This window comes from Gopherus evgoodei, chromosome 1, assembly GCF_007399415.2.
Source record: "Gopherus evgoodei ecotype Sinaloan lineage chromosome 1, rGopEvg1_v1.p, whole genome shotgun sequence".
In the NCBI taxonomy this organism is placed as follows: domain Eukaryota; kingdom Metazoa; phylum Chordata; order Testudines; family Testudinidae; genus Gopherus; species Gopherus evgoodei.
In genome coordinates this window covers 232,842,182-232,909,381 of record NC_044322.1, presented here as the reverse complement: position 1 = coordinate 232,909,381, position 67,200 = coordinate 232,842,182, and the positions used below count along the sequence as shown (strand labels likewise).

The 67,200-nt window shown below is 43.2% G+C and overlaps 1 protein-coding gene across 2 annotated transcripts; it reads left to right on the top strand.

Moving 5' to 3' along the window:
* Positions 1-17,317: 17,317 nt before the first annotated feature.
* CREBL2 (cAMP responsive element binding protein like 2) lies at positions 17,318-55,407 on the top strand. Of its 2 annotated transcripts, XR_003997336.1 has the most exons (5): positions 17,318-17,419; positions 44,220-44,417; positions 45,634-45,781; positions 52,531-52,602; positions 54,751-55,407. XR_003997336.1 is itself a non-coding variant. In XM_030539241.1 (4 exons), the coding sequence occupies exons 1-4, from the start codon at positions 17,405-17,407 to the stop codon at positions 54,753-54,755; spliced, it is 366 nt and encodes a 121-aa protein (XP_030395101.1). In that variant the 5' UTR covers positions 17,319-17,404; the 3' UTR covers positions 54,756-55,407. The 2 variants fall into 2 exon arrangements, 1 of the variants encoding a protein (XP_030395101.1); XM_030539241.1 differs by lacking the exon at positions 52,531-52,602 and having other exon boundaries at positions 17,319-17,419.
* The last annotated feature ends 11,793 nt before the right edge of the window (positions 55,408-67,200 follow it).

Sequence of the window (67,200 nt, the reverse complement as noted above, 5' to 3'; positions counted from 1 at the left end):
CCTAATATGGCATGACCTGGTCACAACACAGTTCCATCCTGCACTGTGGAGGGATCCTTAACTCTGTTTCCAAACTACATAGAAATCTTGGACGTGTCCTTAGATCGGATTGCAATATTAGACTCAGGCTTTGTAAATATTGTAAGTGTAAACACAGCCCATGTTACATAAACTGTGTTTGGGAAAACTGTGTTCAAAATAGTTTTAAACATGGTTACAATACAACCACAAGCACTACTACTGAAAGGGCCAGTTACAGACCAAAATATTTCTCTGGCACTAATAGGTATGCATATGTAGGCATATTTGTCAGCGTAGGCCAAAGGAGTGAAAGCATGTTGCAAAATATCTCTAGAACAAAAAACACTGAGATGGAGCAGATTTTTAAACCTCATGAGAATGAACAATATGCTTTTTACAAAACAAGTCACACAGAGAGATCCGTGTACACAGTTTTAAAAGTGACTAATACTTCTGCTGTGAGTTCACCTCAAGTATGTCATGAATTTCACATGACCCACCCACTTTTTTCTATACCTCTGCAATTACCATATCAGCCGCAATAATTCTCTGTTGTTTGAGTGCCAGATATACATATTAACATGGCCAGGACGTTCCTGAATGTGGCATATTGTACTGCTCTGCTTTGTTTGTAGTTTCAGTAATGAGATTAATTTTTGTTCCCTTAACTACCTCATTGAGCTTCAAACCACCCTTCCCATCAATGATTTGGTTTATTCTTTGCTTTATCTCGTTATCTTTGAGTAATTTCTATTCTTAACAAAATCGACATTAATAACATGTCTTTCTCTAACAGCTCCAAAGATGCTGGGTCTCATTCGCCACTGTCTTTTACTCAGAGTGACTGTGGTTTACACAAGCTTCACACTTGTAGAAGTAAAAGTGCAAGGCAGCGGAGAGTCTGCCCTTGCTTTTTTGCTTCTGGTAGCTAGTTGGTGAGTGTGAACCAGCTAATTCCTGCTGCAGGATGTAGAGATTTTAATTTACAAGTAATTTCTCTGTTTAACAATCTACAACTTGCAACAGCCCTGTTTTTGTTGTCAGATTATCTGAGTGGACAAGAAGGCCAGCTAGTTGCAGCCCAGAAAAATCACCACAAATGAGACCAAAGTCATTTATTATTAAGATCCCTCAGTTTACATCACGGGGATTAAAAAAAACAACCAACCAAAAAAACCAAGCAAACAACAAAGCCTTTACAATGTACAAGATCTTTAAGCATACAACATGTAAGGCTAATGTCTAAAATTTCTCCCTATCAATAAATCCTGCCCATGAACTGACTCTGCAGGTTTGGGTAGTCAGGTGTTCTCTTAAACCCACTGCAGAACTTCTGCATTTTAGGTGCTCACGTGCACTTGTTCTCCTTTGAATTTCCTGAAAATTCTCACAGTGCCTAGGGTGTCTAGATGTCCCAATTTTATAGGGACAGCCCTGATATTTGGGGCTTTTTCTTAAGTGCCTAATAGTGCTACTATCTTCTGGAGGTCACTGATGGTGATGTCTTGTGGTCCTACCATGTTATTGAGCTGCTCATTCATCCCCTGGGGGATTGCTCCAAGTGCTCCAGCAATCACTCGGATTGTCTCTGTTCAAGTTTTCTGTAATTGTTGCACTTCGTGGCAGAGTTCTTCATCCTTCACCATCTTCTTTTCTTATTTTTTTTTCGGTTTTTCTGTCTGTTGATATGGCAATATCAATTAACATGGTCTTGTTTGTCTTCATTTCTATCACAACTATGCCTGGCCTGTTTGTCTGTACCATTTGGTCTGTGACAATTGCCAGATGCTATAAATCTTAGCCTTTTCATTCTCTAGAGCACTTTCAATTCAGTGGTCTTAATACCGCATGGTGTATATAAATCCATACTTGCCATAGATGCTCCAAAGCAGACATTTGGCTACCTCATTGTTTATATATTCTCTCCTAGCCACACCCCTCCAAGTGCTCAAAATATGCTTCCCGATCTCTTCTCCTTCAGAACATGTTCTGCAGTTTGCGGAGCAGTTCTGTTGGTCAATTTTGTTTTGAACGTAATTAAGCCTTAAGGACTGCTTTTGTGAACTCATAATGAGTCTCTCTCTCTTTGAGGTATCCTTCTGCCAGCCATGAGTTTAATTTTCGATCACCAGTGGGATAGATTTCTCTCCACCACTGTCTGTGCATTGATTTCTGTGTAAGTCTCATAGACTCATAGACCAGAAGGGACCAATATGATCATCTAGTCTGACCTCCTGCACAAGGCAGGCCACAGAACCCTACCCATCCACTTTTATACAACCCCTAATCCAGGACTGAGTTATTGAAATCCTCAAAACTGGTTTGAAGACCTCAAACTGCAGAGAATCCACCAGCAAGCGACCCATGCCCCACGCTGCAGAGGAAGGCGAAAAACCTCCAGGGCCCCTGCCAATCCGCCCTGGAGGAAAATTCCTTCCCGACCCCAAATATGGCGATCAGCCAAACCCTGAGCATGTGGGCAAGACTCACCAGCCAGCACCCAAGAAGGAATTCTCTGCAGTAACTCAGTTCCCATCCCATCCAACATCTCCCCGCAGACCATTGAGCAGACTTATCTGGTGATAATCCAAGATCAATTGCCCAAATTAAACTATCCTATCATAACATCCCCTCCATATACTTATCCAGCTTAGTCTTGAAGCCAGATAAGTCTTTTGCCCCCACTACTTCCCTCGGAAGGCTGTTCCAAAACTTCACTCCCCTAATGGTTAGAAACCTTCGTCTAATTTCAAGTCTAAACTTCCTAATATCCAGTTTGTACCCATTCGTTCTCGTGCCTACATTAGAACTAGACTTAAATAATTCCTCTCCCTCCCTAACGTTAACCCCCCTGATATATTTATATAGAGCAAGCATATCCCCCCGCAGCCTTCTTTTGGCCAGGCTACACAAGCCAAGCTCTTTGAGTCTCCTTTCATAAGGCAGGTTTTCCATTCCTCGGATCGTCCTGGTAGCCCATCTCTGGACCTATTCCAGTTTGAATTCATCCTTCTTGAACATGGGACACCAGAACTGCACACAATATTCCAGATGGGGTCTCACCAGCGCCTTATATAATGGTACTAACACCTCCTTATCCTTGCTGGAAATACCTCGCCTAATGCATCCTAAAATCGCATTTGCTTTTTTAACAGCCTTATCACATTGGCGGCTCATAGTCATCCTGCTATCGACCAATACCCCAAGGTCCTTCTCCTCCTCCGTCGCTTCCAACTGATGCGTCCCCAAGGTATATCTAAAATTCTTATTATTAATCCCTAAGTGCATGACCTTGCACTTTTCACTATTGTATTTCATCCTATTACTATTACTCCAGTTTACAAGGTGGTCCAGATCTTCCTGAATAGTATCCCTGTCCTTCTCCGTGTTAGCAATACCCCCCAACTTTGTGTCATCCGCAAACTTTATTAGCACATTTCCGCTCTTTGTACCAAGGTCAGTAATAAAAAGGTTAAATAAGATCGGTCCCAAAACCGATCCTTGAGGGTCTCCACTAGTAACCTCCTTCCAGCCTGACAGTTCACCCTTCAATACGACCCGCTGGAGTCTCCCCTTTAACCAGTTCCTTATCCACCTTACAACTTTCATATTCATCCCCATCTTTTCCAATTTAACTAACAGTTCCCCATGCGGAACCGTGTCAAACACCTTACTGAAGTCGAGGTAAATTAGATCTACCACATTTCCTTTATCTAAGTAATCCGTCACCTTCTCAAAGAAGGAGATCAGATTGGTTTGGCACGATCTACCTTTAGTAAATCCATGCTGCAATTCGTTCCAATTACCATTGACCTCTATGTCCTTGACTACTTTCTCCCTTAAAATTTTTTCCAAGACCTTACATACTACAGATGTCAAGCTAACAGGCCTATAATTACCCGGATCACTTTTATTCCCTTTCTTAAAAATAGGGACTACGTTAGCAATCCTCCAGTCGTACGGCACAACCCCCGAGTTTATCGATTGCTTAAAAATTCTCGCTAACGGGCTCGCAATTTCACGCACCAGTTCCTTTAATATCCTCGGATGGAGATTGTCCGGGCCCTCTGATTTTGTCCCAACAAGCTGTTCAAGTTTGGCCTCTACTTCAGTTGCGGTAATATCCACCTCCATATCCACATTCCCGTTTATCATCCCTCCATCATTGCTAAACTCCTCACTAGTCTTTGGAGATCCGCTTTCTCCTTTCTTTTATGCTTCGTTGGGATGCATGTTCAGCCATCACTTGTTATTGCGATCAGATGATCTTTTAGTCTGGCTATATCCTCATATATTTTAATGTTATATTCTTCACTGTGAATTGCTTCCTTCATAGATAGCAGACCATTTCCCCCATGACATAATCAGATGTACAACCTGTGCACGTGTTAATTGCTATTCATTACTCTATGCATCTCCAAGAGTTTTCTTGTTTGGATGTCACATTTTTCTTCCTCTCTTGATTCGACTTGATCACTCCAGCCATGTAATGTACTACCAGTATCGCCCACATATTAATGACTTGGATAAAATTATTTGAGTTGAGTTTTGCCCTTAGAGTACCTATTCATCTGTAATATTTACTCCTCACTTCTTCTTTGAATTCCTTATTTGAAATACTGGCAGTTTCCTGATTCCAAAGTATTTCCAGGGCCATGCTAAGAGACATTTTGGAAAGTACCTTTGTTAACTTATATGCCATCTGACTGTAGCAACTGGCTCCTTTTTACAGATGCCAACGTACATTTATCCAAGCCAAGCCATAGCTTTGTATCCTCATCAAACTTTTCTACACATGTTCTCAATCTCTGTATTTCCCTTTGTGGCCATCCATGTATTTTCAGATCATCTATGTATAACAAATGGCTACCTGGTTGTTGCTCTTTGCTGTTATGACAATCACAATTTATCTCAAGGAGCCTCCATGTCAGCAGCAGTATCGCTACCATGAACAGTATTCATGTTATGAAATCCCCTTGAAACATTCCTCTTCTAATTTGGACCTCAACAACGAGAGTCCCTTCCAGGTACAGTCCAATGTTCCAGTTAGTCATAGATTGCTGCATTAAGAAATTGTCTCTGGGTGAATCTCGTGCATTTGCAGTGTCTCAATGATCCACGAATGTGGGAAGGTGTCATATACTTTTTGGTAGTCTGTCCACGCTATCTCTGAATATTTCTTTTGGTTTTTTTTTGTTTTGCAACTTCTGTGTTCCTCCTGTTCAACTTGAGGTGATTTTTTTTCTGTTTCATGTTTACTGTGAAGGATTTTTGCTCAGGAGGCACTATTCCATTGTGAGATAGCACTATCTAGTTCTTCTTTCCCAGAATTGCTGTTAGAAGTTTCGACATAGTTGGTAACCATGTGATCTGTCTATAATTCATAGGCTCACTCTGGCCTTCTTTCTTTTTTTTCGTATTAGGACCATTGTCCCTGTCATCATCCATCTTGGACTTCTGTTCTTTAAACATTTATTAAGTTATTCAAGTAAACAATTGTGGGAAGTTGTTAGGCATTTCAGCCAGAATCCCTGCACCCCATTTGGTCTATGTGCTTTCCAATTGTAAATCTATTGCCCTTGTGGGCAAGATGGAGTCTGCTCTGTGGGGCATCTCTGGACAAGAAAAGGCAAACTCAGGAACACAGCAGGGAAAATCCCCTCGACCCCAGGAGCATCTGTTCCACCCCCCCACAGAATAAACACACATACACCCCTGAATACTACAAATAATATAGGAAAGATAAATATGTATTTACAGATGACTGAATGGAGAAAAACAACAGGGGGGAGCAGATAGGGGAGGTGGTAAAACTAGGCTACATCAACACAGGGACCCACAGGCCCAGTGATTTCAAAATATAAAAGGATAGACACCGAGCACTGCATCTAGACTCAGAGTTCAGGAGGCAGAGTTCCAATCCTATAGTGAGTCTTGAGTGCTCCTGGTCATCTTTGGCACCAGTAAACTTTCCCCAGCAAACCCCTCTGGTGCCCTCTTTTGCTGCATTCTGCAACCCACACAGAGCGACAACCTTCCACTGAGCTAGCTACAGCCTCTCTCCTTATTTCCAGTGCAGAGTCACAAGCCTCAGTACTCACGGCCCCACAGTTCTGTGTGGTAGTGACAGTAGGTCTAGCTCCGGTTTGCCCTTCTCAGGTGATTCTTTCCTGGCACGGTGCTCCTTCTGGCTCCCATTCTAGGATGTCCCCCGTGGGTCGCTCTGTCCCTCCCAGGCTTCTAGTTGGTTCTCGGGGGCTTCACTACATTTGAGCCTCTTGTCTGAAGCTATAGACACTCACATACCCCTGTCACTTCTCTCTCTCTTGACTTCCCTCTTCTAGGAACAACCAGCACTTCCTCTGCCTCAGGATGAGGTTTTAAAGGGGCTGTGCTTTCCGAGCCCCAAGAGGTTAGGCAATTTTTCATCCTTCTCAGTATATCATCTATTTCTTTCTTTGATATTCCTATGTATTCCCTTACTGTGTGGTTTTTACATTTTTCTCTCACACTGTTAGTCCAGTCCACTGTCTGTTTATGTTGTACATCCTCCAACCAGATTTCCTTCCAGTAGCACTGGAACTCTTCCATATTATTTATTGGCTCTCTATTTTTTTTTATTCTGCCTTTACTGTTGATCTGATCAAAGTATCTCTTCGGATCGCTCACAAAGAGTCTGTTCTCTTGATACCGACAGCTTTCTGCTGAATATCTTTCAGTCCTCTGAGTCTGTCCGATCAGTTTCTGTTTACATTGTTGCTTTACAACTCTCACATCCCATTCATTCCGTGGATATTTTATCTTCAGGGTTGTTTGCTTCTGTTCTCTCTTCAAATGACTTTTCTCAAATTCATCGAATAGGCTAATATCTTGATTTAAAAGCCTAATCTTCTGGTTTAACCTTTGTTTCCATGGAGGTTCTTTGAATACAGGGAATTTTCCGATGGGTCACTTCCTCAGCTGTCTTGATGTTAAGCTGATGAGCTGTAACTGCAGGAGTTTTGGAACAATTTTTGTAATGGGGATGCTGAAAGCCATTGAACAGAACTAAACCCTGTATATGATGGAAACCACCTCAAGCCAGGGAGTTGTACTGCACCTAGAGCACAAGTAGTTCCAGCACCCCTGTGTAACTGTTGCTGTAGCATAAATTATATAATCAATCTGGTTAATATTCATTAAGCTTCCTTAAGCGCTTCATTCAATGCTTGCACTGTATCATCCAGTCTTTTCTCATCTACAAATTTAATACATGGTAGCTCTGGTTGGTGCTCAATGTCTCTTACTCTCTGCATGATTTCAATCAACAAATCATTGATATTTCTTGTACTTTTTTCAGGTGATGTTTCACTCAATTTTGTCCTTGATATTTCTTCCATTTGTGGCTGCTTTGCTTATCCTGTATCACTGCTTCTACCAATATGTTCACATGTGTTTCAACACCACTAATCTCCCTTTCAAACTTTCAATCTCCATTTGCGTAAATTCTCTTCTTTGGAATAAAGCTCTCTGTTATCCAGTGAGTCAATGCTCAGTCATTTCTTTCTTCATGTTGTTGTTTCTCTTATTCCAGTGTTGGAGCATTAGTTTCCTCCAGCTTCTCTCTTTTGATTTCGCCAAAACCCAACACAGGGTAATTTCTTGAATTGCACTCTGAGTCGATTTCACTCTTTGTCAAAATGATCTCTGGTTTTCTTGGGTTAGTTGGACAGCTGCATGCTACTGACCCACCTCAACACAACACACCCTGCTAGGACCCCTTTATGCCGTTCATAATAATTATTGATTTGCTTGTATTTTCCATATTGAGTTGAGTTGGCAGGATATACTTCTCTGGGCACCAAACCAATATTTCTAAGCCTTGGGGTTTATAAATTATTAATATTGTTTATTATTTATTTTATTATAGTAGCACCTAGGAGCCTCAGTCATGAAGTAGGTGCTTTACACTCACATAACTTAAAGATGGTCCTGGTCTCAAATTGCTTACTTTCTAAGTAGAAACCCTTATTGACAGTACCGACTTGGTGCCCATCACATCACACTCTTCTCCCCCCCCACACTGCTCCCTTCAGTATGAACTATACATGTGTTTATTTAGACTGTTAGCTCATTGGGCCAGGGACCTTGTCTTCTTACTATTGCTAAAGAGCCTGGTACCCTTTTTGCCTACTTGTATGAATACAAAAAAGTGTGTATGAATATTTTGTGTCACTCCCGAGTGACTAGCAATATGAACCTTGAACCTTCCAAGCCATGGAAATCACAGTAAATGCAAAAATTCCTCCATCTTCTCAGTGTCAATAGATTCTGAAAAGTGAAAAGGTAGATTTTTTTTTGTTTTTGTTCAAAAATGAAACCAGCATAGGGTATCAGATTTAAAGATATACAAAATTTCAACTTCTGTTCTCAGTCCCATGAAAAACAATGGCCTTGATTTTCCATTGCCTTTCAAGGAAAAGAAAGAGAGAGGCCACAAGGATTGCATGTTTATAGTCTGTTACCACCTCTGTTCAAGGAATTAGGATCTGTGTACTTTTTGTAAAGGCCTCAAAATCTGTTTCTGCTCAACTATGGGGCATCACGAACAAGCGATTTCCAACAAGTTCAGGATGTTAACATTAATAGATTAAAAGAATTATGCTTATTTCAGTTTCTGAGGTGAGGGACATGTGACCATCCATCTGCTCAAATTAAAAAAAAAGATTGAGTGAATAGTAATAATAATAAAAAAAGATGAAAAATGTCTCTGTAGTATCCGAGCAACGCAAGCACACAGTAGCAAAACTCCCAATGAATTATATCTCATTTCAGTCATGCTGACACAGGTAATGATTTTAAATGGTTGTGCCACTGCTGATCCCAACTCAATTATATACCTCAATGTCTCTTTAGATCTGCAGTCCCAAGTGAAAAGCAGAACTCTGAGTTCAGGAAATGTAATGTACTTGAGCAGGGGGCTGCTGGGGCTTAACAATAATTATTGCTTATAACATTTGTGTCATTGGGATTAATGCAAAGCAATGTTTGGTATGAATCGCTCCGGCTATCTTACAAACACCGTATGCAATCCATGGTGTGGAAGTAGAGAAACAACTGACAGGGATTTGAAGGTAATTTCAGATTCAAACAGTCCCCTTATGTGAGGAAGAGTCAGGCTAGCTGTAACCCTAATAACATGAGATTTGTAGACGCAAGGATTCTGCGAGTGGGAAAGAACTGTACGAGAAGTAGTTGAGACCTTGGGTTAGATAAGTATGGAATGCAGACTATAGTTTAAATTGTGGAGGAAAATAAAGGTATCAGGATAACATACGTATAAACAAAATGCAGCTGTCACCCATTATTGTATGTAACAAAAGGTATAAATGCTTGATGCAATTGTTTACCTGGAGAGAGACCTGTTTTGCTCTCTCCCTCCATGCAGTTGCTAGAGAAAATAAAGTATCTGACTTGCTGCACCCAACCTGAGAGCGAGAAGTTTGTTTTTCTCTGACAATTTATGTGTAATAATTCATACATAACATTTTTTGTTAACTTGGAGCTAACGTTGCTCAAAATAAATTCTTATCAGTGCAGTTGTAACCTATTGATTAGTGGATTTTATGTGTTCAATCCACACACTGTGTGAGTCTGGCTGTTTAGCTCAAGCTGTAGAAACTTGTGCTTTTAGCTCTACAGTCCCTATTGAGTCCCTGGTGCACTGACCAAAATGGCACGAGTTAAGGTAAAATTACAGCCCAAAACACACCAATCTCAATTCAGATTCCATAGTACCAAAACATCATAATATCCAAACCCACCTGAAAACTTCTCAGCTCCATGACAAACTCATTTTCAATTTTAATATACATGCACATCCACAACTACACTACACACATCCAGGTCTGTAAAAATCACGTTGAAAAAACATCCTTACCTTTTCAATGCTGAAAAGTTTAATCATTTGAAGTTTTGACACTCAGGAAGTCTCTGCTTAGCCTGGCCTAAGGCTGGGGGCTGTGCTTTTGAGTTCTGAAGGGGGCGGTTCGTTGGCAGGAAACAGTGTAAGGAGCATGGGGTAGCCTGTTGAAGGCAACTGAACCAAGGCTGCTTTAATTTAAAGCTAGTGGCATTTATGCATCAGCACTCAATCTATGGTCCTTTACCTGGTCGTGCTTCAACAGAGGCTGTGTCTACCCTGCACACCGAAAGAAGTGTGGAGTACAGATGTAGGGTGGGCTAGAGCTGGGTATGTTCACTCTCTGCCACCCAGTAATTCCCCCCTAGTAGGAGAATCCCCATCTGGCTTGTTACACCAGCCTTCCTGGTGCTTATAGAGTGGGGTAAAATGGCCAGAACAGGGCCAAGGATCTGGCTTAGTATATGTACACACAATCAGAGAGGATCAGCAAATGTATAGTCCAAATACTTTCTCCAGGTGTGGTCAAGTGCTTGACCTGGTGCCCCCTCAGCTGATACTCTTTTTGTTTGCCACATTGATCATCTGTTCCCTTTGAATTTCCTTAGAGTTGGCATGGCGTAAGCAGAATTTCTGGAGAGGTAAACACGGAGCATGATACAAAGCACTTGGCCTCTCACATCAAAAAAACAATATATATTCCTCTGCTTCATGAAATAGGTCTGCAATTCAGGGGAAAGTCTCCTGTTCTTAAGCCCTAACAACTGTGCATGTGACATGAAGAGTTAAATTATGGGATGTTATTGTGAATAGAGTTGTGTGAAAAGTTCACAGATAAAAAGCCATCCAGCTAAATGCAACATGCCTACAGTCCATTTTGTTGCCAACTTGAAACACAGGCTACATTTGTGGAATGTGTCAGCCAAAATGTGCACCTTTCAAGCAAGCAGAGGCCTAGTTTCTAGTGAGTCTGGGCCAATGTATGGTTTTGGATCAAAATCACACAACATTCACCTTCCTGTGATGTTTGTACCTGAAAGGAAATGAAACTCAATGTTTTCAAATTATTATTATTACTACCACCGCTACTTCAACTACAGTTCTTAAAGGCCCCACTCAGGATTTGAGTATCAGAGGGGTAGCCATTTTAGTCTGTATCCACAAAAACAACAAGAAGTCCGGTGGTGCCTTAAAGACTAACAGATTAATCTGTTAGTCTTTAAGGCACCACGGGACTCCTCATACTCAGGATTTGGGCTCCAGTGTGCTACGTGTTTTACAAATACACACAAGAAATGGCTTAGGTGCCTAACTTCCTGGACTCTAGAAGAGGGGTTCCCACCTGTGGATTTCAAGCAGAGACAGGTGCCTCCCTCCAGTATGGATTTGGGCACCTAAAGCTAAGTCTCGGGAGGCAGAGGAGGGGAGACTTAGAATACACCCCTCTCGTCAGCATCTCACATTGGCTAGCTCAGGCTACTCCCTGCCCAGTGTGCTGGGTTATATGGATCCCATTCTTAAGTACATAAAGGGTATGTCTACACTACAATGTAAGTCCAGGGTTTCAACTAAGATTCACGCCTATCCCCCCTTCTATCCACACACAAAACATACTAACCTAGGGCTCAGACCCAGGTTCTCAGGACCCAAGGGGTTGGAGGGGCTGAGCCTGAGGTCTGGTCTACACTACAGAATTAGGCGATGCAACTGATGTAAGTGCCTCGCTATGCAGACTTTATAACTCCACGAGCAGTATAGAGTTCAGGACAATGTAGTTAAGTTGATGCAGTATAAATGTAGACACTGCATTGCTTATGTCGACTGTTATTGGCTTTCAAGAGTCATCCCACAATGCCCCACACCGACAGTAAAATTCATACAAGTGCTACTGGTGAGGACATGCACAACCAACACAAGGATCAAAGTGTAGACACGCACAAGCGATGTAATTACTGTGGTGGCTGTATGCCGACATAAATTTGATTAACTTAATTTTGTAGTGTAGATATGGCCTGAGTCAAGCTGGGATCCAGGATTTAAGTCCTATTGCTTGACAATGCAGACACAGCCCCACTGGATTTGTGCTCTGGGAATCTGCCAAAACTATTCCACAATCCCACAGACTGACTTTCTTTGTCGTCTGGACAGTCAAGTTTTCCCGCACTGAACGACAAAGGGCTAGAGCAGCCACATTCTGAGAGGGTGTTAGCAAGTCTGAATCTAGGCACGTTTTCAGTTTATTATAACTTTGTATAACTTTAAGCATTTGCGCTGAAATTTTCCATGGCAGGTATCTGCCTCCATTGATTTTTTTTTTTAAAGATTTGGCTAAAAAGATTCAGTCATTTCCAAGAATGAGAGGAGAGAAAAATATGTTGTTTTGCCTATGTTAATTTTTTTTTATAGTCATTTTTTGAGAAGCTGTAAAGGCTCCATGTTTTGGAGCACGGACTTGAAAGTTGGCAGGCGAAATTCACCCAAATTTGATCAAGTTATGACTCTCTGAAAATCTCATTTCACACTTGCTTGGAGTCTGGCAGCTAAATTCTCCAAAGATTCTATCTTCACTGGGCATGCTTCAACTCCTCACAGCTCCTACATGCTGACCAGACTGTGCATGTTCCAGCCATACATAGTGACTGAGCATGCTTCATCCTGGGAATGCAAGGAATGAGCAGGACTTCCTCTGTAATTGCTCCTCTCACCTGCTGCAGGCTGCTGTGATGCCAGGCATCAGAACTGGGAGCAGGAAGATTCTCTGCTGATGCACAGGCAGCCTGGAGGATAAGGAAGAAATGGAATATAATGCAGAGGGGTGAGAAGCAATGTGGGGACAAGGAAAGGAGCTCAGGGTGAGTATGGGCAGGGGTCAGGGCCAAGAGCTGGGGAAGGGGATGGGAATGGATAGGACCAGAAGAAGGGAGGAGGGATAGGACTCAGAGAGGAGGGGAAATAAGAGCATAGGAGTGGGGAGGATTGATACAAGAGCTGGGGAAAACTGGAGCATTGGGGTCCCAATATACCATGTTAATTTGTTAAAACCATGGAAAGATCGAAAGGCTTATTTTGTTCACCCTCTCACAAAAGAACTGTACTTAGGATCCCAAATGGTGGTCCCAGAGCCACACACTAAGGTACCCCTTGTGGAAAATGTCTCTCTGGCACAACAGTAGGAAGCCAGAGAGCTGGTTAGGGACTCTGCTGGTGCTTTTTCTACCAGGCCCAGGAGAACCCATTTGACTGAATATCATATTCATCTTAAACCTGGCAGCTCAGTCCAGAACAGCCACTTCTGGATGCCAGGGTGCTTAAGGCACACTGTAAAAAGGGAACTGCAGAGTATGCTCCATCTGGGGGTAACTGAAGAATCCCGTAGTGAATGGTGTAGTCAAGTTGTGCTGGTCCCAAAACCAGATTACAGTATTCAGTTTTGTATTGACTTCAGCAAAATGAATGTAAATGTAAATCTAAATTTGACACATATCCTATGCCTTGGATTGATGTTGGATGGATTGAGGGAGGTCCAACACTAAAGTATATTGTCAAATTCTATTAGCCCCAGAATCCAAGGAATCAATTGCAATTGCCACACCTTATGTCATCTACCAATTTCAAACCCTTCCATTTAGTCTCCATGGGGTCCCAGCAACACAGAATCATGGAAATGTAGGACTGGAAGGGACCTCGATAGGTGGACTAGCCCAGTCCCCTGTACTGAAGCAGGACTAAGTATTATCTCGACTGTCCCTGACAGGTATTTGTTTAACCTGTTCTTGAAAACCTCCAATGATGGAGATTCCACAACTTCCCTAGGTAATTTGTTCCAGTGCTTAACTACCCTGACAGTTAGGAAGTTTTTCCTAATGTCTAACCTAAATCTCCCTTGCTGCAATTTAAGCCTATTACTTCTTGTCCGGTCTTTGGTGGTTAAGGAGAACAATTTATTACCCTCTTCTTTATAACAACTTTTTACATACGTGAAGACTACAACTATGTCCTCCACAATCTTCTTTTCTCCAGACTAACCAAACCCATTTTTTCCCCCCAATCTTTCCTCATAGGTCATGTTTTCTAGACCATTTATTGTTTTTGTAGCTCTCCTCTGGACTTTCTCCAATTTGTCCTCATCTTTCCCAAAGTGTGGTGCCCAGAACTGGCTCCAGTTGAGGCAGTAACAGCGCTGATTCACAGGCTAATGGAAAAGATACTGCTATCCTACCAAGCTTATCCTGGAGCCTATCTGGGTAATATAGTGGTATACAAATACCTAGGCAGAGCATCTCCAATGAGTCTGAGCAGTACTCCAATTCCTCAGGGCAGCAGGCCTCACCACAAACCCCGCTAAATGGCCGATAGTCTGAGCATAAATAAAATACCTGGGATACACCTTGGGGAATGGGAGAATCAAACTGATGCTAGACAAGGTAAAGGCCACTGCAGAATCTCTAGTCCTCACCACTAAGTGACAAATGAAATCCTTTTGGGGCTGGCTGAATACTTTTAGTAGTTTATACCCCAGTTCTCAAAAATCACAGCTCCTTATAATGGATCTTCTGCTCAACAAGATACCTCAGAAGGTATATTGGACTTCCATGTGTGGAGATGCATTTGGATAAATAAAGCGAATCCTTTGATGCACAGTGTTTCTACATAGGGCCAGGCTTTTCTAGTGACTTCATCCTATAGGTTGGATGCCTCTTAATGGGCGCTTGGGAGCTGTTGACTCTCAGATGTCTGAGGATGGGGAGCACCCCATATTATATGTGAGCAGAGCAGAGAATTTCTAACCCATGAACAAAAAAACCTATGTGGTGATTGAAAAGGAGTGCCTAGCAATAAAGTGGGCCAATGAGGCCCTGAACTATTATTTACTTGGGGCACCCTTCGCCCTCATCACCGGCCATGCCCCACTGCAGTGACTGCATGCCATGTGGGAGACGAATCACAGGCTGACACAATGGTACCTAGCCCTGCAGCTAAATATGTTTACAGTTCACCACCAGCCTGAAACCGTCCATGGGAATGTGGACCTTTTTTTCCACAGGATAGGGTGGAAGGGAAGAGATTTGGTATACCTGATTCCATGCTTGCGGTAGAGGTGTGTAACGTGGCAATCTGACCCTTTAATAGTCCAGTGGGGGGAACAGGAAGCAGCCAACCCAGTGAAGCCCAGCAGACAGGTACTGGGAATCAGCTGACAGTGATAGTTGATCAGCATCTCACGGATTGGCTCAGAATTTCAGCTGGACAATGTAACAAAGACCTCAGCTTCACAAAGGGGTGGAGGGAAGACTCAGCTTGATTTGCCATTTAGGGAACTGGGGTAAAAATCTGTCTGTAGATTGGTTCTGGTTTGAGCAGGGGGCTAGACTAGATGACCTCCTGAGATCCCTTCCAACCCTGATATTCTATGATTTGTATCTCTAATGAAGTGTGGTGCAGGACTATTACCTCCTGTGTCTTACATACAAAATTCCTGTTAACACACCACATGAATGATATTAGCCCTTTTTGCAACTGCATTACACTATTGGCTCATGTTCAATTTGTAATCCACTATAAATTCCAGATCCTTTTCAGATATCATTTCCCATTTTGTAGTACTTTGCACTTGGCTTTATTGACTTTCATCTGGTTGTTTTCAATTCTCTAATTTGTCAAGGTTATTTTGACTTCTAATCCTGTCTTCCAAAGTGCTTGCAACCCCTCCCAGTTTGGTGTCATCGGCCAATTTTATAAACCCTCCTGTACTCCTTTATCTCTTAGATTTTCTTCCCAGGGGACCTTACCTATCAGTTTTCTGAATTTGTTTAAGTCTGCTTTTTTGAAGTCCATTGTACTTATTCTTCTGCTCTCACTTCTTCCTTTCCCTTGAATCATGAAATTTCACCCAAATTGCTGTTCACCTTCAGAGTCACAGTCAATTCCTTCCAGCTGGTTAGAATAAAATCTAAATGGCTATGCCTCTGGTTACTTCCTGCACTTTCTGAAACAAGATTGTCCCAAATACCTTTCAAGAACTTATTGGAAATTTTGTGTTTTGCTATATTATTATTTCCAACAGATGTCTGGGGAATTAAAGTTCTCCATTACTACCAGGTCTTGTTTTTTGGATATTTTTGTTATTTGTTTTAGAAATGCCTCATCCACCTCCTCTTCCTGATTTGTTGCTCTATCATAGACCTCTACCATGACATCACTACTAGTTTTTCTCCTTTTATTTTTCCTGGAGACATTCAACTGCCTCTCATCTGCTTCTGGACCCCAGAACAAACATATATATTCTTGATGTATAAGAAAACACTTCCTCCCTTTTCCCCCCGCCTGTCCTTGTTAACAAGCGGTACACCTCTAGACCAATACTCCAGTCATGAGATTTATTCCAGGTCTCTATGACACCAATTATAGGTCATAATTTAGTTTACATACTAATACATAATCCATACATTCAGTGAGAATAGAAAGAAATATTTCTCTAAACTTTATACTGATGTGAATTGTGATTAGTTTAAATTATTTAAATCACCTATTATTATTACTGTTTTATTACATTTACAGTTTATTGCACCACCATGAGCCAGTCTCCTAGTGTAATAGTTCTGTGTGTGGCACTACAGCAGTCTAGTTGACTGTTGTTTTGTTCTTCCTAAGGAGTCAAACCTTGGTGTGACTGCCAGTGTTGCTCTAGCATTGCAATTGGTTTTTGGTTTTCTGGGGGGATGTTTGCTCTGCCCTGGCCAGGACGTTAGTGTCATTGTGTGTGTGAGAGAGATTGCTGGAGAGGAAGGGATGTGGTTTGCAGTGTCATAGCTTCGCTTGGATTTAATGTTTGATTCCCAGGTGCTTTGTGGTGCAGAGAGTGTTTGCTGCCTTGGCGGAGGTGGCGCCAGGAGATGCCACCCATTAGCTCATCCCAGTGGTGTTCTGCACCCATTCCTGCTGGAGGCCGCTCCTTTTCCCCAGCCACGAGCCAAAGATTGCTGCTGCTGCAGACATACAGTTATCTGGTATCTGGACGATTCAAACCCGAAAGCCCTGTACGGGCAGGTCCCTTCACTGCCTTCTGGGAAACGTAGTTTTTCATTCGGGCGGCTCCTCCTAACCTATCATCTCCCCAATGGTACAAAACTACCATTACCAGGGTGCACCGCGCCACGCAGCGCCCCGCGCCGCGCCTGGCTCCATGGGAGCTGTAGTTCTCTGGCCTAGAGGCCTGCGCAGACTATGGAGGCTGCCGACAGAAAACAAAACTCCAATTCCCACGATGCACCCGCCCACCTCTGAGGGGAGAACGGGAGGAGCTGTAAACAGGCCGCGCAGCGCGCTATGGAGTGGGCCGGGGCCTGTTCTTGGGCGGGGCGAGAAGCTGTGTCGGGTGCCCGGGTGCCGCTGTGACCGGCTGGCGCGGGCCGCGGCTGTTCGTGCGGCGTGTGCCTGGGCCGCGGGCGGGCGGCTGCTGCGGGGCCAGGCCTGGCGGCTCCCATGGATGACAGCAAGGTGGGCCGGGCGCGGCTGGCGCGTGGCGGTGTGAGCCTGGGACCCCCCGCCCCAGGCCTGCAGCCCTCTGCCCGCCCCCTCCCGCCAGCCTGGGGCGGCCGCCGGGGCCCTGCCTCCTGCGCGGTTCGCGTGACTGTTCAGTGGGTTTGGCCACACGTAGGTGTGACGGTGCAGTGCTCCCCCTCGCCCCCACGGGCCCTGAATCTGTGCCCGGCCCGAGAGGGACACGCTGGGGGGGCGTGACGCAGCATCACGCGGGGATTGCGGGTGGGATTGACCTGGTTTGCTGTTTTACGGCTGTCTAGGCATTTTCAGTGGGCGTTTGTAGCTGGGAGTATTGGGGAAAGGGCAGGGCTTTGGAGCAGAGCCCGGAGCTGGAGCATGGGCCAGTAGGTTTTTGCCCGGAGCTGGAGCATGGGCCAGTAGGTTTTTGCCCGGAGCTGGAGCGGAGCAATTTAAAAATTTGATTGCTCCAAATCCTTGGAAAAGGGGGCTGATCGCTCCTGCTTGGCATGCTCACCCTCACTGTAGGTGTGAGGAAGGCCTCCCCCTTTCTCCACCCCACCCACCATGTGCTGCAGTGCACAATTCTTGCTTTCTAATCTACCTGTAAAGCTTCGGATGTGAGCCACCGGTACCAGACAAATGGCCTGATGTGGTATGGTTAATTCTGTGTTCCTGTGATGATTTGTCTTTTTCAGTGTAAATAAATTATAATAAAGGTGAGGTACTGTAGTAGCAAATTAAGCTGATAGAGGTGTCAAAAAGTAGGGAGAACTGTTATTCCCTTCCCTTTCTGTGTGACACACTCATAAAAACATGATGACAACTCTGGAGAGTGAGATCCTTCAGTCACACACAGCAGATATCACAAATTTGTCCATCACTTGCTAGTACCACTGTGCCTCAGATCTGAGCTGGAGAGCCATTGCTGGGATGCGAGACTAGTTTAGTCTCTGTTCCCATTCAATCCTTAGTTTTTCACCTGAGATGGCCAGCAGAGTGTTGGTATTTTGATTCATTTGTGTGCTGGCTGTACTAGTTTTGAGCTGTGGACACTTCTTCTCTAGGAACTGGACTGAGATCAGCAACACAGTTGCTGTTAGGCTACCAAGATGCTGTCAAGTACTTGCTAAACTCTGACCTGGGTTGGGTTAAAACCAGTAATGTAGAAATGAAAGGCACATATCCCAAATGAATTCTGAGACCATCCAGTGCTCTTTTTCTTTTACTACTACCTGTGCTAATCTGTCTTAATTGCATAAGGAAACAGCATAGCATCACTTCTTTTATAAACGCATACTTCTAATATAAGATACAACTGTGATGTTCTATCAGGACAGCCAGAACTGTAAGCCATGTGTTTCCAGGTGAGAGCTTTGCTGGGGATTAGACTGTGTGTTCGCTGCTGCACCATTCTGTCTGCTTCACCACCAAACTCCTGCCGGTCTAAACCTTGCCTTGCAGGTAACATACAGTGAACCCAAATTCCCCCAGAGATGTATCTCTGAAGTGTCTAGTCCCTCTCATGGAACACACAAAAATTACTAAATTTGCTGCCACCAGAGAGACAAAGTGACATTTGACTCTTCAGCTAGCTCTAATACCGAGCATGAAGGCAGTTTGTAACAAAACAAGAATAATTTATTAATAAAGAGCAGAGATTTAAGTGATATTAAGCACAAGAAAAGGAGACAAGTATAGTTACAAACAAAACAAAACAAAATGCTTTCTCATGACTAAAATTTAATTGTAGCAAGTTACAATCTTTGCCTCAGCAATTTTCTTTCTTATATCAATTTACCAGCATCTCTAGCCCTACAAGCAGGAGGGGTCCAAGTTTCACAGGTTCAGAGGTTGCTGTACCCAATGTCCCCTGAGTGATGGATAACAAAAATATCTTTTTGCTCCTCTTATAGTACCCAAATACCGTTGTCTCGGCCTCAAGAGACAGAGGCAATTCCTGGGTGCAAATTCTGGGCCTCCTTGTACTTGCTAAGCTGCTGCTTGTCCACTTGAATGCTTTGTTTACTTTGTATGTGAATGTACTTTGGCTGTCCCCTGCCTGTAATGAAGCTGGTTACACAGATGAATCCACATTCCTATGTCTAGGACAGACTGGATTTATGCACTGCCTCCAGCCCTCATTTTAAGAACATATTTCCAGCACATACACATCGTTTTTCATTAGGGCTGTCAATTGCAGTTAACTCAGATGATTAACTAAAAAAAATTAATCACAATTAATAAAATTATTTTTGATTTGTCACAGTTTTAATTGTGCTGTTAAGCATTAGAATCCCAGTTGAAATTTATTAAATGTTTTTAGATATTTTTCTACATTTTTCAATATATTGACTTCAATTACAGAATACAAAGTGGACAGTGTTCACTATTTTATTTTTATTACAGATATTTGCACTGTAAAAATGAGATTTTTCAATTAACCTCATACAAGTACTGTAGTGCAATCTCTTTATTGTGAAAGTGCAACTTACAAATGTTGATTTTTGTTGTTGCATAACTGCACTCAAAAACAAAACAATGTAAAACGTTATAGCCTACAAGTCCACTCAGTCCTACTTCTTGTTCAGCCAATAGCTAAAACAAACTAGTTTGTTTACATTTATGGGAGATAGTGCTGCCAGCTACTCATTTACAATGTTACCTGAAAATGTACATGGCACTTTTGTAGCTGGCATTGCAAGGTATTTACGTGCCAGATATGCTAAACATTCGTATGCCCCTTCATGCTTCAGCCACCATTCTAAAAGACTTGCTTTCATGCAAATGATGCTCGTTAAAAAAGATGCGTTAATTACATTTGTGAATGAATTCCTTGGGAGAGAATCATATGCCTCCTGCTCCATTTTACCTGCATTCTTCTCCATATATTTCATGTTATAGCAGTGTCGGGTGATGACCCAGCACATGTTGTTCCATTTTAAGAACACTTTCACTGCAGATTTGACAAAATGCAAAGAAGGTACCATGTGTGATTTCTAAGGACAGATACAGCACTCAACCCCCGGTTTAAGAATCTGAAGTGCCTTCCAAAATCAAAGAGGGATGAGGTGTGGAGAATGCTTTCAGATCTCTTAAAAGAGCAACACTCTGAAACAGAAACTACAGAACCCAAACCACCAAAAAAGAAAATCTATCTTCTGCAGGTGGCATCTGACTCAAATCAACATGCATTGGTCCGCACTGTTTTGAATCGTTATCGAGCAGAATCTGTCATCAGCATGGACACATGTCCTCTGGAATGGTGATTGAAGCATGAAGGGACATATGAATCTTTAGCGCATCTGGCATGTAAATATTGTGCAATGCTAGCTATGACTGCCATGTGAATACCTGTTTTCACTTTCAGGTGACATTGTAAACAAGAAGCGGACAGCGTTATTTCCTCTAAATATAAACAAACTTGTTTGTCTGAGCGATTGGCTGAATAATAAATAGGACTGAATGAACTTGTAGACTCTAATGTTTTACACTGTTTTATTTTTTAATGCAGCTTTTTTTGTACATAATTCTACATTTGTAAATTCAACTTTCATGTTAAAGAGATTGCACTACAGTACTGGTAATGGGGGAATTGGAAAATACTATTTCTTTTGGTTTTTTTACGGGCCAAATATTTGTAATAAATAAATATAAAGTGAGCACTGTACATTTTGTATTCTCTGTCATTAAAATCAAAATATTTGAAAATGTAGAAAACATCAGAAAATTAAATGGTATTCTATTATTAACAGTGTGATTAATTGCAATTTTTTTAATCGCTATTAATTTTCTTAATCGTTTGACAGCCCTATTTTTATACATAACTAGTACATATATCAAGCGATGGTTTTTGAAACCAGTGTGTCAGCAGTTTACATATGAATTTCTTACAAGATGCCTTTTAGGCCTTGGCTACACTTGCAGGTGTGCAGCCCTGGGAGTTAGCTGTCTTCGTACAGCTGTGTAGGAAAAGCGCTGCAGTATGGCCACATTTGCAGCATTTGCAGCGGTGTTGGGAGTGGTGCATTATGGGCAGCTATTCCACAGAGCACCTCATCCCATTTTGGCATCATGGGTTGTGGGAAGGGGGCAGAGGGTGCGGGTCATTCTGCTTCCGGTCCCAACGTCCCGTGATGCATCGCTTCACATCCCAGCAATCCCTGTTTTTCTGTCCACGTTTGGCGCCATCTTGACTCTCTCAACGGTTTCTGTGCAGCGCGATTTCTGTGGGAAATGGAGCCCGAACTGCTGAGGAGTGGGCTGATGGGTCTTGCCAGCACATCACATTTAGCAGTTGAGCTATTCCTTAAGATCCAAAGTAATGAGGAGTCCGACGATGATAGTGAGTTGCCTGACGTGTACGACTCGAAATTGCTTCTGGCTTTCACGGAAATGCTCAGCACCGTGGAACGCCGCTTTTGGGCTTGAGAAACAAGCACTGAGTGGTGTGATTACGTTGTCATGGAAGTCTGGGATGACGAGCAGCGGCTGCAGAACTTTTGGATGAGAAAAGCCACTTTCATGGGACTGTGTGCTGAGCTCGCCCCCACCCTGCGGCGCAAGGACATGAGATTGAGAGGTGCCCTGCCGGTGGAGAAGCGGGTGGCTTTTGCAGTCTGGAAGCTGGCAACTCCAGACAGCTACTGATCGGTTGGGAACCAGTTTGGAGTGGGAAAGTCAACTGTTGGGATTGTTTTGATGCAAGTTTGCAGGGTCATTAATTGCATCCTGCTAAGAAGAACCATGCCTTTGGGGAACGTGCAGGACATTGTGGATGGCTTTGCACAAATGGGTTTCCCTAACTGTGGAGGGGTGATAGATGGGGACGCATATTCCTATTCTGGCGCCACCCCACCTAGCATCTGAGTACGTTAATCGGAAGGGGTATTTCTCTATGGTTCTCCAGGTGCTTGTGGATCACCGTGGGCGTTTCATTGACATTAACACAGGCTGGCCTGGAAAGGTGCATGATGCACGCATCTTTCGGAACACTGGCCCTCATCCCTCGTGGCACAGTGGCGTGGACGCATTAGCCTGACTGGGACAAGGACCACAGTGGCTCGCCCAATAAACTTGCGCAAGCGCATTACTCATGCTCTGGCTGAAACTTTTGAAGAGATTACCGAGGCCGATTACTGCGACGTGATAGACCACATCAATGGGCTATTCCACATCTAGCCATGCATGCATGCAGCCCTAACCCTCCCTCCTCTCCTGAAACATTTCCATCCTGAAAATACAAGCCGCTTACCGGGACCCTGCTCCTCTGCTTGTCCTTCACCAAGTACCAGCTCCTGCGACTGGCTGCCTTCCTCCTGGCTTGAGAAGAGCTCCTGGCTGCATGCTTCCTGGGACTCCAGGGTGTCTCCCCCCATCTCAGTACCCTCACTCTCGGTTTCTTCCTCCGCCGCCTCCTCCACCTCCCCCCCCGACTCTGAAGCGTCCATTGTGGTCCTCGGATTGGCGGGGAGTCATCCCCAAGTATCACGTCCATCTCTTTGTAAAAACGGAAGGTCGTGGGGGCAGCACCAGAGCGGCGGTTTCCCTCACGGGCTTTGCAATAGGCACTCCGCAGCTCCTTCACTTTAACCCTGCACTGCAGCGCGTCCCGGTCATGGCCCCTTTCCATCATATCCCTTGATATCTGCCCATAGATATCATAATTCCTATGGCTGGAGCGCAGCTGGGACTGCACAGTTTCCTCCCCCCAAACACTGATGAGGTCCAGCAGCTCGCCGTTGCTCCAAGCTGGGGCTCGTTTGGCGTGTGGAGGCACGGTCACCTGGAAAGATTCACTGATTGCACTCCATACCTGGCTGAGCAAACAGGAAGGGGATTTTTAAAATTCCTGGGACATTTAAAGGGCGGGTCACCTGAGGCCAGGGCAGTAGAGTTTGAACTGATGAGCAAAGTGGCTGAACAGGCATTCTGGGATACTTCCGAATACCTCTGGAGGCCAGTAACAGCGCTTTTGGTGGTCACACTGGCACAGCAGCGCTGCATCACCAGCGCTGCAGTTGTTATTCCCCAGTCAGAGGTAGAGTACAGCCAGCGCTGTATCCAGGGAGATACAGCGCTGAATGTGCCTTGCAAGTGTGGACGGTATGTTAGTTGCAGCGCTGTAAAGCCACCACCAGCGCTGCAACTCTCCAGTGTAGCCAAACCCATAGGTTCATATAACAGCATGTTAGGGGAAATGAGTGTGTCAGGCCTTGAGAGTTACAGTATGATAGGCTCTCTGCAAGTGGGCATTCAGGGACTCTTAGGGTCACAACTAAGTTATTGTAGAAGTTGATGAATATGTTGTTTCACTAAGGGTTTCATGTTAAGCTGTTAGACCTTGATTTTGCAATCTACTCCGCATGGGTGCACTGTCATTGAAATCAGCAGGGTTCTGTGTGAGTGCAAGGGTCTGCCTGTGTGAAGCTGCTTATGGGATCAGGACTGTAGTTGTGAAGGGTCACAAGGGTCATGAGGGTTTGGGTCCTTGAGGCATTTAAGGCAAAATGGTGTTGCCTGAATTATTTATTTATTTCCTGGAAAATCTTTTTTTCTGTACTGCCACAGAATTAACTCTCAAAGGCTTGAAGATCTTTCAGATATGTGGTATATTTAAAATTTTTAGCTTTAAGTGTATTTTGTGAGGTGTCAAGATTGTCAGACGATAAACAACATACACATTAATCTGTTTTCTTTGGAAGGGGTACAGCCCATATTCACTGAACAAGCTTTGTTTTAGCACCCCATAAGTAAGAAAGTCTTAGCTGAAGTCAAATGTATCCAGAATTTTCCTGGAAGGAATTTTTACTTGTTGGAGGACGAAAGCAAATATTTGGTGGCTTTCCTACCACTCCTACCTTCAGATTAAAATACACTTTCCTGGTATTACTTTTCTATGTAAACGTGTAAATACTTGCAGTGGGGATGTTTAGCAATTTTAAATGGAAGGGGAAGAGATTATCCTTAGGATCTAATCCTGGGAGGTGTCAAGCACCAACAACTTCATCTGAAAAGGCTAAGAATTGAATGGGAACAGACATTAAACTAGTATTTTCAGGCATTACTGGTATTACTAGGTATTGCTGAATTTGTGCACCCTACTTAGAAAGGTTTTATTGTCTAAAACGATTTTAAAGGGCTCTGACGCCCTTAGCAACAACTCTTCACACTGCAGGTTAGCCAGAATCATTGGTGGCTAAATTCAGTGGCTTCCATCTTGTGTTTGGGAGGGTTCTCACTGAATTGTACAGCAGGAGACTGCTGTATCAGTATGGGACAGGCACTGTAATAGTACCTGATCATATTAGGTGTGCAGTTTGATGTGGTTCAAGTCCAGCATAGTTTGATCTCTGTAATCTGCTAAAAGTTCCACTAACTCATGTTTTGCTGCTTCTTGCAGGGGCTGAAGTAGGCGATCTTAGAGGTTCACTTCCAGCCTTATCTGTGGTTTGAACAACTGTGCCTGGGGAAGGAATTTCCTTATAAAAGCTGAGACGATAAAGTTGCATTAGCATGAGAGTAGTCATGTTATAGCTGCATCCACAAGAGTTCAGTCATTCTGTTTGATAAATTTGTTTTCAGTGCGCTGACTCTGTGTGTATTAGGGATGTAAAAGGTTAAGTGGCCGTAACCGTTAACCCTGGAGGGACACTGGCCAGAGGGATCCAGGCCCCGGCCGTGCTGTGTCAACCGGCCAGAGGGATCCCGGCCGCGCTTTGTTGGCCGGCCAGAGGGATCTCAGCTAGTCAGCCACGGGGACTCCAGTCCCGGCCTTGCTGTGCCAGGTGGGTTGGCAGCACCCTGTCCCTGACTACCTGGAGGGACTTCAGTTAACGGTTAACTAGTTAAATAACTTTTTTTAATCAATATTTACATTTCTAGTGTGTGTGTGTGTATATATAATAGAATGTATGTATATAGGCTCAAATTCTGGAGTTAAGCAAAAATACTCCCTTAGTTTACAGTTGTATTTATAAATTATAAAAGATTGAAAGCAATAATACCTTAAGATGTATTTTATGCTTCTATGTTTGACAGTTTATATGATTTAAAATAGGAAGCTCTGGAAGTAATGAAAGGGAGAGGCATAGTGGTCTAAATATAAAGTCTGGAAAATGTATGCTCCATGGCATCTCCTGTTCAGAGGCAAGTCAGTGTTCAGTGTATAACAATGGTATTCAGTTACATTTTCTGGAGGGTGGATAAGGCAGTATCCAAATGTTGATGGGCCAAAGGGGTCTTCAGGTGTTCGTTGTCTAGTGATCCTTCCACTGAAGAGGTTGCAACCTTGCAAGAGTGGTGTGCCAGATTGTATTTAATAATCTCAAAATATTCCATTGAAATCCTGTAAGCAAACAACTATACTAATACACTGTAATGCTTGTATAACAGCATGCTATTAGTATTAGATATATTAAAACTATTAAATTAGAAGTGAAACTCATGAGAAATGAATGGACATCTAATCTGCCTTTTTATTGCCTGAACTTTCGACATTAGATCTTTGTCTCGCCCCCCACCCCGCTGAAAAGTACTGTGCAGCATGCAGTCAAGATAACTAATGAAAGCATGTCAGTTACTAATTGATTTAGGTTGTGTAAGAGTCTAATTAAATATGCACCACTGTAAGCTGAAGTGTATCAACACATTCTAGCTTTAGCGCATTTAAATGCAAATGAAAATTTTCTAAATTAAATACATGGCATGTCAGTAAATAGAGGGAAACTAAACTGAAGTGTCTCTGTCAGGGTCGATTTGGTTTAAATCATGATTTAAATCACTAGTGAGGAAGACTCAAATTAATCATGGTTTTCTACATAAATGTGCATTCTTGTTCATTGTTATAACCTTAACACACATTCTTCACAACTCAGAGATAGATGTAAGTTTCATTTTTAGAAGGTGCACACTATACATTTTTAAACAGTGATTTATTTTGAAAACTTTTCAGATTAGTTTTACAGCTATATCAGAAAATGAATGATTGTTTGGTTATTTCATTTACCAAAGATAATTGAAGCTGATATTTTGAAGTCATTGGAAGGTAAACTATTTCCAGTTCAACAGGTTAATCTTTAATATTTGGAGGATTTTCTTGCCATGCTGTATTAGGAGAACATCACCAGACAGACATTTAAACGTTAAGTATTCTGGATTTTTTTTCTTCAAGAGCAAACATATAATATTTTAACAAAACAAGCATATGTTCCTTGCTTTTCACATTTATCTCCAGACTTCTCCTTGTCCAGCTCTATTCTGTCCCCAACCGTCTTCTATTCATTGAACTTTTTGAAACTTTGCACTTTTAGAGAGAAGGAAGGGATTGACTCTGTGTACACAAATTTGCAGAGGGACAATAGAGCTGAGGTCTGTTATTTCTCACCTTTATATGTTGTTCATTTATTTAAAAACATTTTTGCTGTTAACAAGCATGTTACCTGTGGGGAAACAAATCCACAGTTTGAGAACTTCAAAACTAAGCATCTCTGCTGGTATCTTCTAGACTGAGCACTGAGTCCCATTGGGTAGATAGAAAGATTAACCTAAATAATCTGTACAGAAGCCTGTGGAACTCCATAAAGTTGGGTCCCTAATCCATGAACTATTGGAACTCATTTACAAAACTTTTCTTAAACATTACATGACTATATTGTCTCATAGATAGCATTAGAATTTATAATCCCCATTCCATGATGAGATATCTTTGAACTATAATGTGTCTTAATTAATACTATCTTTAGATAGGTTTTCTCTTCAAAAAGCATTTTATCAAAAAAATCATCTGATTTTTTTTTATTAAAAAAAATCATTGATTTGTATCCAACCTGGTCTCTGACCAGTCCCCATCGATTCACCCCCCATCCGCTGTGGCCCTTGGCCTCACTTCTGTGGCTGATGGAGTTCTGCACCCCCCTCTCCCAGTCTGGAGAGTGGGGGCGAAGGGGTCTTCAGTGAGGTCCCCCTTCCCCTTCCAGGCTACTGGGAGGGTGCGGGAGCTCCAGGGGTTCTTCACCCTCCTTCCCGGCTGGGTGTGACAGGGAGCAGAGGTGGTATCCCTGCGCACAGACGGGAGGGGGGCAGAACAATGGAGGAGCCCTGAGCTTCAGAGTTCTTTCTGCTCCCTCCTCCTCCTCTCTCCCTTCCTGTGATCGGGGACTGCTCCTTCTCCCCTTTCCCCCCTCTTCTTGTGAGGCTAGGCTAGGCTCCTGAGGAGCAGGGCAGAGAACTTTCTGCTGCTTCCTGAGTAGCTCTGGTTGGCTGCTGATTCCCAGGTGGCATGAAGGAAGAGCTGATGCCTATTGCCTCCTGATGGCCAAAGAGAAGGCCCTCATGGCTGGAGCTGGCCTGCAAGCTGCCAATTGAAGAACAGTAATGTATAGTTTTTACCAGTGGAATCTTAAAAATCAAAATCTTGTTTACTTTGCATAGACATTAGTTCCTGTGATGCTTTTATTAAATTAGGTTTTGTTCCAGTATTCAAGTGCAGCACTGCTTGATTGCTGCCTTATACCCCAGAGTTGGCTGTGTTTCTGTATGTAAATCCTGTAGGCCCTATCCTGCAAAACGGAACATAGGCGTGGACCTGTGCAAAGTCCCATTAATTTTTGTGACCTTACTTGTTGTTTTAATCTGCGTAGCACACTGTATAATATAATTGATGACAAAGCTGAGTTCAGTGGAAGTCTGTATAGGAAGAAGGATCTTAGTAGGTGCTTACTTATATAGTCCCCATCACTGCAGAATCTATGTGCCTTCGAAGTATTTACAAATAGGAATTACAGTAATATTTGCCTCTCTCGGTGAAATAGCTTGATTAATTTATAGGATTTTTTTCTTTATGCTCGGGTATGAACAGATATGAGGAATTTGAGGGAAAACAAAACTGGTGAAATTAATTTTGTGCTTGTCTCTATATAATGAGGCCTCTAGTCATCCATATCTCTAGTGGAAATGGGTTACATAGTCTAGTTCAAGCTCCTATGAAAATTTGGTCTTGGTCACTCTCGAGACTCCTTCTTACAATTTCTCTGTTGCTGTGGTATCTAGCTGTTGTGGGAGACTCTGGTCACTGAGAGAGAGGTGATCTCCCAAGCAATTAAAGCCAGTCCTATGAAGTACTTAGAGGTACCTGTTGTGTGACATTCAAACTGGACTCTTGTTCATTGAGCAGTCAGTGTGGGGAGTGAAGCATTGGGATGTGGATTCATAGTGACCTGCTGTGTTCCCTACCAGTTGGAACTTTTTCAGGGTATGTGGCTTCAGTTTTGGGGCCATAGTAAATTGTTAAGTCCCTTTTGCTGTTTGGGATGAAAGGAACCTATAGCAACATAAAATATTCTTCTTGTTTACATTTTGGTTTTAATCTCAAAGCAAATATCAAGTAGCTTTGACTTGCGGTTTTAAAAAAATGCCTGGGCTTGTTTAGAATAGATATGCAATTAAATCAGTATGTACTCTCCGTAATGTAACATATGTTCATGTCAGGTCACAGTTTCTTAGTGGACAGAATGCGACTGCTGACTTTTGAGCAATAGGAAGCACTCAGGGTAATGCTAGACAGTTTAGATAGTGGTGCTGAAATTGAACCTACTGCATTTCCTGGTGGGCAATACAAAACACTAAGGCTTTGTGTCTACACTACGCAGCTTTTAGCGACACGGCTGTGTCACTAAAAGGTGCGCAGTGTAGCCGCTGTTTGTTGGCACGAGAGAGCTCTCCCACTAACAAAAAACTTCCACCTCCAACGAACAGAGTAGCTTTGTCAGCAGGAGAGTGCTCCTGCCAACAAAGCACTGTTCACACCGGCGCTTTGTCTCTAAAAAAACCTTTCATCTTTTGGGGGGGTGTTTTTTTTTAAACACCTCTGAACGATGAAAGTTTTGTCATTCACTTGTCAGTGTAGACAAAGTGTAACACTGTAGTGCTTGGCCCAAGTTTTTAACTTTTTAAATATCCTGTGTCTTTATTTTAATGTAAATCCTTTATTTTTTTTTAATAGGTGTCTCTGAAAGCATGCTGGGTAGAATTGGGGGTTCTGTGTGAATATATACTATAAAGGATTTTACATTATAAAAATGCTTAAACTTCATAGGTAATCATTGGTACTAGGTATTATGCTGTTTAAGATTCAATAAAAGTATGTTCACTAACTGAAAATTTATATTTTTGAATAGCTGTCAGTTTCAGTCTGGATAGCCTTGTTGTGATTTGGGAAACTGGGCCTACTAGTGAAGACAGGAATTCAAGCACTGATGGCTCAGGTCCAAGAATTAGATGGAAGTCAGTTAATCAATGCGAAACATGAAATGTACCATAATATCAGAATCTCCTGCATTGTGTGCAGTTGGGTTATATTGTATTAATGTAAGAGAGATACTGCAATTTAGTAGGTATCATCATTTTTATTTTAGGGCTTGTGGCTTATTACATTTTTGATTACCACTACAGAGAGAGAGCTTGTGAACATGGATAGAATTTTTTTCCTGCCATTACAAGTGTTGTGTGTTTAGCCTTTATAGATATAGATATAAAATATACCGTATATACTCGATCATAAGCCAGTTCGTTTATAAGCCGACCCCCCCTAAGATGCATAAGTAAAAATGGAAAATTTTTATAACCCATTCATAAGCCAACCCTATAATTCAGGGGTCAGCAAACTTTGGCTCCCGGGCCATGGGGATAAGCTGCTGGGGGGCCTAGATGGTTTGTTTACCTCGAGCATCCGGAGGCACGAAGGTAAACCTAAGTAAACAAAAGTGTCCCAGCGTGCCAGCTGCTTACCCTGATGGTCCAGGACAGCAACTAGTGGGGACATTTTTGGCAGGAGAAGCTGGGAAGCAGTGCAGTAACTCCTGTAACCACCCCCACATGACCCCACCCCAGCCTGGGAACCCCACACTCTCCCCATCCCATCCCTTTCCATCTTATCTAGGGAGGGCCAGGGGAGGATGTCTCTGACCTGGCTGGAGCTGCTCTGGCAGGCTAGGCAGCGCGACCATAGCCTGCTCCGGTGGGCCTGACCGGACGGCACAGCTGCAGTATGTTCCAGCATGTTCCGCCATAGCCTTCTCTGGGAGGCGGGTCTGAGCAGCACGATTGCAGCCTGCCAGCCCCGGACCTGCAGCTGCTTCAGAGGCTGTGGGGAGAGCAGCATGGCCAGAAGCGGAGAGACTCTGGTCCTGCCTCTTCCCTTCTGGCTTTGCTGGCTGTGCTGCTCTTCTTGCTCCTTCTGTTGAGGGGAGGGGCTGTGTCCCACCTCTCCCTCTCTATACCTGTTCATAAGCTGACCCCTGTCTCTGGTGCTTCCCTTTTTTACTAAAAAAATTCGGCCAATGAACAAGTATATACGGTAATCTGTAGATGAATAATCAGCGCCTTACTATATGTTAGTGCTGTTAATGTGGTACAGTGTGGCAAGGATCATGAAACCAAGGTTATGTTCTCCCATATACATTGTCTCACAGAGGGCCAAATTATGCCCGTTTAGATAGATCTGCAAAAGGGAGGATAAGGAGGTACATCTCACCTTCACTCGCAGACCTAATGGTAGTGCCCGTTTAAAGCATGATGGGGGCCCCTGGTGAACTGATAGAAAAAGTGTAACACAGGGGTCGGCAACCTACGGCACGAGTGCCAAAAATGGCAAGCGAGCCGATTATGAGTGGCATGCAGCTGCCTGCAACGGTCCTGGCCTCCAGCCCCACTCAGCCCCCTCCCCGCCCACCGACTGCTCTCCCCTGCAGGGGCAGGAGGCAGAAACTTGGTTCTGCGGCTGCCAAGCTTCCCCTCCCCCTGCTTCTTCCCCCAGCATGGTGCTTTCCTGCCCCGCCCCCTCTCAGTCCTTGAGCCAATCAGTTGATGGCCCTAGCCAGAGGGAGGGGTAAGCATGGCAGCGTGCACACAGCTCCGTAGAGGAGACAGAGAGAGGTAGGGACGGGGCCTTGGGGAACGAGGTGGCACAGGGCACATCCCTTTCAGCCCCCTGCCATGAGCTGCTCAGGGCAGGGGGCTGGGAGCACCCCTATGGGCCGAGCACCCCAGCCCTCTGCCCTGACCCCCTCCCACACTCAGCATTCTGCCCTGCACCCCCCATGGCCCCCAGCCCTCTGCCCTGACCCTCCCCCCCACACTCAGCATTTGGGGATGGGGAGGTATAAGGTCATCACCATGCCCTCACCCTGCCCTTGTCTTCCTCCCAACATATACATGTCCAGGATGATAAACACTGCTTACCTTGCTATGTATCTCCACAAGCACCCTTATGGTCCAGAGTCCTTAGACAAATTGTGGGAGTGATAGATGGGGTGGAGGAGAAAGTATACAGGGTCTTGTCATACTCTCATACATCTGTGCAAGGGCAGCCATAATTTAGCCCAGGTGTTTTAAGGACATTTGTCATTTGCAGATAGAACTGCACTGGGTCCATATAATTCTCACTAATATCCCTACCTAAGGTATTTCAGTGAATTCTTTATGTCTCATGACTGACGTTTTGCTTAACAATATGTATGTCTATGGCATCCATCTAAACCCTAACTTTTAACCTATAAGAGTGGGCCAGTGTAGATTACTGAGGTTAGGAAAAGACTACTTACCTAGGAAACTGCAGACCTATACCCAGAATTGCCAACTTCAAGAAATTAAAAATCATGAGTCGGACCCCTAAAATCATGAGCTTGGCCCCCAAATCATGACATTTTAATAAAAGATTATATTGTGTTTTTTTTAGGTCTCTTGATATTTGAACTCCCCCTGTCCGTCCCCAGGGTGCATACATGTGACAATTATTGTTGCCCACTTGCCCACATGTGCTGGATAAGCTGATTTTGGCCCCACTGCACGCTTCCACATCTGCCCATCTCTTGCCCAGCAATTAATCCTGTCTCCCAGTCTCCCATCAGTTCTCTCCCCACCCAACCTACCTCACTTCAGCCCCCCTTTAGTTCAGTCTCACCCCATCAATTCAACCTCACTGCTCCATCGATCCTCACCGCCCTCAGTTCACCCTCCCAGCACTCAACCGATCTGCTTAGAACCCACTATCAATACAGTCCCGTCTCCCAACAGCCCCCACCCTCCTCACTTCAGCTCCCCTGTTGCCCCCAGCCTCACCTGCTCCTTAGAGTTCTGCACCCTCCCAAGGCCTGGTGGGGCTGCAGTGGGGTCCCCTCTCCCACTTCCCAGGCTGGCAGGGGAGCAGCCCCTGGGGCTGACAGGATTTCTAAGTAAAATCAAGCCTCACATTTAGAACTCTCAAATATCAGGAGTTTTTTTTCCCCAGTTGATTCAGGGCCTGGCTACACTTGCAGGTGTGTAGCGCTGGGAGTTACAGCTGTCTTCGTACAGCTGTGTAGGGAAAACGCTGGAGTGTGGCTACACTGACAGCTACAAGCGCTGTATTGTGGCCACATTTGCAGCATTTGCAGTGGTGTTGGGAGTGGTGCATTATGGGCAGCTATCCCACAGAGCACCTCGTTCCATTTTGGCACCGTGGGTTGTGGGAAGGGGGCGGAGGGGGCGGGTCATTCTGCTTCCTGTCCCAACGCTCCGTGATGCATCGCTTCACATCCCAGCAATCCCTGTTTTTCTCTCAACGGTTTCTGTGCAGCGCGATTTCTGTGGGAAATGGAGCCCGAACTGCTGAGGAGTGGGCTGATGGGTCTTGCCAGCACATCACATTTAGCAGTTGAGCTATTCCTTAAGATCCAAAGTAATGAGGAGTCCGACGATGATAGTGAGTTGCCTGACGTGTACGACTCGAAATTGCTTCTGGCTTTCACGGAAATGCTCAGCACCGTGGAACGCCGCTTTTGGGCTCGGGAAACAAGCACTGAGTGGTGGGATTACGTCGTCATGGAAGTCTGGGATGACGAGCAGTGACTGCAGAACTTTTGGATGAGAAAAGCCACTTTCATGGGACTGTGTGCTGAGCTCGCCCCCACCCTGCGGCGCAAGAACACAAGATTGAGATCTGCCCTGCCGGTGGAGAAGCGGGTGGCTCTTGCAATCTGGAAGCTGGCAACTCCGGACAACTACTGATCGGTCGGGAACCAGTTTGGATGGGAAAGTCGACCGTTGGGTTCGTTTTGATGCAAGTTTGCAGGGCCATTAATCGCATCCTGCTAAGAAGAACCGTGCCTCTGGGGAATGTGCAGGACATTGTGGATGGCTTTGCACAAATGGGTTTCCCTAACTGTGGAGGGGCGATAGATGGGGACGCATATTCCTATTCTGGCGCCACCCCACCTAGCATCGAGTACGTTAATCGGAAGGGGTATTTCTCTATGGTTCTCCAGGCGCTTGTGGTTCACCATGGGCGTTTCATTGACATTAACACAGGCTGGCCTGGAAAGGTGCATGATGCACGCATCTTTTGGAACACAGGCCTGTTCAGGAAGCTGCAGGCAGGGACTTTTTTCCCAGACCGGAAGATCACAGTAGGGGACGTTGAAATGCCCATTATGATCCTTGGAGACCCCGCTTACCCATTAATGCCTCGGCTCATGAAACCGTATACAGAGAAGGTTGACAGGAGCAAGGACCAGTTCAGCTACAGGCTGAGCCGGTGCCGAATGACTGTGGAATGTGCTTTTGGCTGTTTAAAAGGGCGCTGGAGATCTCTGTATGGGAAGCTAGACTGGGGGAAAGCAGCATCCCTGCGGTTATATCTGCATACTGTACCCTCCAGAATATTTGTGAAGGGAAGGGTGAAACATTCAGTCAGGCATGGACCTCCGAGGTTCAACGCCTGGAGACTGAATTTGCACAGCCAGAGAGCAGGGCTACTAGAGAGGCCCAGCACAGGGCTTCAAGGACTAGGGATGCCTTGAGGGAAGAATTTGAGGCTGAAAACCAACAGTAATGTTTGGTGCCTTGCACGGGAGTGAAGTGCATTGGTTACAATGTTAGTAGGAATCTGTTTTTCCTAAGCTGATTTGCAGTGCCTGTTTCTTTCCTGGGCTAAGGTATCTTTTACTTTCTGCAATAATAAAGACTGTTTTCAAAGCCAAGAATTCATTTATTGAAAAGAAAATAATTTTATTGACAGACACACAACATTTTGGGAACCTATAAGGGCAGAGGGGGTGTGGAGAGGAACTGTACAGTCACAGGTTTGTATATGTCCTGTCTGGAGTGCTGTGCTATGACTGCTGCACTTCAAGATGCCTATACTGCATGGTGATGGGGGTTGAGTGCAGAGGGTAAGGGTTGTAGTTCTCAGGGCTGGTAGGTGAACGTACAGGTGTTGGAGGCAGCTGGTGGTGGTAAGAACCTGGGTGCTGGGGAACGGGGTTTTGAGCTGACATTGGGGCACAAGGGAAAGAGCTTTGGGATGGGGGGGTGGGAAGTGGTGCGGTAGTGTTCTGCCTGCATGGCTTTGAGCGCCTGGATAGAGTCTGCTTGGTGCGCCAGGATGCTTATGAGCTGCTTTCTGCTTTTCTTCCTGGCCGCTGCATTTCTCTGGCGGATCCTGCTTTCCGTTTCCCTCCAGTCCTGCACTTTTTGATTCTTTCTAGCAGAATGATCCATAACTGCTTGCAGTAGGTCGTCTTCGCTTTTTCGCAGCTTCTTCTGGTTTTGGAGTCTTTGAGCTGTTGATAACACGGGCAGCCGAGAACTCAAAGTTGCTTGTGGAAAGACAAAAAAGGCAGCAGTTAACAGAGGCAGCATTGTTTATATCTCAGATAGTTATTTCCACATAGTGAAGGAGTTTACAGTTTTCACTTTAGCATAATTTTCCCATACCAAAGAGAGCGCACATAACCCACAGGAGCCCCGAAATGGTGAGTAAGGGGAACTGATTGCTTTAGGGCTTTACTGTCCTCGGGGTTTCTGTGCGTTGGGGAAAGCAAACAGCTGCAGGGGGCACCTACACTGAACACTCTCCCAACGTTTTCCACAGGAGTTGATCCTGGAAGATACCTTGCTGCTGCGGGTCACCTGGGAAGGGGGAATGATTGCTTCAGGGCTGTACTGGGGTTTCTGTGCGTTGGGGAAAGCAAACAGCTGCAGAGGGCACCTACACTGAGTGCTCTCCCAACATTTTCCACAGGAGTTGATCCTGGAAGATATCTCGCTACTGCGGGTCATCTGGGAAGAGCGGGAGGGTCTTCTACAGCAATGCGGATTCTGCCCTGGCCCCTATGCAGCTTGTCTGTGTGCAGCAATGGTCCCCCCACCCCTTGCGGCACAGTGGCGCGGACACGTTAGCCTGACTGGGACAAGGACCATAGTGGCTCTCCCAAGAAACTTGTACAAGTGCATTGCCCATGCTCTGGCAGAAACTTTTGAAGAGGTTACCGAGGCCAATTACCGTGACATGATAGACCACATCAATGGGCTATTCCACATCTAGGCACGCATGCATGCAGCCCTAACCCTCCCTCCTCTCTCGAAACATTTCCATCCTGAAAATAAAAGCCGCTTACTGGGCACCCGCTCCTCTGCTTGTCCTTCACCAAGTACCGGCTGCTGCGGCTGCTTTCCTCCTGGCTTGAGAAGAGCTCCTGGCTGCATGCCTCCTGGGACTCTGGGGTCTCCCCCCACCTCAGTACCCTCACTCTTGGTTTCCTCCTCCCCCTACCCCCCTGCTCTGAAGTGTCCATCATGGTCCTCGGATTGGTGGTGGGGTCACCCCCCAAGTATCGCATCCAGCTCTTTGTAAAAACGGCAGGTCATGGGAGCAGCACTGGAGTGGCGGTTTCCCTCGCGAGCTTTGCAATAGGCACTCTGCAGCTCCTTCACTTTAACCCTGCACTGCAGCGTGTCCCAGTCATGGCCCCTTTCCAGCATGACCCTTGATATCTGCCCATAGGTATTGTAATTCCTATGGCTGGAGCACAGCTGGGACTGCACAGCTTCCTCCTAAACACTGATGAGGTCCAGCAACTCGCCATTGCTCCATGCTGGGGCTCGTTTGGCGCGTGAAGGCATGGTCACCTGGAAAGATTCACTGATTGCACTCCACACCTGGCTGAGCAAACAGGAAGGGGATTTTTAAAATTCCTGGGGCATTTAAAGGGCGGGGCACCTGGGGCCAGGGCAGTAGAGTTTGAACTGATGAGCAGAGTGGCTGAACAGGCATTCTGGGATACCTCCGAATACCTCTGGAGGCCAGTAACAGCGCTTTTGGTGGCTACACTGGCACAGCAGCACTGCATTACCAGTGCTGCAGTTGTTTTTCCCCAGGCAGAGGTAGAGTACAGCCAGTGCTGTATCCAGGGAGATACAGCGCTGGGTGTGCCTTGCAAATGTGGATGGTGAGTGAGTTGCAGCGCTGTAAAGCCGCCACCAGCGCTGCAACTCTCCAGTGTAGCCAAGCCATCAGTTGCTTATCTGAAGTTTCCCTGCTGGAGTATAGCCACCTGTTAGCTGGGTAGCTTTGTTTACCTGATATGTAAATTAATTCTCATTGTCTTTCAAAGTACTTTGGAATTAACTGCCTGGTGGAGAAGCTACATACCTTTTTTTAGAGTGGGGTAACTCTTATTTGACTGGAAACACATTAGAATGTGCCTCATTGGGAAAAAAAAAATCCTGACTTTGAGAGTTTTATTACGAGATTATGAATGAGGCTAAATTTTACTAAGAATTGATTGCGAGAGTTAACATGTCTGTGTACCTCCAGCAATTATACTTTATAAGAGCAAGTACCTGAATCACCATATAAGCTACAACGTTCTGCTTGTATGTATGCAATTTCTCATTTTTCATGTAGACTGGTATTTGTGTGACACACTGTCCCCATGCTAGAGAATATAATTTCTGTGTATGCAGAGATCTTGAACATACAAGAAACCTGTTAGTTTAACCTCAAGTGCTGTTGACTGAAATGGTGTTTGCACAGTTCAGTAACTAGTAACTTCTTTTCAGGTGAATTGGGAGCTGCTGAGAGATATTGATGGCTGTGCGGAGTGCAATCCTGTATTAATCCATAGAGCTGGTTATGAGAATCAGGGTCCAGACACCCTGTGGTATGAATGGGTGTGTGAATCCCATAGAATAAGCAGATGAGTATACAGTTTTACTCCTCGGGGAATTCTGCGCCACTGCACATGTGCAGAATTCATGTCCTCTGCAGATTTCTTTGCGTCCCTGCAGAAATATGACTTTCTGTTTTAAATCACTAGTCAGGAAGACTTGATTTAATCATGGTTTTCTACATAAATGTGCATTCTTGTTTGTAGTTGGAACCTTGATATATATTCTTCACAATTCAGAGATAGATGTAGGTTTCATTTTTAGAAGGCACACACTATACATTTTTAAACAGTGATTTATATTGAAAACTTTTCAGATTAATTTTACAGCTATATCAGAAAATGAATGATTGTTTGGTTATTTCATTTACCAAAGGTAATTGAAGCAGATATTTTGAAGTCATTGGAAGGTAATCTATTTCCATTTCAACAGGTTAATTATTAATATTTGAAGGATTTTCTTCCCATGCTGTATTAGGAGAAGAACATCACCAGACAGACATTTAAACATTAAGTATTCTGGATTTTTTTCTTCAAGAGCAAACGTATAATATTTTAACAAAAAAAGCATATGTTCCTCGCTTCTCACATTTATCTCTAGACTTCTTCTCCTTGTCCAGCTCTATTCCGTCCCCAACAATCTTCTATTCATTGAACTTTTTGAAACTTTGCACTTTTAGAGAGAAGTAAGGGGTTGACTCTGTGTACACAAATTTGCAGAGGGACAATAGGGCTGAGGTCTGTTATTTCTCACCTTTTATATGTTGTTCATTTATTTAAAAACATTTTTGCTGTTAACAGGCATGTTACCTGTGGGGAGACAAATCCACAGTTTGAGAACTGCAAAACTAAGCATCTCTGAAGGTATCTTCTAGATGAGGGGTAGGCAACCTATGGCACAGGTGCCGAAGGCGGCAAGTGAGCAGATTTTCAGTGGCACTCACAGTGCCCGGGTCCTGCCCACTGGTCCGGGGAGCTCTGCATTTTAATTCAATTTTAAATGAAGCTTCTTAAACATTTTAAAAACCTTTTTTACTTTACAAACAACAATAGTTTAGTTATATATTATAGACTTATAAAAAGAGACCTTGTAAAAACGTTAAAATGTATTACCAGCACGCAAAACCTCAAGTTAGAGTAAATAAATGAAGACTCGGCACACCACTTCTGAAAGGTTGCCGACCCCTGTTCTAGACTGAGTACTGAGTCCCATAAACAGTGAAGAATATGTATTAAGATTATAACAACAAACAGGAATGCACTTTTATGTAGAAAACCATGATTAAACCGAGTCTTTCTGACTAGTGATTTAAATCAGAAAGTCATATTTCTGCAGGGACGCAAAGAAATCTGCAGGGGACATGAATTCCTCACCAAAGGTAATTAACTTCATAGATATTTATTGTGATTTATTTTGAAAACTTTTCAGATTAGTTTTACAGCTATATCAGAAAATGAATGATTGTTTGGTTATTTCATTTACCAAAGGTAATTGACTTCATAAATAGCTGCTTCATTGGGAGGTGAACTATCTCCAATTCAACAGGTTAATCGTTAATATTTGGAGGATTTTCTTGCCATGCTGTATTAGGAGGAGAACATCACCAGACAGACATTTAAATTGTTTTATTTAACTAAAAGAACAATGTTAAGTATTCTGGATTTTTTTTCTTCAACAGCAAACATATAATATTTTAACAAAACAAGCATATGTCCCTGGCTTCTCACATTTGTCTCCAGACTTCTCCTTGTCCAGATCTGTTCCACCCCTAACAATCTTCTATTCACTGAACTTTTTGAAACTTTGCACTTTTAAAGAGAGGTAAGGGATGGGTTCTGTGTACACAAATTTGCAGAGGCACAATAGAGTTGAGGTTTGTTTTCTTCCTTCCTTCCTTCTTTCCCCAAGTAGCTATGGCCTGAACTCAGATACCTTGCCTGATCAAGAGTGATATGAAGATCTCGGTATGGTGTTAGAAAGGGGAGAAGACATTTTTCCTTGGTTTCTGAAATCTGCAAAAAATTGAAACAAAAACTCTTTTGGATTTCTGACAAACAGATAAGGTGGGTGAGGTAATATCTTTTTATCGGGCCAACTTCTGTTGGTGAGAGTGTTACACAGAGCTCTTCTCCAGCTCTGTCCAAGCTTGGAAGCTTGTCTCTAACCAACAGAAGTTAATCTAATAAAAGATATTACCTCACCACACCTTATGTGTCTCTATTATCCTGTGACCAACACTGCTACAACACTGCATAGACAAACAGATGTCATCATTACTAATGATGATATTTCTCTTTTGGCTCTTGATCACATATCACTGTTTAAAAAGACAGTTGCTAAATGCTAATAATTCTAGTGCAAATAGAAAGGGAGTTCAGGAGTTATTTTTTTCTCTCATCCATGCTGGGATTCAGTTTGCAGTACTGCCTTATGTCTTTCTCTGCTGTCATATCAACATAGCAACCAACTAAGCAAACATGACTGGAAGTCAAGGAAGAGACAGTAATACGAAGGATTTAACGAAGATTTTTTTTTCTAGCCATGTTGCTCAAATTTACAGTAAAGAACAAAAGGCCCATATTCCCAAGAAAAATACCTGTTGTGGTAGCTGGACTGTATTAAATCACCTGGTTATGTGCAAAGTGGAGCAGAATCATGTGAGAATCTGTGGTTGAAACCTTGAGACTCTTCCTGGGCTGTGTGGAGATTAGAATATTGTGGAATTGTTGATATCAGTCTCAAATCAGATGGGAGGATGCTTCACATTTAAATTACTACAGTCGTGGTGGTTGACTCATTGGGAAGTAGTGACCTTAAAGACGTAGCCTGCTGCCCTTCCATCTGTGGATGGAGCCCTGTGTATAAGGCGGCTCAAGTAATCAAGAGAATTTGGAAGGGAAGGCAAATATTGTACCAAAATATAAAAAGTGTTGTGTAGCGTGGGTAGAGGTCCGTCAAGGTGAAAGGATAAGCTAACTGCTTCATAAACTAAATGTACAGGAGGGGTCGGCAACCTTTCAGAAGTGGTGTGCAACGTCTTCATTTTTTCACTCTAATTTAAGGTTCCACGTGCCACTAATAAATTTTAACGTTTTTAGAAGGTCTTTTTCTATAAGTCTGTAATATATAACTAAACTACTGTTGTATGTAAAGTAAATAAGGTTTTTAAAATGTTTAAGAAACTTCATTTAAAATTAAATTAAACTGCAGAGCCCCCCCAGACCAGTGGCCAGGACCCGGGCAGTGTGAGTGCCACTGAAAATCAGCTTGCGTGCCGCCTTCTTACACTGTGTGCAGAAAGGAATAATTTTTCTACCATTTACTCCTCAGTTCCCCTCCCAACATATTTTGCTTCTAATGCAGAAGGTGGCACCTTCTTATCTCTGTTCTTATGGAAAGAATCAGGGGCTCCTTAATGTTCATTCAGAGCAGACAGGACCTTGGATTTAAGAGCGAGAGAGAGAGACACTCTCTCTCTGTCTCTCTCTCTCTCTCAACTTTGCAGTGATCTAAATGCATGGTTCCATGGATTCTGAAGTGTTTCAGACCTGATTCTTAGATCATTAAGATGTGATCTCTGGGATAATGTAATATCCAGAAACTATGGAACCTCCTTTGGGAAGATTAATGTGCCAATCCCATGATCGTGTTTTGGATGATGGATAAAAAAAGATAATGTACTCTGAGTGCCTGGGGCCCTTCTTATTTATTTATTTAATATATAACTCCTGTAGCACTTTAAATATATAAATCATTATACAAGTAACGCATACTGGAATACACAACCAAGCCTTAGTTATTGCAGTAAAGCAAAACATTTAGTTTGCATGGAAACAAGCCAGTTATTATAAATGTGTCTGACAAGGTGCTTACAAAACTTTATATGCCTTGGGCCAAATTTACCACAGGTATAGCCTAGTGAGATTATGTAGGATTGTGAGGATGAATTTTGTTCCATTGGTATTTTTTATTTGAATTTAAAATAGGAAATCGTAAATAATGTGCTTTGGAGTCTTCTGTCATAGGACATGTGCAGGGAATTTACAATTAAAATAACACTCTGCAGCTGAAACTTGACAAAGGATTTGAATTTTCTTCTGGTCTTATGACTTCATTATATTTGTTTCAAAATCAATAGAAGTTCATGAAGTACGCTGTGTTCCCCTGTTTGCTCAGGGCAGGCAGCCACTTCTGAATAAATTAGAAAAGGCAATATATGAGGGGATAGGATTAGGCTGCCAAGTGATCGCTGAACCATTTCACTACATAAAGAATGAGTTCCATTGTCTAATCTACTTTTCATTATAGAACATGAGTTCACTTAGTGATAAATTGTTTTTACTGTACGATGCTACAAAACAAACTTGCTTTGATAATCACAGATATGACTTGTTCTACAATGTTTGTGTTGTGCAATAAAAACGTGCTGTAACATTTGAACACTTGCCTGTAAGAAAAATACAATGCATGCGTAAGTTGCTGCGTCTGAATCGCAAGCTAAAGGTGCAGTACTAACTCGTGTATTCATCACAGGTTTTTGAAATCTGGGAAAATCAAACCAGTGATCCATGAAGGTATTGAGTGTAGAGGAAAGTCCCAGTGCTCTGCTCATCAAACTGAAGGATTCTAATCACCCTACAGTGAGAGTTTCTTTTTGGTTGGTAGCGTGGGCTATATGCCTAGCAAAACATTTGCAGGGCAACTCCATGTAATAGCACCAATATCAGGTTTGAAAGAAATCTAGGTGCTGCCTCTGCATTAGAAGCAAAATATGTTGGGAGGGGAATTGAGTAAATGGTAGAAAAATTTTTCCTTTCTGCACACTGCGTTTTTTTTAAATGTACATTTTAAAGTAGATTCTCCTAATTCAGTAATGGTAGCTGGGTACTTTACATGGAGTATGCATTCAGTTCCTGTGGAGGTGGCAGTGCTGGGACAGGAGGGGGAGTGGAATAGAAAGGAAGGACATTGAGAATGGAAATGTGACTAAATTACCAGTTAACTAAAATCTGTCATAGATTCCTTTGGAAATGACTCGGAACTAAGAGGATGCGGGTGGGATGGACTAGGGTCCTGGAACCATGGTTTCAAATCCCATCAGGGTCAACTTGGCCCTTCGTTCTTCTGTGGCACATAAATAGAATGTCACATAATTTGCTGTGGGCGTGCATGTGTGTGTGCTTTCAGGTATGAAACTTTAACATCTGAGGGGTTCTGCCTGATTTGCAAGGACATCAGCAATTCTGTGGTACTCTTTGAAAGAATAGAGCTTTGTTCTGGTATCCATGGCCAACATTTACTACTTCTCACTGTTGTGTACCATAACCTGTATCACCATGGTGGCTGCACTTTGGTGGTACTGCATGATTACTATTTTTTATTAATTTTTTATTGCCGTAACATTTAGAAACCCCAACTCACCATAATAGATATTGTGGAAACACATAACAAAAAGACCGTGCCTGCTCCAAAGAGCGTAAGTGTATATACTTTGAGATGAAAGATGCTACAGTATACAGTTGTAAAATAAGAATATGCTGTAGCTCTATACAATTATTTCAAGTTGCTGTATGTAACGTTATAGTGAGGCAATGGTTAGAGGGCTTTTTCGTTTAGAATGTATTTTAGATTTTGAGGAGCATGCCTTGTGTGTTGCCTTAGGTAACTCATAGTCATTACCGCTATTGTCTTTTTAATGAAGATCTATAGAATAAAATATACAGTTAGATGGACTGGTAAAAGCCTAAGGGGGGAGAGAGGAGTCAAGATTATAGAGAAACTGTAACATGAAATATTTCTTAATTTATTAACTTTTACAGTATTGCTGTTCTGTGTATCAATAAAGCATTTAAGATCAGCCTTGCAAAATCATGAAAACTTACCAAAACAGACAATCTACTGTACCTGCCTATCTCCATGTAGACAATACTTTTGTCATTTATCGAAAAAACAAAAAAAATTTTTAGGAGTGAGTCTGACTTTGCAGAGCTGATCTTAAGATGCACAAGTCTGTGTATATAGATTTAGATTCCTTTTGTAAAGTGTATTTTGAAACAAAAAGAGCCTCTATCTCATATTGATGAATAGATTTTTTTTTAATATTTTTTTATTTTTTTTTTTAGACATATATCTACATGAGACCCTAGAAAGCTTGGCTGCAGCCATGATTTGTATATGATTTTTTTTTTGTCTAGTACTTTTAATTTGTGAATTTTCTCTTTTTTGAATTTGGAAATCAACCTTGTAATTTTATTAAACAAAATAATGTTAGAATTATTATATAATCATAAACGCCAATTTAAGATGCTAAACTCCATACTGACTTTGGGGTTCTGTAACATTCCTAGTGGACAGGATTCCTCACTGCGTGTAATGGTTTGTAATGGCAGTTGAGGCTCACACAGGCTCTCAGACTTGGCTGATGAGCTGACTGATCTTTTTGCGCTTCTGCAAAATGGTTCTCCAGGTCATATTGGGGTAGCTCACAGTACAGCTGCCTGAGCAATGTCTTCACATTAAGAAGTCCTTGCTGCTGCTGCTGCTGTTTTATAACTTTTCATCAGCCCCCCAAAATAAAAAGTAAACTCTTCTTCCTCTGTTATCCAGTATCAACTAAAATAGCTAAGTTTTATGCTTTTGAGGCATCATATAATTTGATGGAATATTGCTGCTTTGATTTTATATATCATTTTTATTCCTTCACGATAAATTTCCCAGCAGTAGGCTCCCCTCCCCACAACAGGAGGGAGGTTCATGCTTATTTCCCCCCCGCCCCAGCTGAATGGAAGTTTAATTTACTGTCATCTTATAGGTGGTCGGAGGCAAAGTAAAGAAACCAGGCAAACGAGGTCGTAAACCAGCCAAAATAGATTTGAAAGCAAAACTTGAGAGAAGTCGTCAGAGTGCGAGAGAATGCAGAGCGAGAAAGAAGCTGAGATACCAGTACCTGGAAGAGCTGGTATCAAGCAGAGAGAGAGCAATCTGTGCACTTAGAGAAGAGCTGGAAATGGTAAGGAATTTTCTTCTAACCTAAACCTGGGTTTGGGCTAGATCCTGCTCTTACTGAAGTCATTGAGAGTTTTGCTGTTGACTTAAATGAGAGCATGATTAGGTCATATGATGTCAAAATCACAAGAACAAATATCTTAAGTGCTTGCTTGGTTTGCATGTTGAATATGATCCTGGTATAAGAAGAGGTTTACAAGATTAGTCATATTTGTACTAGATGTAGGTAAGCAAGGTGACTGCTGTGCATGAGTATGTCATCTTAAAGTCTTATTTCTTATCTGGGAAAGTGTCTGATTTCAAAGGCTGGGAAGGGGCATACTGAAATATTGATATGTAGAGTCATCTGTAGTTTGTAGACATGTTCAGCCAGCCTTTGCTTTTGTGCATGTGGCTGAGTCTCCATGCTCAAAATAGTATTTGTATGTGTAGATTGCGTAGTTGTTGCTCAGCTGTCCAGTTCTCATTGTGTGCACAAAATGAGTGTATATACAGTTTCGCAGGCACAGTACGTTGGTGGGCAAAAGTGAGCTTGAAAAACTGAGATTTTGGTTGGAAATTTAGTCTTTGTTAGGTTGTGTTCTGAGCTACCCAAAATAATCAACTTTGTTTAAGAATCAGTTAATAGTCAAACAATCCTTTACTTTCTCTTCTTTGATTGGTAGCTTTTATTTATAGTTTAACCAGTAGAGGTTAGGTTTGTAACCTCTGTTTTCCCACCCCTCTGTCCCTCAAAACCAAAAAAGTTTGTATGTTTTGTAGCCCATTAATGAGGAAGTTTTAATCAGTTATGATGTGGCTGAAAGGAAGGGAAGCTTCCCATAATTCTGGCTTGCAAAGTACTGGAAAAGAACTCCTGAGTATCCGCCAGCATTAGATTGATGTGAAATCGTTGTTTTAGAAGGTGGTGAACTGGAAGAGTATTCTGCCTATTGACATGCCAGTAAATGCACACAGTGTTCCTTGCAGTTAAATAATTACTGTATTGTTGTATGTAGCACTGCCACCAGTAGTAGTTTTATTAACTGAAGCAAGATTTACTCAGGCCAGGTATGCAATCACGAACACATACCTGACTCATGAGCAATCATGTAAAAGGCTCCAGCCTAGTAAATTCAGACCTTAAATGAAGATACCAGAAGGTAAAGATTACAGTTCTGTTTTGTCTGCTAATGTGATCTTACCAGTTTGCTAATGCTTAATGTGTTTGCATATTTCAGTATAAGCAGTGGTGCATGGCAATGGACCAAGGGAAAATCCCCTCTGAAATAAAAGCCTTGCTAACTGGAGAGGAGCAAAGCAAATCACATCAGAACTCAACCAAACTTGCCAAGGCTGGGAAGACAGAAACACACAGTAACAATCCCTGTGAGTATCATGCCTGTGATAACAAAATAGGAACTGAGTCTTTCTTCGTGTAGGAGTGCCATGGTGGTAGGCAGATGCCTAAGGATGTGTTCTCATACACAAATGATCAATTGTAGCATTGAGACAAAGGGTTTAGTGGGATATATAAAGACTTTATGTGATATTTACATAAACAAGTACAACACGTGCTCTTGTAGTAGCTGCAAAGCTGGGTGATAATTTTTAAGAGAAATTGACACGTTTCAGAGCAGAAGATGTTTTCCCTATGATGAAATATTGAACATTTGACCTGTTCTGTAGAATGCAAGCAAGAGAAGGGAAACTGCAACTTTTAACAAATTATATCTTAGCAAAAGTTAAATGGAATTTCATGGGCCAAAGAAAAGGCACTTTATAAGTGTGAAGGCTTTTCCCTGCTGAATATCAAAGGCCTGCTGCAAACAGTGGAGTTGTGAGAACTTCCCAAAGAAAAGGTAGTGAGAATTCTTTCTAATGAATCATTTAGGCTGTCTAAGTAAAAGGGCTGTTATCAGCAGCCCCTATAATACAATGCATGTGCTTGCATGTGCGCACACTTTTTGTGTACTGAGGTTATAAAGACATAAGAACATAAAAATAGCTCTACTGGGTCAGACCAAAGGTTCATCTAGCCCAGTATCCTGTCTTCTGACAGTGGCCAATGGCAGGTGCCCGAGGGAATGAACAGAACAGATAATCTTCAAGTGATCCATCCCCTGTCGCTCATTCCCAGCCTCTGGCAAACAGAGGCTAGGGACACCATTCCTGCCCATCCTAGCTAATAGCCATTGATGGACCTATCCTCCATTAATTTATCTAGTTCTTTTTTGAACCCTGTTATAGTCTTGGCCTTCACAACATCCTTTGGCAAGGAGTTCCACAGGCTGATTGTGCATTGTGTGAAGAAATATTTCCTTTTGTTTTAAACTTGCTGCTTATTAATTTAATTTGGTGACCCCCTAGTTCTTGTGTTATGAGAAATAGTAAACAACACTTCCTTATCTACTGTCTCTACACCAGTCATGATTTTATAGACCTCAATCATATCTCCCCTTTCTCTACACCAGTCATGATTTTATAGACCTCAATCATATCTCCCCTTAGCCGTCTCTTTTCCAAGGTGAAAAGTCCCAGTCTTATTAATCTCTCCTCATACGGAAGCTGCTTCATACCCCTAATCATTTTTGTTGCCCTTTTCTAAAACTTTTCCAAATCCAATACATCTTTTTTGAGATGGGGCGACCACATCTGCACACAGTATTCAAGATGTGGGTGTTCCTTGGAGGCAACATGATATTTTCTGTCCTATTATCTATCCCTTTCTTAATTATTCCCAGCATTCTGTTCGCTGTTTTTACTGCTGCTGCACATTGAGTGGGTATTTTCAGAGAACTATTCACAATGACTCCAAGATCCCTTTCTTGAGTGATAACAGCTAATTTAGACCCCATCATTTTATATGTATAGTTCGGATTATGTTTTCCAGTGTGCATTACTTTGCATTTATCAGCATCTGCCATTTTGTTGCCCAGTTTTGAGAGATCCTTTTTGTAGTTCTTCATAGTCTGCCTGGGTCTTAACTATCTTTTTTGTATCATCTGCAAATTTTGCCACCTCACTGTTTACCCCTTTTTCCAGATCATTTATGAATATGTTGAATAGGACTGGTCCCAGAACAGACCCTGGGGGACACCACTATTTACCTCTCTCCATTCTGAAAACTGACCATTTATACCTATCTGTTGTTTCCTATGTTTTAACCAGTTACCAATCCACGAGAGCATCTTCCCTCTTATCCAGTGGCAACTTACTCTGCGTTATTGCCTTTGGTGAGGGACCTTGACAAAGGCTTTCTGAAAATCTAAGTGCACTATATCCACTGGATCTCCTTGGTTCACAGGCTTGTTGATCCCCTCAAAGAATTCTAGTAGATTGGTGAGGCACGATTTCCCTTTACTAAAACCATGTTGACTCTTCCTCATCAAATTATGTCCATCTATATGTCTGACAATATTGTTCTTTATTATAGTTTCAGCCAGTTTGCCTGGTACTGAAGTCAGGCTTACAGGCCTGTAATTGCCGGGATCGCCCTTGGAGCCCTTTTTAAAAATTGGCAAGTATTTTTCTTTCATTCAGAACCTGCACCACCACCCTTTGCTGCAGTTTTCTTTCTCTCCCTTTCCATAACTGAAACATGTCTACACTCCTACCCCCAACAGTGGGGCAACTGCCTCCCAATCCCACCTGCCATGTACTGCTTCCTTTATATCCCACTCACTTGCCCTGTGCTTCTATATTCTGGGACCTTGTCAAAGGCTTTCTGAAACTCTAAGTACACTATATCCACTGGATCCCCTTGATCCGCATGCTTGTTGACCCGCTCAGAGAATTCTAGTAGATTGGTGAGGCATAATTTCCCTTTACTAAAACCATGTTGACTCTTCCTCAACAAATTATGTTCATCTATATGTCTGACAATATTGTTCTTTATTATAGTTTCAACCAGTTTCAGGCACCCCTCTCACAAGACTATACTGAGACAAGAAGTGCACTATTGTCTTCATTTAGGAGCAGTAAAACCTGTCCATCTCCTCTCATGGGGAAAGGGTTTTACTCAAAGTATTTCCTCGTGCCATAGAAGGACATAGGGTGGAGATGGATCTTGGATCTAAGACTACTGAACAAATTCGTAAAGTCTCAGAAGTTCAGGATAGTGACTCTGGCAGCTATAATTCCTTATCTAGGGGCTGGAGATTGGTTTTTGGCCCTCGACCTACAGGTCACCTATTTCCATATAGTGATACATCACCCTCCCCACAGGAAACACCTGCATTTTACCATGGGTCAGGATAATTTTCAATACTGAGTACATCCCTGTTCTCAAAGATTCTAGCTGCTTACCTTTAGTGGGAAACTATTTTAGTCTTCCTATATTTGAACAATTGGCTACTCAGGGCTGACCTTATGAAGCAGTACAGATTGGTATCCTGATGGCCCTTTCTCTCTTCCAGGAATTGGGCCTTCAGCTAAATATTAAAAAAAAAATAAATCCATATTAGCACCTGTACAGAGAATACAGTTCATAGGGGTGTACTTGGATTAGTCGGCAGCCAGGGCTTACCTTCCCGCAGACAGATTCATAACTGTGTCTGATCTGGTTGGTCGGGACAGTTCAAAAAAGCCCCTGTACAATAAGGAACTGTTTGCAGCTCTTAGATCATATGGCTGATTGCACCTTTGTGACTGAGCATGCAAGACTAGGTCTCTGCTGCTTCCAGGGATGTCTCAGAAGGACCTATTCATCAGCCTGACACAGCCTGGACAAACAGGTCATGGTTCCCCTCCAGCTGAAGAACTCCTTAGATTGGCACAAAAATCAACTCAGTGTCTCTGCAGACATCCCTTTCACTGTCCTGGTCCAACAAATAATTGTGAATGGATGCATCACTATTGGGTTGGAGAGCATACCTGAATGGCCTGAGAAACCAGTCTCCCTATCAACCTGTTGGAATTCTGGGCAGTCAGGGATGCCTGCCTTCAGTTCCTACCTCTCATCGGGGCAAATCAATCAGGATCATGACAGACAATGTGGCTTGTATATTTTATATCGGCAAACAGGGAGGAGCAAGATCCCCCACCCTGTGCATTGATGCTGTAAATTTATGGAACTGGTATATAATCCATCAGATTCAGATCTCACCCGTTTACTCTACTAGAGTCCAGAATGTCACAGCCCATGTGCTCAGAGGAGCTTCTCCCAAGACTATGAATGGAAGTTGGACTTCCATGCATTCGCTCCAATACTGCTAATATTAAAAGTAGTGAACAAGATCAGACAACAAGACTAGGCTTATTTTTATAGTACTGACATGGATGAGACAAGCTTGGTATCCTTACCTCCTTCACCTGTGTGTCCATCTGGTGTTCAAGCTTCCAACCACTCCTCATCTCCTCTCCCAGGATGCAAGTCATGTGCTTTACCTCAATCTAGGAGCCCTCCATCTCTGATCATGGTTTCTCCATGGCTTATAGGATTGGAGTCCACCTGCTCAACAGAGATACCACAAGTATTACTAAACAGCAGAATGGAGTCAACTTGAATAACTTATCTTCAGAAATGGAAAAGATCCAACCAGTGGTGTCACCATCGCTGACTTGTGCCTACATCCACCTTGTTCACAGCCAAACTGGATTACCTGCTGGACCTAAAGAAATTAGGGTTATCAGTTAGCTGGATTAAGGTTCACCTGGTCTCAATATCAGCATTTCATTCTTCACTAGAAGGACTTTCCATATTTGCCCACCTTATGCCCTCAAGATTTTGAGGAGCTTCTACCTCCGGATTAAGGATCCCACTCACAACTTGGTTTCTCAACTTGGTACTCAAATATCTCATAAGACCTCCACTGAACCTATGGCAACCTACTCCTTATTTCATTTATCTGTGAAGAAGGTCTTTTCTAGTAGCTATCATGTTGGCCTGTAGGGTTGGGGAAATTGCGGCCTTGATGGCCTTCCTCCCCCATTTATGGTATCTTTCAAGGTCTTACCTGAAGTGCTATTGGGTTTTCATCTTACCCAGTCCATTCATCAACTGGTGTTTTTCCCAAAACCACGTAAGTCTCAGCTGGAGACCTGCTTTCATACCTTAGAGGTTAGATGGGCATTAGCCTTCTATCTAAGTAGGAGCTAGCAGTTTTGAAAATCACCTAGACTGTTTGTCTCCATTGCTGAGAGATCCAATCTCTGCCCAGAGACTTTCAAGATGGATCTCTGGGTGTATTGTAACTTGCTATGACACAGCAGGTGCTCTGTCCACCCTGGGGATAATAGCACACTCTGCGAGATCAGAAGCAATATCCACAGCTTTATTCAAAATCATTTTAGTGTCTGAGATATGTAGAGCTGCAACATGGGCCTCAGTGCGTGCTTTTTCTAAGTATTATGCCTTGATCCATGCTGCCAGATTGGATGTGGCGCTTGTAGTACGGTACTGTCTTCAGTCGTGGACTCCATTCTGAAGCTCACTTCCTCCTCCCTCTGGGGATACTACTTGGCAGTCACCTGAAGTGAAGCGCCCACAGAGACACTACTTGAAGAAGAGGCGACTCAACCTGTACAGTAATTGTAGTTCTTCCACTACATGCCCTCCTCCTCTGATTTGGACAGTCTTTGTTTGATGTATGGATAGAGAAGGAATTGCTGAGGGTGGTTTGCCTGGTCAGCCCTATGTATCCTCGTTGTCCAGCATGAGGTTGTGTGGATAGCTGAATAGACACTGCTCAGGTTGAATAAAAATCAATGATTCTTTAAAAAAACAAAAACAAAAAAAAATGTTTTCTTTAAATTGGATTTTTTTTATAAAATACTTTTTGAGGGGAAAGCCTATCTAAAGATAGATATATTATAGCTCAAAGATATCTCATAATGGAATAGGGATTTTAAAATCTAATTCTATAGTATCAGACAATATATTCAAGTAGTGTTTAAGAAAAGTTTTTTAAATGAGTTCCAATAGTTCATGGATTAGGGACCTAATCTTATGGGGTTCCATGGGCTTCTATATAGATTATTTAGATTAATCTTTCTATCTACCTAATGGGACCCAGTGCTCAGTCTAGAAGATACCATCAGAGATGCTTAGTTTTGCAGTTCTCAAACTGTGGATTTGTGTCTCCAGAGATAATGTGGTCGTTAACAGCAAAAATGTTTTAAAATAAATAAATATATAGAGGTGAGAAATAAAAGATCTCAACTCTCTTGTCCCTCTGCAAATTTGTGTACACAGAGTCAATCCCTTACCTCTCTCTAAGGCCATGGCTACACTTGCAGGTGTGCAGCACTGGGAGTTACAGCTGTCTTCATACAGCTGTATAGGGAAAGCACTGCAGTGTGGCCACACTGACAGCTGACAGCGCTGCAGTGTGGCCACATTTGCAGCATTTGCAGCGGTGTTGGGAGTGATGCATTATGGGCAGTGATGCATTCTCTCACTAGAAGGGAAAACCCATAATGGCAGTAAAAGAGACCCAGTTTGGGAATAAGAACCATTCAAGAAATACATGTTTGCTGCTGATGTTTTAAAGAGAGTCACACCAGTGAACTGGTGGAAGTCACTTAAACACTTGGATTCAGAGACTGTCGAAGTGATAATCTCACTTTTAACAGCAGTAGCTTCTTCTGCCACTGTAGAAAGAATATTTTCTTCCTTTGGACTAATTCATTCCAAATTGAGAAATCGTTTGGGACCTGAAAAAGCAGGAAAGCTTGTTTTTCTTTTCCAGATTATGAACAAACAGGAAAATGAAGGTGAAGACAACTGAGTTAGCTGCAGAAGACAGTATTTTAAGTTTCTCATGTTGACCAGGCTGACAGAGTCAATTTAATTTTTTTTAAATACTTAATTGTACTTCCTTCTCTCCCTCCCTCTATTTTTCATTATTTTATTATGATAGCTCATTTGAAGGTTTCTTCACAATAAATTTGTTTTATGGGGGGGAAATAGGAGTTGGAATTTCCACCCTGTCATAAATATAGAGGGAAGAGTAGCATAAAATCCCTCTTTGGCAGCTGTACTGAAATCACCTTACCTGTAAGAGGTTAAGCAGTTCAAATAACTTAGTTGGCACCTGACCAGAAGGACCAATGAGGAAAGAAGATACTTTCAAATGGTGGAGGGGGGGAAGAAGGATTTGTTTGTCGTTCTCTTTTGTTGTTTCTTCTCTGGACAGAGGGAGAAGCCATGAAGGTACAGTATCTCCTGAAAATATACCTGGAATAATCCATCTAAAACCACAGAAATTGTAAGTAGGGCAAGGAAATGCATTAGGTTATCTTTTGTTTTGGGCTTGTGAGTTTTCCTATGCTACAAAGGCAGTTTTATTCCTATTTTTGTAACTGTGAAGCTGAGTCCAGAGGAGAATCCTCTATGTTTTAAATCTTTTTATTACCCTATAAAGTTACCTTCCATCCTGATTTTGCAGGTGTGATTCTTTTACTTTTTTCTCTATAATAAAGTTCTTCTTTTAAGAACCTGTTTGATTTCAGTGTCCTGAAGAGAAAGGGTCTGGTCTGTGCTCACCTTGCTAAGGCAATTAGTTGGTATATTATTCTCAAGCCTCCCCAGGAAAGGGGGTGAAGAGGCTTGGGGGGATAGGGATTCTAAGTGACCCTTCCCTGAATTTTTGTGTAAATCACTTGGGTGGTGGTAGCAGTACCATCCAAGGACAAGGAGAGGAATTTGTGCCTTGGGGAAGTTTTAACCTAAACTGGTAGCATACAAGTTTAGGGGATCTTTCATGTGGGTCCCCACATCTGCACCCCAGAGTTCAGGGTGTGTGTGTGTGTGTGTGTGTGTGTGTGTGTGTGTGTGTGTGTGTAAACCCTGACACACCCCCACCTTAAATTTCCCATCATGGTGAGCAACGGCTTTTGCATTTGCTGCCCTTCACCTCATTAATGGGTGTGGCTTTCTGGATTAGCCAGCTATTGGTCTTCTAGGAACCTGTCTAAGATGCCGGTCCACAGTCATCTGGCACATATAGTATATTTGTGTTCTCATACCGTTGTTTTGGGTGGGATAAAATGATTATAGAATTAGGTAAAGGAAATATGTTATAGCCTATGTCATGACCATGATCTGTAATCGAGTTGTCTATGCTGCAAATCAAAAAAGTGTAGGCACACAGGTGCTGCTGTCTGTATCAGACAGCTGTATGCTAGCATAGCTAGACAGTTAGTAAAGATGGTCCAAACAGCAGTCTATTTGGTATACTCCTGGTTTGCCTCAGACGCTCTAGTTCAATAACAAGTCATTGAACTTGATTCAGGAATCACTGTATGAAATTCTATGGTCTGTGTTATGCAGGAAGTCAAACTAGATTATAAATGTTTCTCTCACCTTAAACTCTGTTAATCTTCATGAGCTCTTTGTTTTGGGGCTCATTAAATTCATCAGCTCCACTTGGAAATTGATGTTTTAAAACTAATCTTATTCTTGCGCACACACAGTACCCTTTGCCTGTGGATCTTGTCTGTACACAAGGCAGCTCCCAGTAAAGAACAAATCTGGTCCTTCAAATTGGGATGCCAGCCAGTACACTAGATAATAAAGTGACTCTCCTCCATAATTCCTGTCAGTGAAAGAGGTGTTTGACCCTCCCTCCCTGTCCCCCTTCCCTTTCTACCATTTTAGCTATAGCCATGCAGGCAGCTGGCTATCTCCTAGAGAGACTGAAGGAGAAGGGGAGAGCATCTCAGATCTCCACTTATCACAAAATAAATTTATAAGTCAGTTAGGACTTTAGGCCCGTTGGGAGTGTGGGTATGGGGATAGAAATGATCCAAAGATTTCCCAAAACCTTGTTAGGTGAACCCTAGCACTTCCTAGGTTTGTAACAAAACCCAGCACTTAATTTCTGTGCATGCTGTTCTGCCATATTTTGTATGTGCATGAAGTCGACAGGAAGGACCTGATTCTCTGTTACATTCCACCAGTATTATACTAATGAACTCAGGTGATTCTAATGGAATTATGCAGGTGTTCCGTTAGAGTAAAGCAGTGTTGAATCAGGTCCAAGGAGTTCTGAGATAATTGTAAGAAAAAAATCCACTGTAAATCTTTCCCTTTTTCATCCCAGGTGTGTGTTTGATGTATGAAATCGTGAAAAATGTGAGGGGATGGATTTTGTATATCTGCCACTTCACAGAGAACATTTTGGCTAATTATATATTTTTTTAAGACCCATCAGTCATGGTTTGCTTTCATAATTGGATAATAAGTGTTCACCGATGAATCTGGATTTCATGAAGTGCTTTTCAAAAGAATTTTATAGCCTACGTGTAGTTATTAAAATGTATTAGATTTCAAAAGGCTTTTTGTTTTCTTGACAGCTGAAACCGTGACTATGTGTAGAACAGTCCTTGTGATTATGATTGATTTTCTTTTTCAGGGTGAAAGTTGTTCAGCTGATATGGAAGTCAGCGGTGAATCCAATCCTATTTGGCATCTCGTGAAAGAATGGATAAAATTTTGCTTCAGAATTCTGTCCGTCTGTTCTGTGTGATCTTTTCAATTGTTACACCACAAAAATCAGTGTTAATATCACCATAAAGAGGTTGACACTAGCCCACAAATGTATAGAAATTCAGAGGTAAGGCTGAAATTCGACTTTAACCAACGCATGCTTAAGTATAGTAGCATATGTGACATGTAAGATCATCTGATATCGATACCTCTTCTGTAGGGAGGGGGAAGACACAATTTCAGCCTTAACACTAAATTTCCCTCTTGTTAATACTATGTAATGTTCTCTTAGTTTTGGCTTTTTGTATAATTTAATTTGTTTATTACTTTTTATGGTGATTACTTGGGGGTGGGGAGGGTGCTTTTAATCTGCAGGCCTCATGTTCCTGATATTGCATCATCAGACCAAGATCAAGTTGAATTTGTGTTTGTCCTATGCATATGTTGCATACATTGTAACATCTCCCTTTAACCATTCTCCCAGAAGTTAATATGTATTAGTGATACTGATATTTGCATTGGTGTTCTCTGTCTTGTCTCCTTTAAATTGTGACTAGAAAATATTAAGGGCCTTATTTCTTTACTAATGAATTGCAGCAACACCTCATTTTTTAAAAAAGAAACACTGGTTTTCAGTTACTTTTGAAGTCACTGAACTTATAGTGGGCCTGATCTCTAGTCAATGGAAGCTTTTCCTGAGTACAATGAAGGAGTATACCCACTTGGTTTTATGTTCCCCTTTAACTCAAGACTAGCTTTAATTAATTACGCTGTTAACGATGGCTTCAAGCCATAGTTTTTGCATACACAGGCTTGGCAGAATTTGATTATTTTTTTTAATATAATATTGATGTTTATTTGTAAGTGTTTTTTCCTACTTTAGTGATATTTTTTACAGGTGCACAAAACTATGGATTTTAAGCATTTTTTGATTTCTGTAGATTTAAATATTGACAATTGCAGGAAATTATGAGGGTGGGTCAGAAAATGGGGCAAAGGGAGACAACAGTCAAGAGTAGACATAAAGATTCAAAAAGTTAAAGCTTCATAGCCAGTAAAACAAATTGTCAACATCATATGTTGAAATATACAAAAAAAAATCCTTAAATCAAACCCTGATAAGAAAATGCTGCTTGAGAACTTACTTTGCTTATCTGTAAATTTCAGTTATTAATGGAAATATTTTTTTCATATGTTTGTGTATGGTAAAATTGACATTTACGGACATTGACCAATAAAAATCAAATCCTTCCAAGTGTATGTATATGCCATGTTGTCTTTGGGTGAGGGAATCTAACAAAATGAGGGTGGAAAATGCTGACCAACCGTTAGCAACTGTGGAGCTAAGTGGCGCTCTGGTGATAAAGTAAGATTCCATTCTGGGATCAGAGGCTATAAGTGGATTGCAAAACGTATGTTTCAGTGAACCAGCATGTTGGATGATGGTTTCTCCATTCAATCCTTCTTCCCCGGAAGCTGGCAAATAATTTGATTTAAAAATACGTGGTGCTGGCCACAGCAGTGGTTTACCATTGGTATCCTTTTGCCATCTAGTATGATGGGAAAAGCTATGGAATATTCCTAATACCTGCTGCTGTGAGAGCGCTTCTCTCTGACCCTTTTCTCCACATATAGATCCTCCTGTCTATGTTTAGGCTGCTGGATTGGTTTTCAGTTTTTGTTTGTTTGTTGGGCAGTACTTGGAAATTCCCCTGTGTCTTATCTCTGCCCCCAGGGCCGTCCCTAGTCATTTTGGCGCCCTATGCAGCCCCTGCCACGGGTGTGTGTGTGTGGGGCCCAGGCCTCCATGGAGGAAGGAGGGGCTGGCCCCAGGCCTCTGTGGGGGGTGGGAACCACCCACCAGCATGAGCCAGTGGAGCGGGTTGGGGCCGGGTCGCTCCACTTCCTGCCGTCTGCTGATTGCAGGCGGGCCCGACCCCACACTCACGGGGTGGCGGGAAGTGGAGTGACCTGGCCCCAACCTGCTCCGCTCTGCTTCCCTGGTTCCCAGCCTTGGAGCTTGGGGGATTGGGAGGGAACCGCCCCCCAGCACTCACCGGTGGCGCGGCTGGGAGCCGGCAATGAGGAGCGGGTTGAGGCCAGTTCGCTCCACTTACCACCACCCCGTGAGTGCAGGCTTGACCCCTACTGCAGTCCTCAGGGGATGGGGTGCAGTGGGGGCAGGGCTGGGGCTATGGGGAAGTGGCGCAGGGGCTGGAGCAGTGCACAGCTGCGTACTTTGCGTATGGGTAAGGACAGCTCTGCCCCCCACCCAAAGCCCTTCTGTAACACTTCCGCAGCTGTGACACTCCTTGCCACTTTGACTGAGTAGGCCTGATCTTAGCTCCCATCAGAAGCTGTCATGTCCCTCTGAATGTCAGTTCTCCGGCATTACTTCAAAACACTTGGCTTACTGACTACACTTTGAGGAAGGTAGAACACCAGTAGCCTATAATAACAATGTACAGAAGTTAAAAGCATTATTAGGTGTTTGAAATCTGCTGGGCATGCTTTAAACATTTCTGTCTCTTGCAAATTTATGGGTCTTTTTTAGCATTCTAGGATTTGGTTTATGCTGGTTTACGTGTTCCTTAAACTCCTGTGTTGCCCACTTCAAGTTTTGTCAGCAGTGAAAAGCGTTACTAGGGCCTTGTATACACTGTCACTTTACAGCGCTGCAACTTTCTCGCTCATGGGATGTGAAACCTTCCCGCCCCCCCCGAGCACAGCAAGTTTCAGCACTGTAAAGCGCCAGTGTAGATAGTGCCCCAGCGCTGGGAGCCATGCCCCTCGCAGAGGTGGTTTTTTGTTTTTGTTTTTTAAGAGCTCTCTCCCAGTGCTCTGCCATGACTACGCTAGCAACACTAAAGCGCTGTCATGACAGTGCTTTAGCATTGCCAGTGAAGATGTGCCTTAAGACAGAAGGCTAAATTTTGGTCTGATCTATATTGATAAAACTCCTGTTGAAGCCAAAGGAAAATGCACTTGTGTGAGAAGTATTTGGTCCCAAGGGCCTAATTCACCTGTCTTATCAGCAATAATATAAGTAATACTTAGCACTTACATAGTGCTTTACATCCATACAGCTCAAAACACTTTACAAAGGGCAGTATCAACCCATTTTACAGAGAGGAAAGTGAGAGACAGTGGGGAAAGTAACTTGCCCAATGTCACCCAGCAGGCTGGTGGAAGAGCCAGAAATAGAACTCAGGTCTCCTGAGTGTGTCTGTGTAGATAAGCTTTAAGTGTAATGTGTTTTATATACATATATACTCCAGTCCTGGAGCAGTGATGGTCACAAACAGCATGGAGAACAATCCCCTTTTTCAGGAATTCCAGCCAAAACCATGGCCCAATTTCCAGGGAGCGACTCTGCTTCAAATAGTGACTTCAAGCAGAGCCCAAGGGAGAGAGAAAATGCTCAGGCTGCTCACACAGCTCCCCCTAGCCAGAACCTTGCATAACAAAACTAACATCACACACGTCTTCCTAAGACTGAACATTTACTCGCACACTGGAAGATGATCTTGTAAGATTCTGTGTAACAGCACCGTCTGGTGATAACGGCCACAAAGTTATATTCCAGGAGGATCTAATGCTCTATCTGCTAGCCTACACTGTGCCTCAGTGTAAACAAGAGTAACTTCATGCAAGTAAACAAAATTACAATATTAATTTGGTTTGAGATCAGAAAAACTTCCAGATACTTTAAAACAGAAAAGGGTGGAAATGGATGGTACACATCTGGGACAAGCTATACTGTGAAGACGAGTATTTTCTTCTCAAATTGTGAGGTTTTAGAGAGTTGCTTGTGCTTTCCAAAATACATCTCTGCACTGTAATATCTTTATCACTTCCTTCATTTCACACAGCTTGTTCTTTGGGTCTGATCTGTCATCTCTTGAAGTAAAATAGTAATTCGCCTTTTAATAGGAGTGAATAAACTGAAAAGTTTTAGATGTCCATTGTTTTGTGTTTGTTTAAAGTATGCAGTTAATGTTGTCATTGATTAAAACAAACACAATCATTCCCTTAGCCACTACAGGAGTGGTATTGTAATGGATCTGAAGTTTCCTATCCACCTGGACAAATAAAGAGCTGAGTGGCAGCAGCAGGAGGAGATAAGTGGTTTGTCTAATCCCTCTAACAGTCACTCCTCTTACTGAATGAGCACAGTGACAGTTTTGTAAACATATTAATGAAAAAAAGTTTGTATGCAGAGTGATGAATGGACTTGTGAGTGGTGAATTCATCCCAGTTTTTCTCTGCATCACGCTGCTTGCATGAAATAAGTCTTACAAACCAAAATGTAAAGAACTAATTATCACCTTTGATGTTGTCAGAGAGGCAGAACCTTGCGGTCACAAACTGCAGCCTGAAACACCACCACTAACCAGTATATAGAAAATATACATTGTAAGACTGGATTTTCTCTCCCCCTCCCTCATATTATGTGGCATATACTTTACTTCAAACATCTTTCTCTCTTTTATTATAAAGGGGTTCTGCCAGGCTGCAGATTATACACAAGATTATTGTCTCTGGAATTTCTGTAGCCAATGAAAGCATGGAGGGTGCTCCTGCCCTATGGCATCTTTTCTTCCACACAGGCTGTCTTTCCCTGGGACTCTGAGGCTCCCCACTGAAATGCTGGGGATCAGGCCTGTTGTGCTCGGTCAGTTATGGAGATCCAGTAGGCACAGGCGACATGTGAACTCCCTCGTTTGGGGCGGCTAGCCCCTGGCCCCGCCTCTTCTGCCTGAGGCCCCTCCTATTCCACACCCCTTTCCTGTCAGAGCCCTGAGTTCCGCCCCACCCCCCAATAGCCAGAGAAGCCCTGGCCTGCTGGCTGGCCCAAGCACCAGCTGCCCCGAGTCCTGGTCCTCCAGCCCCAGGCACCTCAGCCTGCCCGCTCTAGGCACCGCCAACTTTTGGGGAGAGGCTGAGGGAGGGTGGGAAGAGGAGCAGTGTGGGCAGGGCCACAGGGGAAGAGTGGGAAACCGGGGAGGGGGGAAGAGGGGCTCAGGGTGGACCCGTGACCTGGCTCTTTGGGGAGGCGTAGCCTCACCTGTCCTACTATACCGACCACCCATGCCAGTAGGTAGTTAATACAGTCCCAAGATCCATCAATTCCTTTTATGGCTGCTACCTTTCAACCACAGGAGGACCCAGCCAAGAACAGCATGGCTTGGGCAGAAATCAGGCTGGCAGAGAAGGTGACAGGCTAGAATACAGGCTAGGGACCATAGTTCTGTCTGAAAGAGCCTGGAGTTTAGAAGTCTTGTTCCCTGCAAGCTCTACATCTTCCAACCTCCACTCATCTTCTTCTCCCCTCCCACCTCTCTCCCCTGCCCAAAAAGCTTGAGATGTTACTACAACTTAACCTCCGAGTTTTTAGTCTCTCTGCCTGCCTGCTCGTCCCCCACTATCACCCTGCCTACCCAGAGATGATATTTTTGGGAGAAAGTGATCTAGCCTTCTATTTTAAAAAAATAATCATAAAAATATCCTTACTTGTGTTAATCAACACTGTAGACTAAAACTATCACTCTAGTAGTTTTATTAATCTAATTTATGTGCAGAAAAAAATTAAAATTCTAATTTACTATTCACTTTTGTTAGTTTCCTTTTTTATTTTTTTCTCTTAGCTTGAACAATGAAAACATCCTTTTTAGTTTCATGCTTTTTCTATTCAATTTCATTTCATGTTCTTGTTCACTGACACAATGCTGCATAGTTTGCATTGTTGGCATTTAATTTTAAGGCATTTGAACTATCACCTGAATTTAAAAAAATTAAAAAATTCCATTAAACTGTTTTTTTGGCCTCAGACTTTGTAAAAGATTTGTTACAAAATCTACATTTTGGATCCAGTTTGACCTTGCAGTGTCCTCTTAAAATCAAATCAAAGATTTATCGATAATGGAGGACAACCATATTCATGATTGAATATGAATATTCATCTTCTGTGAATGTGAAATTAACAGGTGAGTTGCATTAGAACTTCTGCTATTTTAAAATAGGAAACCACAGTGGATTTTTCTTTCAATTACAGAAATATAATGCTGGTGTATGGGGCGATTCCCCCCCGTAGAACATTGTATATTTAATAGAAAATAAAATGCTGAGCAAAAGGAAAGATCTTTTTATTTCTTAAAATTGCACTTTAAAGAAATACCTTAAATATCTTTACAGAAGAAGTTGTTTCTTAAAATAGTAATAGTTAATACCCAGTATTTGAGTTGGGTCAGTGTTTGGATCCTCATGTACAGTTCTAACCAATTCACCTTAGAACCTTTACATTCATGCTGTAGCTAGTTGCATTTTTTGGTCGAACTGGGATATAAATATAGAAGGTTTTGGCTTAATTGTTGCAATATCTTCCATTCATATCATACACAGTTCTTTTCCTCAGATAGTTTGAACCATTCTCAGCTGGTGCATGTTGGTATGCTGATTTACATCAGGTAAAGATCTGGTCCTGCATGGTGTATAAGCTAAAATCGCAAGTGTGACTCGTGTTCATAAAATCTCCTCACATGGGCGCCGATGCTGCAAAATGTGAAGGCTTGTATATGCATATGTGTTTGCAGAATTGGGACCCTGCATATGTTTGGAGGGCTATCTTGCAAGATACTGAGGGCCCTCTGAGACTGCCTGCGATTGGTTGCTAGGATTTCCCAAGGTAAATGGTGTCATAGTTCTTTTTATGATTATATGTTACTTCAAACCGACTTTTCATCTTTTTCTTGTTTCTTTCCTTATTGCCCCTTTCCATATGACATGTTATGCCCCCTGTGTTTAATTTAAGATATCCATGAAAAATAGAGAGGCTTTCTATTTGTCATGGGAAACTTGGAGAAAATCCAGTGAGTGTACCATGGTAACAAAGTTACCCATTCTGGAAATTATATAAAATCAGACCTGGGGGTGAGATAGATCAGAGGCTTCATAATAGGATATAGAAGCTTTCGCCTCTAAGTCAGTGCTTTAGGTAGACGAACTGTTGTGTCCTAATAGGTGTGTTTGATCTTATGTGACCTTGCTTTGTTTACGTCACTGTTGCTGTGTTTGCCAGCTAGGAGATCACTCAGCTTTCTTACCCAGCCATTTGAAACCAAATGGAACAGTGGGGGATCATTAGTACAGTAGAACCTTAGAGTTACAAACACCTCAGGAATGGAGGCTGTTCGGAACTCTGAAATGTTTGTAGCTTTGAACAAAAGGTTCTGGTTGTTCATTCAAAAGTTTACAACTGAACATTGACTGAATACAGCTTTGGAACTTAACTGCAGAAGAAAAACTGCGACTTTTAATGTCTTAATTTAAATGAGACAAGCAGAGAAAGTTTCCTTATCTTGTTAATTTTTTTAACTTTATTTTTTAGTAGTTTACATTTATCACAGTACTGTGCTGTACACTATTTGCCTTTTTTAAATTTATGTTTATTTTTTATTTTTTTTCTCGTCTCTGCAGCCTGATTGTATACTTCTGGTTCCAAACAAGGTGTGTGGTTGACTAGTTAGTTTGTAAATGTGGTGTTCATAACTCTGAATTTCTACCATACATCATACTACAAAAGCCAGTGCACAAAGTACATCTTTTAAGCCCTTGCAACTCAGCCAAATCAAAATGGATTTAACTGGATCAGTGAAAGGGATATCGGTGATCAAGAAACTATATTCCTTGCTGTCTTTCAAGGTTCTCACAAAAGAAAAACTTCTAATTCTCCGAACATATTTTAATTAAATACTAAATACTGCTACATTAATTGAATACATTTTTAGCATTGGAAAGATAAAACTCCTGCATCTTCCTCAGAGTAAAAAACATCCATTTTCTTGAAAAGGAAAAACCTCGCTTATAAAAAATGTTCAGGTCATAAACAGGAAATGAAACACTAGATAATCATTTACTACCAACTGATGTCATTCTTTATCTTGTTGGAGCAGGATTTAACAGCATTAAAGGAAATGCTGCTGAAGGTCTATCCTGTGCTGCATGTGCTGCATTCAGCAACTTCAGCTGAAACCATTGCGAACCACCATTGTGAGTGACTGTTTTATTTTACACTGTAGACAAAACCTTACCTCTCAACCTACCAACAGAGGTGTATTAAGGTTTCTTGAGGCCCTGGGCCAGAGCAAGTGGGGGCCCCTCTCCACCCCTTCTGCCTGCGGTCCTGCTCCTGTTCCTCCCCTTCTGCCTGCAGCCCTGTCCACAGCCCCACCTCATTCTGACCCTTCCCCTGTGGCCACCCCCCATTCCATCCATGTTCTTGCCCCATTCCACCACCACCCCAACTATGGCCCACAGCCCATTTGCTCTTTTCTGCCCCTTCCTGTGGCCCCAAGACTGGAGAAGCTCTGTCCCCCTGCCACAGTCCCAGGGCCAAAGCAGGAAGTGAGAGCCCCTCCAGCCCTGAGGCTGCGGCAGGGAATAAGAGCTCTTCCAGTTCTAGGGCCACAACAGGGTCTGGGTGCTGGGGATTCCCCTGCTGCCCTGCACGTCTGTGGGGGACTAGGGTCGGGGTGCTGGGGCTTTTCCCGCCCCAGTGCTTCTGTTGGGGACTAGGGTTCAGGCAGGGGTGGGAGGCTTTGCCCACCTGCCCTGTTTCGCTTGGCACTTCTGCTGGGGTCGGGCACTGGGGCTTCTCCCATCCCACCCTGCCCAGCACTTCTACTGGGGTCCCGAGTCAGAGCTTTGGTGCTGCCCCTGTCCACCCCATTGACTCTGCCAGGGCTCTGGGCTTCTGCTGCTCTGCAGTGGATTTCTGCTGGGGCTCCCTAGTTGGCCAGGCCCCCTGGGCATGGGCCCTGTTGGCCCACTGGATAATCAGCCACTGCCTACCAAGGCCCAAGTGTGGGACAGAACATGTGACAAAGACCAAATAGGAGGGCCACAGAGAAATGATTCATGCAGGACACTTTCAAATGCTGTGGGAACTATTCCTTTGGTGTAAGTGAGTCTTTTGTCACCTCAACAACATGATTATTTGTGATTTAAACAATGTTCAGCAATAAAAGTGAGGAGACATCAAATGTGTGTGGAACTGGAGGTAACTTTAGGACTTGACAAGTGATAATAAATCCCTTGCAGTGTGCTCACTGCACGTGAGAGTTATGGATAAGCGGTGATAGTCCGCTTTACTTCAAAAATGAACATCCTCTCAGGTACTTACATTTATCATGGAGCCATAGAAAGGGAAGGGACCTTGAAAGGTCATCTAGTCCAGCCCCCTGCACTGAAGTAGAACCAAGTATACCCAGAGCAGTGGTTCTCAATCTTTTTGGGCTCGGGACCCATTGGTAAATGTTTATGGCCTGTTGCGACTCAGTCAATAATCTGTGGGTGGAGGCCCTGGGGCAGAGCTGTAACTAGGCATTTTAGTGCCTGGGACAAGTAAGCATATGTGCACCCCCTACCAGAGGCAACACATGAGGGGGAGAAGCATGTAGGGTCACATACCCCCCCTAGATATTTTGGTTGCCCTCCTCCCTCCCCCCCCACAACCCAGACAGGCTGGGTGGCCCGTTGAGGTGAGTCAGGGTGGGGATGGCGTTCCCTCCCTGAGCCCTGCCATGTGGGGCTGGCCTGAGCTGCCTCTGTGGCTTTGTGCCCTGCCCCTGCGGCTTTGTGCCCTGGATGACTGCCCTGCTTGCCCTACCCCAGTTACAGTCCTGCCCTCGGGTGGTTTCAGTTGGATCCTAACTCTTTGGCACTCACCCACAGAGGCGGCTCCTGCAGCTCCTATGCTGTGGAGCTGGCTGGGCTTGGCTCTCTGCTTGGGGCATTGCATCCTCTGCGATTGCAGCACTGCTCAGATTTGGCCCCTCCCCCATGACTGGACCATATTTGCATGAGTGGAGTTGTGACCTAGCTCATGGGGTTCCAGTGCCACTCACTCAAATTTGGCTTATTTGCACTCCTGTCATCATGAAGATTGGGTCAAACCTGTGTGGTGCTGGGACCCCAGAGATTGCTATGCTTGGAGCAGAGACATGAACCCAGCCAGCATCATGGGACAGGAGCCATAGGAGCTGCCACACGACCCTTTGAAACATTCTGGTGATGAATCATAGACTGAGAAACCCGGACCTAGATCATCCCTGGCAGAGGTTTGTCCAACCTGTTTTTAAAAACCTCCAGTGATGGGAATTCCACAACCTCCCTTGGTAACCTGTCCCAGTGCTTAACAAGCCTTATAGTTAGAAAGGTTTTCCTAATATCTAACCTAAATCTCCCTTGCTGTGGATTAAGCTGATTGTCCTACCTTCAGTAGACATGGGGAACAATTCATCACAGTTCTCTTTATAAGAGCCCTTAACATATTTGAAGACTGTTATCAAGTTCCCCCCTCAATCTTTTCTCAAGATTAAACATGCCATGATTTTTTAATCTTTCCTCAGAGGTCATTTTCTAAATCTTTTTATATTTTTTGTTGTTTGCCTTTGCACTCTTTCCAGTTTGTCCATGTTTGTTAGTGTGGTGTCTGAAACTGGATACGGTACTCCAGCTGAGGCCTCATCAGTGCTGAGTAGAACAGAACATTACTTCTTGTATCTTACATACGTTTCTGTTAATACACCTCGGAATGATGTTATCCTTTTTTGGAACTGCATCACATTGTTGGCTCATGTTCAATTTGTAATCCACTATAACCCCCAGATCTTTTTCTGCTGTACTATTGCCCAGCCAGTTATTCCCTATTTTCTGGTGTGCATTTGATTTTTCCTTCTGAATTGTAGTACTTTGCACTAGTCTTTATGGAATTTTATCTTGTTGATTTCAGACCAATTCAACCAGCTGTGCACCTACTTTATAGTAATTTCATCTAGTCTGCATTCCCCGGCAGGAGCGCTGGGCATGGGACAACTGCAGGCGGAAGGGGTGGGGATGGGTCCACACTTGCTCTGGCCCAAGGCCCCACAAAACAATTATCCACCTTTACCATGGCCTAACTTTCTTTTGAAAATGAAACTGAGTGGAGAAATGCTAGGGTGACCAGACTGCAGATATGAAAAATTGGGACGGGGGTGGGGGGGGGGGTAATAGGAGCTTATATAAGAAAAAAAACCAAAATCAGGACTGTCCCTATAAAATCAGGACATCTGGTCACCCTAAGCAATGCCTAAGTACCTTTAAAAATATGGGCCTAAACTCATAAACCTTTCATTCTAATTGTTACTCGACACAAATCTTTGTAGTTATATAAGCCTCTCAGCTAAAGAGAAATATTTCTTCTTTAAGAAGAGATGATTACCCTGTGTTGTGAACAATCCTGGTATTACAGTAGCAAAGGCGACAGTGCTAATCAATTCCTATTATATAGTGCTGTGAGGAAAGAAAATCCATTACAATGAACTATGGGAAACAATACTAAATCTTTGGCTGTACCAGTGAAGGCTGATGCAGCAGGGATTTTTGTTAAATGCTGCTGCTGGCCAGGTCTTCCCATTTCTCTGGAGTTTTGTGGATCAGAGGACTCCAAGGGCCTGCTCCTCCTTCCCCTTCCCAAAGACACCAGAATCCACAAAGGGACTAAAGCACTGCAATGTCTAACTGCAATGGAAAATCACTGCAAAAACTCTGGGGTTCACAAATCCTGAGTTAGGCCCCTAAGCTCCCTAGACAATGAAAGGGGAGTGATAGGGTGCCTTACAGGGTGATCCATGAAGCCAGCATGCTGGTTGGCTCCTTGCCTAAGTTAGCCAATAAGAGGTGCCTCTCTCTGCTTGTGACCACAGCCACGCACACTTCTCCTGCAGTCAGGTGGCTTAGGCACCTAAGTCCTTTCTTGTGAAGCTGAGTTAGGTGCCTGCCTCACGCCACACAAAATGGCCTCAGGCAGCAGCAGTGCCCACCTTATAACTTTTAACCCAGTGGTTAGAACACCTGCCCAGGATGAGCACCCCAGTTCATTTCTCCCCTTTGCCTTAGGGAAAGAAAGGATTGTGAACAGCGGTTGCCAGCTCCCAGCAGAGGTTGAGGTTGTGGCAGGCTTGCCTTGTGTGTGTAGGGGGGTGGGTGGGAGGGAGGAGGTGCCATGTTTTTCACATTTGAACAGAGGTAACCCTAATCTAGGCCCAAGTTCATAGTGTTAGAAACCTGATTACTTGGTTACCCTCTCCAGAATGAGCTGGATTGGGCCTTAGTTCATTCTGGGAGGGAAAGGGAGCCATTTCAGAATCTGGCCTGTAGAGGGCTCCATGATGCCCGTTGAACTAGAAAATGAAGTGACTGTCACGCAGGGGGGCTTGGGTGTATGTGTCTGACTGTGAGCAACAGGCAGGAGCTGCCTGTGAACGGAAGTCTGGGAAGCTGGCCCTGTAAAGCAGGCTGTTGCTGTCAGGGACCAGATTTAATAGTAGCAACA

Excerpts from the sequence above, each read along its gene's own strand:
- CREBL2 (XM_030539241.1), top strand. Across the intron at positions 44,418-45,633 it reads TTAGAGAAGAGCTGGAAATG|TATAAGCAGTGGTGCATGGC; the intron begins GTAAGGAATTTT and ends TGCATATTTCAG.